This window comes from Pelecanus crispus, chromosome 1, assembly GCF_030463565.1.
Source record: "Pelecanus crispus isolate bPelCri1 chromosome 1, bPelCri1.pri, whole genome shotgun sequence".
NCBI classification, from domain to species: Eukaryota; Metazoa; Chordata; class Aves; order Pelecaniformes; family Pelecanidae; genus Pelecanus; species Pelecanus crispus.
This window is the reverse complement of record NC_134643.1, coordinates 86,381,880-86,452,270: the sequence shown is the minus strand read 5'-3', so window position 1 is coordinate 86,452,270 and position 70,391 is coordinate 86,381,880. Positions and strand designations below refer to the sequence as shown.

Sequence of the window (70,391 nt, the reverse complement as noted above, 5' to 3'; positions counted from 1 at the left end):
CCAGCCCTCATTCTCAGTGGACTGGGACAAAAATCTGAGCACAGGCTTTCTTTGCTGTAAGGAAACAACACTGCCTTATTCTCTGAAGCACCCTGTCATGTGGGTCAGAAAATGGACTGGTAGCTACTATGGGATACCATCTCCATCCATTCCGGATCCATACTAACTTGCAGATATTGGCATGCTTCTCTTTGGCCTTCTACCTCACAGTGTCTGACCCACCTCTTCTAGTATTGCTCTAGCCTGTTCCACACCCCAGTACACAGAAAAATGCTAGCCAACCTGTACGGCCTGCTATCTTAGTTCCTGCCTTCTGCACTGAAGCATCCTGATAGCTGTCCCACCATGGCCATCACTATACCTGAACAGGCTAGTGGGCCCAAGGGCTTGTGCCTAGATAGATACACTGTTGGATGTTTCTTAAGGAATAACCTGTGACCATTATGCATGACCTGAAGCTAGTGTGAAGCCTTTCTTCTTCACTCTGTCTCCCTGGATATGAATTCTCCATTGACATATCCTCTGGTCTCATGGAGCTGCCAAATGTTTCATGGACAAATGCATCCTTACAAATTACATGCTCAAGAAAAGCAACATTTAGTGGATGTACATCTGCAGAACGTCAGAAGTATGTGGTGGCAATAGATGTGGGATGCTTCTTCCATTTCCAGATACTGCTCGTGAAAAGGTTGGGGGAAATCTGTTAACATTTGGTCAGTTGGTTATGACTTTGTATAGTCTATCTAGCTTCCTCTGACTCTAGTTCAACCTTCAGTGCTACAGAACATTTTAATGGACAGTCAGCTGTTGTAGGTGCTATGCTTAGTCTTTCTCCTGTATTCTACCCTGTGTCAGGGTGCTGAAGAGTGTGATGGGTTGCCCAGGGCACTCTTTGGGCAATGTCACATTGCCAGGACACCCACATGGAATTAGGAAGAGCCAGTCTACTGGTAGTGTCATTCTCCTTCACTGGGACATTTTACATCTTCCCATTCCTAGTATGCTGAGCAGTGGTTTGCTGCCATACCTCCCCCTCCTCCTCCACTATGCTGTGGGAGACAGTACCTACAGTGTAACTCAAGTCAAAGTATATTACATCAACCACTCTCCCCTAATCCATATAGCCAGTCCTTTTATTTTAAAAGACAGTCAATTTTCCCTTGGCAAACCAGTATCAACCTTTCCTGATTACATTCTTGTCCTTCGCACGTTTGGCACTGGGTGCCAGGAGGATGTACTACTGAGGTAAGGATAGCTGGTCTGGAGTGACCCAAGTCATCCTCCTTGCTTTCTGTACAGTTGGGCACAATGTTGCCATTTTTCCAGCTGTCAGGGATGACAGATGAAATACTGCAGCCTCATAATCACATCAGGCAATTCTTTCTCAGCAGCTTCAGATGTATCCCAGCACCTTTGAAGTGTATCCTACCCAATCCCATGCATTTTGGTATATCCAGGCTCTCTAAGTAGTACCAAGTCTGTTGCTGCCCCACTCCTGGCTGTCCCTCAACTTTCCAAACCGTTATGATATGTTTGGAGATCTGGGAGCAGGCTTTGCTTCTACACATCATTGCAAGGAAGGCTTTGAGTACCTCAGCCTCAGAAGAGGCAACCATGACTAGTTTGTCCCCCATTTCCCAGCAGACCTGTATTTTCCCTGGACTGGCTACTAGGATAATTACAGAATCCGTCTTGTCACTCATCCTATCCCATGCAAGTTTTTGCTCCAGCTGAGCTCTGAGAGACCTTTGTGATTTTGTCCTTCAGTACCCAGTAGTGCTTCTGTCCTCCCCCTCCATAGCCTATCCTTTGTTTCCACCTCCTGCATACACACTTTTTGCATTTGAATTCATTGTGAAACTCCTTCCTTAGCTGGATAGATTTAATCCAAAATTCCCAGACTCCCTGCGCTCCAAAATGATTTGAAGATGCTGCCTTTCATTCCTCATCTCCCTGTACCCACCAAGATGTTAGGCCAGGGCAAATGGCTGCTGCTGCTATGTCATTCTGATGCTGCAAATGAGTGGAAGAGTGACTGATGACACAACTGGAACTATGGATTTCTGGGACACAAACAATTGCGTTCTTTGCTGTTACATGAACGTGGACAAAAGGGAGGCTGTCCATGCCGAAGGACAATGCATTCCCAAAGACCAGTGAGCACTTTCCACTGTCTCAGAGCAGTCAAAAGAATACATCAGGCTCAGAGAGGCAGCGCGGAGCTGGTGGAGCCAGGGGCAAGGTTGAACTGAAATTGAAGGTGATGTTTAGGGAACAGAACAAGAGGAAGCCAAGGAAGGATGGAATGGAGTGAAGCACCGAGAGATGATGCAGTAGAAGGCCTGGCACAGACAGTGAGTGGCTCTGGAAGGGAGTCCTAGAGCAGGCAGGGGGTGGTCACTGTAGTGAACTAGCCAGGAGGACTATCATATACCCAGAGAATGTCACTTGCTGGCAGTGTGTCTAGCAGTTAAAACAGGACACGCGAGGAAGCTGTGTGTGATAAGGAGAGGGAAGAAGTATGCAGTGAAGAGTGGCTAGGTCTCTGAAGGCAAAAGTGATTGAAAAGACCCCATAAGGGAGACCACACAGCGGTGCGGCTGTGAGGGGAGCTGAATGAAGCGAGGTGGAGTGGCTGCCAGGTAGTGTTAGCAAGTTACTAGGTGTCTCAGTAGAAGACTCCACTTTTTAGTCATGGGATCAGAACTACAAGGTGGATTGGGAGCAGGCAGCTGCGAGGCAGAGGAGGTAAATAGATTTGAGCCTATATCCTCCAAGAACGTGCAGCTCAGCATTTGCTGTCACCCAGCAGCCTGTGTCTTTTTGTCACCATGCTCCATCCAAAACAGTTCTTTTGTGCCCATCCAACAGTGCTCTGTGGGAATGAAGGGATGTCTGCCAAGCATACTGAGGTGATGTGAATGGGCAAAAAAAATGCGGACAGCTTTGCAGTAAGGGATACACTGAAGGCTAATCTTGTTTCAGCAGCTAGAAACAGGACTCGATGTGCTTTGGGCCTTTTTATCCTGTGGCTAAAGCAGAGCTTGATGGCAGTTGATTCGACAGGTGGGGAAACACCAGCGTGCTTGCAAATACATTGGATATGCAAGTACAGTGCTGAGCCTGCTGGTTAAAAGCAGACAGCAATACTACATGACACAGCACTTGTTTGGAGCATCTATGCACTTCTTCTGACAAGTCTGAGGCAAGAGGCAGGGGAAAACAGGGACAGGGAAGGGCTGATGTAGATAGGGAGAGGAGTGGTGGCTGGGTATTTTGGATGCAGCAAAATGTTGTGCCAGTGTGTGTTTTCTTCTCTGGGCTTTTGACCTGAGCAACCTCACTGGAAGAAGGGACAATCGGGGTGAAAGTTTAGCAAACAGAACAGGGTAGATCACCCACGTCTTACCATGGGGTGGTGCTTGGCATGCAGGGGTCGAACTGGAACTGCTGGCCGTGCTGCGTCGTTGCGCAAAAAGCTGGCCAGCTTCAGGCAGAAAAGCTGGCAGTGCCATCTCCTGGTCAGAGCAGGGGCTTTGAGCCGAGGAGCTCGCATTTCGTTCTGCTGAGTGATCCTGAGCAAACCACTTCCCCTCCTTGCAGCTGGGTATTTTCATGAACAAAATGATGACCCTGGGGAAGTCGGTGAGCAAAGTTCATGCCCATCTGAATTACATGTTGACACTGTCAAATAAAAGTGCAGAGCTACTCTCGCTGCTGCAGGGAGAAGGACGAATATTGTCTGGGTCTTTCTGTGTGTTTCTCACTGAGTTTCTGCACACAGGCATAACATATTTCGTGGCTGTGGTTCTTTTTAACTGGGAGCTTCCTAAAGTACCTGTCCTGGTCCTATCTCCAGCTACATCACAGTGGAGTTCTTCAGCCCTGTAGTTGCATCATGTGGCCACAGAAATTGTACTTGATTTGATAAATTCAGCACTGTCAAGTTTTAACAACCATCACCAATAAGGGAGCTGGGTGTGGTGGGAGATAATGCACCCATCAAAAAAATTTTGAAAATTTACACTAAGCACACCATAACTATATTTTCACAGGGTTATGAAAGCAACACCTTCAAGACCGTATCTTACCCTCCATGTAGGCTAGATTACAACTGCCCCACAGGATATGAGCAATCAGCCTCTGCAGAAAGTTACTCACATCCTGCAGACTAGAAATTAGGATGCCCAATTGTCTGCAGAATGAGATTTTTTCCATGAACCCAAAGAGAAACACGACCAAAACACACACTTTTCACACAGCATCAACTGCTGGAATTTATTGTCAGCTGCCATTCAGAGCTACCTGCATAAAGGGCTCAGGGCAAACCAATAAATGCTCAGGACCTATTAAGTGCCACAGCCAGGAAGAACTAATGGGCATGCAAAATACAGCTGGCTCAGCTAGACTAAAGTTAGCAGAGTAGCATATCAGAAGCGGCCTGTCCATAAACACAAAGCAAAAATATATTCCTGACTGCATTAAGTAATGCAAGACAAGGTCCTGACAAACAGCACCGGCCAAGACAAATGTCAGCAAAGCCCAGTCTGGACAGATACCACCACTGCACTGAAATCTGCAGGGGCTTATGCATCTCAGAAAAGCTGTCAGTGCAGAAGCATTGAAAGAAATGCTTTGCAGCTTCCTTCTTTCATGCCACAGACAAAACTTTTTGGGAGTGATGGAGTGGCATCACACCACCTTTACTGTTTGAATTTTTCTCATTCTGGCACAAGAATAATATTTATATGTACACAGCTCATAGGTAACTGTATACATTGTAATGTTTTTGTCACAAGTAAAACCAAAAGTTAAAATTGTGTTAGTGGATTTCTTTTTCTAAGTGCAATTGAAGCAAAAAAAAAACAACAGAAGGAAAAAAAAGGGGGAAAAAAAAGTAGTAGAAGTAAAGGGAGAGATACATTTTTCCTTGGGTATGGAAAGTCCAGCTCCTGACTGGCTGTGTGTGTGAGGGCAGAGCAGCCAAAGCACAGATGCTAGAGCCGGCTAGAAATTAAGGTTTCGCAAAGATTCAGTGCACAGTGGTGGCTCATGAAAAGATAATTTTGTTTTTTTTCCTTTGCTGGGACTTAACCTTTTGTTAACTAAACTGAGCTGAGAGAGCACATTTTCTCCTGCTGAAGGAAGGGTCAGGCTGAATTAGTAACCATTTGAAAGTAGAGACTAAGAAAATCTAAAGCTTGTGGGAAGCCTTAAAGGAGTGATGCACACCAGGTGCACAAACATTGGGCGTATTTGCCTGTGCAGCGCCCTGACATCAAGGAGACTGCAGAGGCATAGCACGGCTTATGGCTCATCATCCCCTTATGTTGCCTGGCACAGAAGGGCAAGGTGGTGCCAGAGGGGCACAAGGGAAGGGGGTTGTCCTGTCCCTGGTGCCAGTGCAAAGGGCTGCAGGAGGGGTTGGGTGACTGGGAAGGTCTGGGAGCCAAAGGTGAAGTGTCCCCTGCTCCCAGGCTCTCAGAACTGGGTGCATCCAGGAAGGTTTTGGAGCTTATCCATGATGACCACACATCTGATGTGTGATCTGTGGGTGTGAGCACTTTGGTTGCACACATACAGTGTGCTTGTTTCTCTGCAGTAGTGTAATGAAAAGGTGCAAAGTGGCCACACAGCCAGACAGCTCTAGCGAGGCCTTCTGAGAGCCTTGATCACAGCTTGCAGATCTGCATCCTCCTCTCATTTGCAGGGGAAAGTAAGGCAAAATATGTATCACTGTAATCATACAGCCATGCACACATGCCCAGCTTTGCAGCAAGAATCAAGGTTTTTGCCCAGCTCCAGCGATGAGCTAGCCCCCACACCACACTGCGGCAGGGGGGGTCTCTGTGGTAAGGAGGCCACAAAATTGCTGCTGAGCCTGTGATTTGCCTGTGATGTACTTGGTGACTTGCAGGAAGAGTGCAATGCAGTTCCAAACTCTCTTCCAACAGCAGCCAGAGACCTGAGATCATGTCTTTCCATGTGGAAGCCTCTATTACCAGAGATGAAAAGACCGCATGCTCCTTGCTAGGACTGTCTTAGGTTATTGGTCTCCATCAGGGGCCCAGCTACCACAAAGACAGGGGTGAAACAGCACAGTGAGGGTGGTTGGGGCTCTCCTTCCATTCAGTGGAGCAGGGTCTTTTCTCCAACCCCACAAGCACCACCAGAGTCACTATAAGCTGAACATGATGTATGCTCCTTGGCACCAACAGGGCCCTTCCTCTCATTTCCATGGTCTCCCAGGGCCTTGGAAGTAGCTAAAATTTCATTAACCTCCTCTCTTCCTTCCAGCTCATAGTGGCTCTTCTTGCTCCTCACAGGCTCTCTGCTATATCTGTGTCTGAACCTACTTGTGCATGCTTAGAACTAGGGACCAATGCACGTTTGGAGTGATCACTGCCCGCTTGCATCAGGCTGACACCTATCAGCCTTAGGAAAGGCAGAGATGGGCAGACTGAAAGTGTGATGGGCTTGCATTACCTGGCCAGCTCTGGGCTCTCTCTCATACCTCAAGGCCTTTCTTGTGCCCCTGAACCTTGCTTGGTCTTTCCTTCTACCACATGGCATTTTTCCACTGCTTTCTGATGGCCCCATTTCTCCTGTAGCTCTTTCTGCTTCATGCCATATGTTGCAGGGTCTGCCTGTATACAGAGCTGAGGGGGACCTGGTGTTACACTCCTTCACACTTTTGGGATTCTCTGTATTTTCTTTGATGTTTCAGCCCATTCCTCCTGCTCTTCCCCACTTTTCTGCTTCCCCTTTGCTCCTCCCCATCTCCCCTGAAAGAGCCATTCCTTAAGCCCAGCTTCATGCTGCTGTCCTTCCCCTGCCTCAGGTTTTCTTCAAGATGTATAGCCCTGTGGACAAAGCTTTGGCGGAGGATGTGAAGGTTTGAGGCACCTGGGCAGTGACTAAACTTGCATTAGTCCCATCCCAAACTCTGAATGATACTCTGCATGACACAGGGGACCCACTGAGCTTAAATCCAAGCCAAAGCCTTGTCTTACAGGGACCATGGCCCAGTGGATACTCCTACTGACATCCTTGCATCCTTCAAGTCCTGCCCTAGTGCAAGGTCACCTTATGATGGCTTCTGCTGTGCTGGAAAGGGAAATGCCCAGCAGGGATGCCAGCAGGGCTGCTGCTAGAGGTGGAGGTGCGTGCTGTGCTGGCCCCACAGCTCGTTGTGTGGCCATGCCTCCCAGGTGGCTCTGCAGCCCGCAGCTCCTCTGGCACTGCTCCAGTAAAGCCCCTGAGCCTAAGGCTGTGAGAAACCCAAGGGCTCTGCTTTCTGTGGTGAGCCCCGGTGACTTTTGCCACATGCCTCTTCTGCTGTGAGCAAAAGCTATTTCTTCACCTGGGTTCCAAAAGAATATCACAACCTTTTAAAAACTTTCTCCTGCATTTTTTTTTCATGCTGACATTTCCACAGGCCACCAGCTTCCCACTCTCTCTGTTGTCTTCTCAATGAGTTAACATTACCTCTCCAAAACTGATTACCTTTGGGCCATGAGTTGTTTCCTTGCTCCTGAGGTCTCTCATCCTGCTAGAGCAGTGTCCAGAGGGAAACACAAGCTGCCAAGTGCAGCCTCACTGGAAGGTGCTGACTCTGTGTTACCCTGTCTGTAGCGTGGAAACATGCCTGATTATGTGGCAACACACTAGCAGCATCTATGTTTCCCAGGTGCCTCACCCTTAGCAAATAGTCCATATAGGTGGTTGCCATCCACCACCACCCCCCCAATTCTCCTTGCAAAGCTTAGATTCATCTGTAATGTAATTATCAGTAACAATTTTTTAGAGCAACTAATAGCTCAGAGAGACCAATCTTGTCATGCCAAAGCACAGGGCTACTTTGAAATATGAATGCCATGCCACCACCCCACAAAACATGCAACCCCTTCCCTCACCCCTCCTCCCAAACCCCCAAACTCCAATCTGCAACCCAAAACAGACTACTGCTCAGCAGCACTTCTGTGGCTCCTGGTGTGCACCTGACATAGAGCTACAGGCTTCAGAGATCAACTGATTTTTCTGCAGAGTTGACAGTCTTGCTCCTGTTTGCCCTGCAGAGCTAACACAGCTCACAGGGGGGAAGCAGACCCATTAACAACATTGCTTATTAAGATCCAGCAATGATGTGATGACTGATGCCCTGGTAAAGCCTGCTGGAGAATCATCCAACATAACTGTTACTAACGGTGGTGAGGCAGAGGACCGGACCTGGCTTGGCCCTCCGGCTCATCTCTGTTACAGAGTGGGCTGATACACAGGTGAGATGATTGTGAAGGACTGGTGGAGCTGAAGTGATACACAACAACCTTATTTACTTCCATCACAGCCCTGTTTCTGGCATTGTGTCTGCCAGTTCAGCCCTTTCCACCTGTCCTCACCTGCTTTGTGGGAAGGGCAACCTGAGTGGAGCTGGCAGCAGGAATGCCTTCAGACAAAACAGATCTCCCCCTACAAGTACACAGAGATTAGATCCACAGATTGCTGAGAAGCAGAGAGGATGAGATGTTGCAATTCTGGTTTGATACTTGCTTGGCAGAGAGCAGCTGTGTTTTATAACACTCCTGTGTCTGCTGCTCTTCCCTGGGGCCTCCCTCTCCTCCTCATTTCCCTCATTTTGCAGGGCACACAAAACGGAATGTAATCTTCTTCGTGCCATCTCACTGTAACTGTGCATAATACTGCCCTTTAAGACAAAAATTTTCTGCATTGACAACCTGGTGCTTCTGCCCAACCAAGGTGAGGCCAGTGCTGCACAATAACAGGCCCTTTACTGAGCCCATGTGGTGCCTCAGTCTCCCCATCCATGAAAATGAGATTATATTGGTATTTGTCAAGTGCTTGCATGCCTGCAAAATAGTAGTGCTGTTGCTTGAATTTGGGAAACCTCAGCTGGCAAACATGCATCTCTTTTGCCTGTCTTTTTTTTTTTTGCCTCGCTGTGCTTTCTAGAAATTTCCCTTTGATTACTTACTTTTGGGATTCTTTCTCCCCAGGTGCATGACTAGCCCCCATCTTTCCGTCTTCTTCCCTGCCCAAGCAAGATAGGTTCCTTTTTCATTACTTCTTTGTTCTCTGTGGTATTTGCAACACCCTCCCAGCCTTGTATCACCTGTGAATTCCATTCCTCCTGGTTGTGTTTTCCTTGTCTTTGCAGCACCTAGAATGACGAAGCCTTTTGTGCTGCTGTTGCTGCAATTGAACCTGATACTTGAAAGGAGGAGAAAAGGTTGGAATAAACTGCTCTGATGATTCATCCCCGGGGCTGAGAGATTTCCTCCTTTGATACCGGTCCCTTGATCAGAGCTCTGCTATGTTATCTCTGTTTGTCTGGGGAGACTTAATTCCTGGCACATTTGGGCTGGTGGAATCCCAGATACCAGAGCCCGTGACTGGAGAAGCAGCACACTGCATTCCTCTCCCATTCTTAAATACGTCAAAAAGTCTGTAAGATTTGATGCTCCAGGGCCTATAAACCCCTTAAGACCGCTTTTGTCTGTATTTAATGCAACTGAGAAACCTCTGACTTTCTTCCACTTGCCAAAATCCATCACCTGCTCTCTCTGTCTCTTATACCCCTGCAGAGGTGTCCCAACACAGTTTTCTCTTCCTCCTGTCTTGTTCTGTGGGCAGATTTCCCTACCAGCTCATCCTCTACTTGTGTGCCACAAGCTCACAAGATACTGAGGACCCTTTCACCATTCCTTTATGAGACTGTGCACTGATCCACTGGTCATGAAGCAGGATGAGAGAAAACCATGAAAGGAGCATGGAAAGCCTAGCTTGAGCCTAGCCTACCTCAAGTATCTTGGTCACAAGCCTAATATCAAAGGGCTGGATGAGTGGGGTGGATTCCCAGGTATTGACAGCTGAGCTGGAAGAGGGGCCATGGAGACCCACAGTTTTGCAGACTGGGCTTAAGTGGGAATTCTTTCAAAGATTTGCCTAGGAACAAGTTGCGGGGGGGGAGGTCACACAGGGACCACATCTCTGTAGGATCAAGTGGGGTTTCCAGTGGTGGGAGAGTGTTTTCTTTATGTATGCATTTTGATTAAAATGCTCTGCATGACACAAAATGGTTAAACAAGATTTGAGATTTCAAGACCTCAGACAGCTTGGGACCATAGCAATAACCACCATTAAAAATCTTCATAGCTTTTGTTAAAGAGAAGGGGAAACAGTTCAAGCACTAAAAAAATGAAAGTATTAGAAAAAACCCTCATCCCCTTTCTTTTTAGGGAGAAAATATACCACAGATAACATTAACAACAGTTAAGATCCATTATTCTAGGGGAGTTAGTCAGGATGCACCTGGAGCATAACCTTGTTGTTACTTTATGTACAAACTTCTTTCTTCAAAGACAAAACACATGTCGAGTAGGGAAAAGAAGACCAACAGAGGAGGAAAGTGCACCTTCCATTTCTGATGCTGGAGTCTCGCACCACTTTCTGCTGGTGGCATGCACATTGTATGGACAGGCACTGTGGGAAGTGGGAAACCCACAGCAGCGTCAGGCTGGCTGAGAATTTGCTGTACTTGCACACTGCCCATAAGCTTGTAGCCATACAGCCAGAGAAATTGCTTTGGCTAGGTACCACAGATGCCTTTTAAGTATGAAGTCAAGAGACAGAAGGTAGACAGAAAAAGCTTTGTGAATGATTGGTAAGAGCAGAGGAATCATCCACTACATTTCAAGAGATGATGGAATGAGGCTAAAAGTGGTAGACATGGCGACACTCTCCGGGGCCTTTTTTTCAGCCTATTCTCATCACAATTTTTTTAGCAGATCAGGGAAATAAAATCCTAAAGGTGAGACCCAGGAGACTGTGGGAGTGCTGGCAATGCTGGCAGATTTCTTTTCTTCCACTTTCACATTTCTCTTGGCATCACGGTCAAGTCACACTTCTCTTAGAGGGGCTCACTGTGTGAAGGACTTCAGGAAGGGTATAGGAGTAGAAAAATCCATCTTGTGATAATGATCAACAGCTTGTCCTAAACTGCTTCATTGGAAACTAAGCCCATTCATTTCTTGGCCCTTACATTTTTTTCCACTGGGCAGATTTTTTAAAAAGAGAGAGAGAAAGAGAGAGAGAGGAATAAAATATATATGTGTGTGTGTGTCACAGGTTTTCACTTTTACCTTTTGTTGACTTTACTGAAAAATTTTGCACAGCAAAATAAGTTGGGTTTTTGTTACTCTGAATAATTTAAGAGAAGGGGCCCCTGTAGACTGTTCCCTTTCTTCATGAACCAAAACCACTTAACATGGGAAGTTGACTCCTAAATTACATTTACAGAAGGAAAAATGGAGGGCAGCTAGGAAATACTGATAAATGTTATTTAAGGTTTGCAGACTTCCTGGCCCATCCCCCAGTCTTTTTTAAGTGTTACCATAGCTCCCCTTACATCTTCCAGCCCTGAGAGGACTTAACTTACTTTTTTGTGGCTCTGGATGGCTGCTATGTACAGTGAAGTATCAGCTCTGACCCTATTTAGCTCTAGGCTCAGAATAGCCTAAGAAGAGAAAGGGAATCCTTTTCCTTTTTCTTTTTTATTACCCAACTGAAACTTGGTTATATCCTCTCACTGCAAATATATTTTATCCCTTTTAGAAATTTTTCAGCCCAGCATGACACACATTAAAAACAAAAAAAAAGCAGCAACATGTTTATGATTTTTCTTTTCCACTGCCTATACCCAGTACAGCAAAACAGTATGTGTTAGGGGGGAAGAAAAATCCTTTTCTGGTACAGACTCATTAACAGTATTTGCAAGGAAGACAAGGCCATTGTGAGAACAGACAAACACATGGATCTGACTAGATTACAGCACAGTCTCACACAAAGCAAAGAAAAAAATGTAGAAAATGATCAATCACCAAAAAAGAAAACTCTTTGGAGAAAAATATGGTGCTTTAAGAGAAGTAAATTCAAGTTCAAGTTACCATTAAAGAATTAACACGCTGAACTAAGTGGTTAAAAGGGGGGCAGAATGGAAATGTTGTAATGTGGGAATGTTTTATTTACTCTGTTTCCTGTAATTCAAACTGTATTACTTTTCCACTTTTTTGCTTTTAAAAGTGTCTTTAGATTAAGCCATTACTCTCAATGTCTATCACAAACACCCTGCAAATCTTCAAACAAATCAGGACATTTGTTTAAGGCTTCAAAGAAAGAAGAAATACTATAAAACAAGGCTGGCAAAGCCTTTTTCTCAAAACAACTTCCTTAACTATCTTTGAACACTTAACCAAAACCACATTCAACAAGTTCAAGGACTGAAAAGCATACTGTTTTTAAAAGCCAACTTGGACAGAAAAAAATGCTTGTTTGCCAATATTACTAGACACAGAAAGTGACTGTATGGCCCAGAAAGCCTCCGGAGGGTTGCCAGGTGCTCGTCTGCTGCTAGCACTACGTGAGCCTTGCAGTACAGGTCCCTCTGGGGAGAGGTACTCCCCACATGCCCCCCGAGTGGGGTCTGGTGAGGCCAAGTCTCCAAGAAACTTGGCATTTTCCTGGTATAGGGGTAGCAATAAGGACTTCTAAAGTGTTGCAGCCCAAACTGCCACAGGTCTGCCAGCTAAACCCAAATGCAGCTGTAGCAATACTCTTGTTGGTGGCATCAGCTGTATCTTCACTGAAGAGGCTTTTGGGCAGAGCTACACCAGCAAGAGGTGAGCCACAAGGGCTCAAGCTGTGGCTGAACATCTGAGCCTAGTCAGGATGCTGTCAGCTTTAACTTTCAGTTCTTTCTCTGTTACATCCACGCTGTACACGTCAAGCCTTGTTTGTGTGTTAGCTGTCATGGGACACTTTGCCAGAACACAGACGTCTCAGAGTCAGGTCTGTACACCATCTTTATCCAGATCTGAGTTTTCCCATTTGACCCTATCTGATTCCTCTTTTAGGAGAAAAGAGCAGCAACTGACAAATGAAGAGGTCTGAAAGGTAATTTATTACCTAAAAAGCCGGTGAAAAGCAGAAGAAAAAAAAACCCCAAACAAATCAAAAGCTGTTGCCTGGAAGGAGGATTTTGCTGAGGTCACCTACAAAAGGTGTAGAAGACATCGGGGCAGTGACAAAACATGGCTAGGCAGGGACTGTTATAAGAAAATCAGGTTGTCACAACCTGACATATGGGCTGTGCCAGTGAAAGGAGCTAGTTACAGAAACCATTTCTGTGAGCATGTTCACCATCTTCTGCTCTGCTTGTGCATTTTCTGAATGATGTCCATAATCCCAGACTAGTTTTCAAGGTTGTTTTTGCAGCCTCTCCTGCCTTCTATGTCACTGGAGTTACCCTGTCAGCAGCACCTGCATTCACTAGTTTGTGGCTATCTTGGGCAAGTCAGCGTGAGCTACAGCCACATCATGGAGGGCATGGGGACAAAGAATTAGGACTTTTCCTCTTTCCAACTTTTCCTCTTTCCTCCTGGTCTCTCTAACTACTAGTCTTTCTACCTCACTGCCTTTATGGAGGAAACCTGGTCATTTACAAGCTACTGTTTAATTTGTTGTGACTGTTGCACAGTTCAGTGCCATCTCAGAGAAAGCAAAGGACTTAGCTGTTGATGGAAGATCATGTCACTAGCATGCCTGTGAAGAATTTGCCCTCTTTTTTATTGGAGTGTGCTTTCAGCTTCATGGTACAGAAGAGCAGATAAAGGTTAAGATACTAAAAAGCCCTCTGAGCTAAGAGCATAGGCCTGGGAAGGCTCTCACGGAGATTATTGTGGGATAATAGTGAGTAGCTGGGCCCAGACTGGAATAATGCAGTACCAAACCAACCAGGGTCTGGCTCAGTTTGATGCCAAGCCACATCTGTCAGCTGCCTGCAGTGCTGATTTTAGGGAGCTGCTCCCTGTACCATAGGCTGTGTCACGTGTTGTGCAGGGGCGATAAGCTGCCCTGTGAGGGGTGGTGCTGCTTTGAAACCCGGGAGAGAGGGGTGAGGCGCTGAGGTTCCTTCAGCTCCTCTACCTCTCAGTCCCCCTCCCACCCCCGGGAGGTGACTCCCTCCGTGCTGCCCCGCTCCCTGCTCCAGTTGAGCGGGTGGCTCTGCTCCCAGCGGTAGCAGCACCCACCTCCCCGGCTTCTGCCCAGCGGGGCTTTGTAGTGCAGGTGACTATGCTAGTTTATTGTGGCCTCCGGGCACTTTGCAAGAAAGATCCCAGACACCTTCAGAAGTAGCTGAAATCAAGGACATCAAGTGCAAAGTGCTCAGCCAGTGAGACTTCCAAGAAGTACGGTGAAGCCACCGATACCTGCTTCCACTTAATGCCAGCACCCCAGATCTTTGTCATGTTTTCTGCCAGGTCTTCAGATTAAACAGTCTTAGAAGATATGTTGATATCCTCTAGGTCTACTACCTTGTCTTCATTTTCTAACTGCACCTAAGGCTATGAAAACTTGAGCACCAACATACGGTAACAGGCCAGACATGAATAGGAAGGAGCACATGTCATTCTCTTTGACTGGTGTCACTGGAGCTGCCCAGTGGGGTCCCAAGCTCTGTACAGCTCGTGTCATTGGTGCCTCTCCCTCTGCTTTATTAGCTAGGGACTGAGAGCAGGTATGAGGGACTCTAATCTGAGCTCTTGTGGCACTGCAGCTCTGAAACGTGGAATGATTCAGAAGTGAGGCACGAGCCAAAACCACAATGTAGAGGCTATTTCAGAGTAATTGCCATATTCAGGATGTTCTTGGGATTCTGTCAGGGCAGATGTGCTCAAAAGCCCTTTTTTGCTTTAATTTTTTCAAGTGAATTTTGTATCTAAAACTGCATTTCTTGTGCACAGAGATATCAGTCCCTGTAGTTTGTAGGCACAGAGAAGTGTTTCATGCAAACAGAAGACATAATACTGAATGTCAAGTTAAAGAGACTCTAGCCAGGCCCTTAGTTCCCTCCAGTCTGCACCTCATGGGAAAGTAGTTGATCCCAAGGCAGCAGAATCATGCTGTGATGTGGCAAGTGAGTTGAATAGCCTGCCCATGATGGCTCCAGACCAGCTGCACTGATTTTCAGGTTCACTCACAGGCCAGTCCTGAAGTTCCTTTTGGCTTCCCATGCAGGATTCTCAGAACGCTCCTAAGTTGCCTCTGCTCTACAACCAGCGAAGCCAGGACCAGTAACCTGCTATCAGATGCAGAGCAGCAGCAGAAGTGCTGGTAGAAGTGGTGCTCTATATCCTTTTGAACTGATCTAAATCCTACTTCCTATGGTCTTTCTCACCCCCACCTGTCTCTTTCTTCTCCCTGATGATATTTGAACACGCTCACAGCAAGCAGGTTCCCTTCTCTGGCCTGCTGGGCAGGTACTGGGTGCTAGCACAGGCCTGGGAAGAAGGCAGTGACAAGTGCTTGTGGAGCAATGAGGCACAGAGGGGTGCAGGGACAGTCCAGATTAAATAACTTTACACTTCTGTGGATCTCCACCCTCAGCTCTGTGCTTCTGACATGAGACGTGCACATGTCCTGGTGCCAAGGCAGGGCTGGTTCTAGCAAGAAATATTTGAATTAACTCTGGGGCTTCTGGCTGTGCATTGAGAGATACAGACATTAGCTAGAGACTTGCAATGTCTCTCAGGATGAAACTACTAAAATCTTCCTAAACACAGGCGGAGCAAAATCTCCTGAGGGGAAGGAACTGGAGCAAGTCCATAGAGCAGACAAACCTGCAGGCCCACAGCTAAATTCTGTGGCTCACTCATTTACCTCTAGTTATTTAATGAACAGCTCTGCAGGTGCCTGTCCCCCTCAGGTGACCCATATGTCAGCAAACATCAGCTAACCCTACCTTAAAGGAAACACTTAATCTTCTTTATTCCAGACAGCCTGGGACAGCCTGGCAAAGGCCACAGCCAAGATTATGGAAATGAAATGTGTCTTTGAAAGGCCAAGGAAGAGCAAATCTGTTAGCTGTGGACCTCATCTGCACTAAATCTTTTCCTACCTCCATGGCGAAAAAGTCTCTGCTGATTGTCCCTCTGTAGAACAGTCAGCTGAGATTTCTGAGTCTGCTCTGCAAAATGAGATCTGGTGTTGCATGTGACTTGTCCAGTGTTTCTGAGCTTGGTCTGGCACAGATGTGTGGAAGATGGGCCAGACACATTTTCAGCTGGCTCTCTCAAATGCCTGTGTGAAGGAAATTCCTTCTCAGTTTAAAAAAAAAAAAAAAGTAGTTTCTAGCCCCCAGATCCCCCTTGCTCCATCTCTGACATCTGCACCAAGAGTGTGAAGTGCTGCCAGGTCAGGAGGGTGTGTACCTGTGTGTGTGGGTCTTGTAGGGGTGTCAATGTGACACAAGCCACGAAGCAAAGGTCACAGAACCCTCCCCATAACCTGGAGCCAGGGTTTGGGTTTGCTCAGCATGGTGCTGTGCAGCTCAGCACCAGATCTAACTCCTGTCCACTCTCACATGTTGGGGTTTGTTCTCCCAATGCAGCAAACAGCTCTCTTTTACAGGACATCTACACTCATGGGATTATTTTGTGACAGGATGATTTGAGTTGAGCCCAAAGAAAGAAGCAGAAGGAGGTCTCCTGGGGCTCTGGATCAGACCCCTGCTCAGGTGTGACTGAGGAACCTGCAGAATGGGAAGAATTCAGAGGGGACATATTTTAGCCCTGATGCCATGTGTGGCTTTCTCTCTCCCCCTCCACCTTGCTCTGTCCCCACCCCACCAATCAGCCTCTTTAACATGACAAAGGGCCTCAAGGAGCCGACGATGGTGCATATTGCGGTCCCAGGCAGGGTATAGCCAGCTATAAAGGTAACTACCTGTCTACACTTCGGGGCTACCTCAGCTTGCTGGTGAGACCTGCCCCCCAAAGTGGAGGTGGCATCTATTGGAAGGTGGGGGAACCACCCCTTCATCTGCCCCCCATGTGTGCACACTTGGCCTTGCCCCCCTACCACCAGGCTTACCCCAGCGGGACTGGTATGGGGTACCTGGAGTTTTACTGGAACTCAGCGGGGGAGGCAGGACATGCCCCCGCTTCGGCTGGGCCAGCGGGAGCCACCAGCGCCAGTCAGTCGCCGGAGGTGGGAAGGAAGAGGCAGATGGCAGGTAAGGTGTTTCAGCTAAGTCCTAGAGCTGATCCCCAGGACACCTGTGGTCCCAGGTCAGCCACACCAACGACCTTGAGCAAATTTTTCTCTCTCCCTGCCCTGGTTTCCGAATGTGTGAGCTGGGCAAAGTGCGATATGGTAGGCAAGGAGGATGGGTGACCTTGGGCAGTCGCACCACCTTTCCATGCTACTTTTCTTTGGTGACTGTGAACTCATTTCCTAAACCTCAACAGAGCCTGCGAGAGTCCAGACACTGTCAGGTCTGTGCTCCAGGCTGAAGGGCAGTGTGACAACATGGTCTCATGGAAGTTCATGGTTCTTGGGGCAGGAATGTCTGGGCCTCTTTTTGGTCAAATGCTGTCATGTGTGCTATGGAGAGAAACAAATCCTGAAGGTAATTCTGCTTGTGGCGTTCTTTATCCCCTTACAAACTCCTCATGCCCTTCATGTGCTCATTAAACTTGAGCCAAGGCATGCTCTGAATCTCTGTGCCAGGAAATCCGCTCCCTTTAAATGCATCATTGTTACTCTCTGCTTCTTTTAGTTTGCCATTTTCATCTCTCTATTTCCCCTCTCCTTTCTGTGCTCTTGTTGCCTTTCCCTCTTTGCAAAAAAGTTCCAGGCCCCACCACAGTGGCATTTTTCTGTTCCTGCCATTCCTCTCCCACTCCAGTGAGTGGCAATAGAATAGCTGATGAAAGCAGGTTTTCCACCAGCCCCATTTTATGGTCAGCAGGGTAACACTCTTGTAAGGTTAATGGGTGGGAGGAGAGTGAGCTTTTGGAGTGCCGGTTTCAGGCTGTCAGATGCTATAGAGAGCTACAGGTTCGGGCAGAGTGACTGGTGGCTACTTGGCACGTGGCTACTTGCCATGTAGTTTGGAGACAGGCTTAGGTTCCCTGTGTGCTGCCTGCTCCACAAAGGCAGCAGGCAGATTGACTCATTCGTGCCCTCAGTGGGCCTGGTTTATAGACTTAAAACCCATCTTCAAACACTCTCCTCTGGTGCCTGTCTCTACAGGGAGAGCCCAGTCGTGGAAGCAAAGGCCTACAGATGTCAAGGGCTTGTGGGAGTGGGTCAGTCTAAGGTTTTCATGTTTATGCCTGTTCCACTGCTGTTTGTGTTTCTTGCTTCCTCTTCCCTTCACTCTCTTCTCATGGGAAAGGGAGCGGCTTTGTCTTGAGCTCGAGCTGCAGGTGGTAAACTACATGGGGGTTTGGGATGACAGGTTGAGCAGGAAGGTGTGGGAGCTTTAGCTCTATGGTGTCTTGCTGTAGTTCCTGTCAAATAGAATACTTCCCTGTTTTCCAAACCCGTGTCCTCAGCATGCTCATTTCTTACCTATAAGGTTTCTACTGCACAGCCTGCAGGATCCAAGTGTCCTGTGGTCCCACACAAAATTTTAGCTTCCCATGCATCCAGGTCACAGACATTCAGCTTCCTCTCAGGCTCTGCAGTCTACCCCCATGCACATAACACCTCAGCCCTTGCACCTCTTCTGTTGACAGCCCCTTTCTCCTTGTAGGCAGAATCTCTTTGTAATCCTCACGGCCTTGCTCCCCAGCACCAGAAACCTGCCCCACTACACACCTGCCTCTTTGCACAGCCCGTGCTCTGGGTGGTTATCATCTCCTAGGGATAGGAAATAGCCAAGAGCAGGCCTGTAAGAGCAGGCCACCCTGGGGTGGCAGGCACCACAAAGACAGGTGTGTGCCTCTGTCAAGAGGGTAACAAAGGAAAAGATACCGCAGACATGGCCACCTTTCTGAGGCCCAGCAACACCTCAAGGCTTTTGAGTGATTGCTTAGTAGCCTCTCACCTTAGGACAGAAGAAGGAAGGATTTGGTAGCGTGGACGGGGGACCCCATTCCTCAGGAGGGTATCAGCACTTTGCACAGGACATACATTTGGGAGGTTGAGGAGGGTGTCTCAGCTGGCTTCAGAATCACAGCTCTAAGGGTGACCAGGAAGGAGACTGGGAACTGTTGGTTGGGCTCAGTCTTCAGAAGGTGTGTACTGAAAATGGCACTGCCCCAGTCACTGCACCCTCCTCTCCTGAAATGTCAGTAGGAGGAGAGGGGATGGACCATGAAGAAGGGTTTGCAGAGGAGTAGCTGGAGGAAGGATGGATGGACAGATTTATCATAGCAGTTATGGGAAGGGGGGAGACTGGCATTGCAGTGCTTCGGTTGCCGCTGGCCTGAGAAGGTCTCAGCCTCTCACAGACCCCAGCAACCAGGCACCTGATAGAAAGGTGCTGGGGTAATCTCTCTTGTTAGCATTTTCCTATTCAGGCAGCCTGAATGACTTTGCAACTTGGCAGCTTTTGTCTGGACTAGTAGCCCAGATTGTTTAGGAAGTTTTTCCTTTAGATCTTTATCTCAGCTTTGTCCTCAACAGAGACCCCTTAAGACATGTACCAGGACAAATGAGACACCTTCCTCTGCACTCTTGAATTTTGTCCCCCAGGTCCCTGGTACAGGATTACTGGCTTTTCTCCCCCAGGTCCCACACATCCACCTTTCCTCTCTCCCTCCCCACTTCCATGTCAAATTTCTCTCCTTCATTCTTCTCTCACCAGAAGCCCCCCTCAGCCAAATAGGTCCCTTCATCTATACATGTTTTTCCAGCAGTGGGATGGTCTGTGGTGGGAGCCACAGGCAAACAGGAGTGAGCCAATATCCAAGGCCTGACTGATGCTCTCCACCTGCTGCCCCATCATTGCAAGCAGTTGGTGCTCTGCCCCACCTTACACCCTGGTCAGAGGTTGCTTTGCCACTGTCTATCAAGTCTCTTGAGATTGCTGGGCAGGCAGTTTCAGGGATCCCAGTCACCAACCCAAAGCTATGCTTGCAGTCATGACCAGGAGTCTTTACACCACACTGAGACTGAAATATTATCGGGGTCTTTTGGAGGAGGATAATAACGCTGTGAGCCAATGTGAACCATTCTCCCCTCCCTTCCCTGACTTTTCCACCTGGCAAAAGGGAGCCATGTGCATCCCAGAGGACTGAGCTGGGAAGCTGCTCACTGTCAGTGGGCTTGTCTGTGCTCACAGATCCATGAAGGAAGGAGGGTGACACAAGTCTTTGCTTCAGAAAAGCCCCAGTCTGGTAGGCAGGGAGCTCTACAGCAGGCAGGGACCATGCTCATACCCATACAGCTGTGCATTGTCTTGTATACATTTTCCCATTGACCTTTTATTTCTAGAAGTATCCCCAGCTTCATCCAGTTCTGGGAATTTCAGCCAATTCACACCAGATTCAGCCACGAGTCCACATTCAGCATCCTCATCCCCACAGCCTGCGACTAAGTCTCAGAACAGCAGAGAAGATGGTATGGAGGGGATGAGGAAGGCCAAGAGCCGCACGGCTTTCTCCAAGGAGCAGCTGCAAACCCTGCACCAGCGGTTCCAGAGCCAGAAGTACCTCAGCCCCCAGCAGATCCGGGAGCTGGCTGCTACCCTGGGGCTCACCTACAAGCAGGTGAACATGGAGACTTTGACCCATGGTGTATCTGTCACACAGCACTGAATGGTCACATAAGGCAGTGACAGGATGGAAAGTTGAGTCCTCAGCAGAGAGTAGAGGCAAAGGTGCCAGGTAACAGTTGCTCCCCTGCCTTTTCATGCCCAGAGATCAGAAGCACTTCTAGGGGACAGGAGAGTCAGTGGCACCTCACTGGGACCTCCCCAGTGAGAGGTCTGTTAAGGGTACTGTTGCCAACACTTGTAGTAGAATTGCAAAGGCAGTGATGAATATGTTGTTTGCCACAAAGAGCCTCTACCCTAGGCTTGACAGCACTTCACAGACTTTTTACACACACTGGTGAACTTCACAGAAACCCTGGCATGCATCAGTTCTCTGAATCTCAGGGCTGCAACCTGCTGAAAGCTATTGCTAACATTTCCCAGGGCTCATCTTGTCCAATATCTAATAATACCCCACACTCAGCACTGCCTGGCTGCTTGACACCTGCTCCCCCCTCCATGTAGTTACTGTTAGGTTCATACATTGCAGCACTTCAGGGTCTCTGCTGATCTGCAGGTAGGTTGTCTGTAGTGAACTGGTGCTGGCTCAAATGATGCATTCCTAAAGCAGAGAGGGCTGGGCAATGGGGCATAAGTGCTTGCATTTACAAGTCCAAAATCTGCCTGGAATTTGGATCTCAGAGTTCGGCATGATGGCCTGGATGCCCCTGGATGCCCTGGGACTAAAAAAGTTATATATGCATTGTAGGTGCACACATACGCACGCACACGCTGAACTGGTTCTGTCAGGAACAAGACCGGTAGGACAATCTGCTCTTTCCTTCAATCCACATCCCTGCAAAGGCGGCTCTCACAGCGCAGACACAGCCCTGGGGGGAAGCGGCTCTGCAATTCACCCCAGCAAGGAGCTTTGAATTTGGGAACTGCTGGGTACAAGGAACAAGTGTCTCCCTTCTCCGCTCACAGGCGTGCAGAAACAGTGTCTTAGAAGTTTGCCTGTAGCGCAGGGGGCTTGTAGAGGCCTGGGTGGTCTAATTTGTACCGGTCATTGATCTCCATGATTGACATAAGTCAATTTGTCACAGCTATAACTGTCCGGTGGACGTAATGCCGCTCCCTCCCCCCACCATGCAGATGCACCAGCCACCTGCTGAGGCTGCTAGACAGACATCTTCCCTTGGCAGCAGCCCCAGGGAGCTCTTAAAGGGCTTTATCTGCTGCTGCCCATATATCTATGCCATCTGGTCACTCTTTGCTGCTTGTGAATCTGATAACATTTGCTCTTCCCTCTCCTTTGCTGACGTTTTCTCTGCTCTCCCTTTCCCACCCAGGTGAAGACTTGGTTCCAGAACCGGAGGATGAAGCTGAAAAGGTGCCAGAAGCATAGCCTGTGGACTGAACGGGCTCAGTGCCTCATGCAAGTAAGAACATAGCACATGGCTCAGCGTGGCCCTTCTGTCTGTGCAGATAACTCCTGTGATATATTTCCTCCATGGAGGCAACTTAAGCATACAAGTATCAGTGTACCCTGCTTTCTGGTTTGTTCAGCGCAGAGGCACAGACTTGGCACATCTTTGCATGTTCAGTAGGTAGCCTAGCAATGGGCTGACTATGCCACTGAAATGCTTCCAGAGAAAAGCTGTTTTCCTCATATATATATATGACTGACTGTGTATCCACCCCTGAGCTGTGGGGATGGATATGGTTCTTCTTGCCCTCCCACGCCATTGCTGCTGATCAAGAGACACCATGAAATGTGAAGGGACAGAGCCCGAGTACGTGTCAGGCCTGTGGACACCAGTGGAGAAGCTGTGTGTTCTGACTCACTGTCTTTCCCTTTCAGAGTGGCTTCCAGCCAAGTACTTACCTGGACGTGCACCCCAAATTCCACCAGGGCTACCCAATCACCGCAGCCAGCAGCATCCAAACCGTGCCTCCTCCCTGTCAGCACTATGGAGCAGGGCAGAATGCTTATGCAATCGTGACCAGTGAGGATGGAGGAGTCTTTGGAAAAGGTGGGGGCACCTGCAGCGTCCAGCAGACAGTGGGCTTCATTGCCCAGCACAAAGTAGACTTTTACCACAGCTGTCCTGGCAGTGTGGAATATCCAGGCACAAAGACGGGTGACAGCTGTAACTTTCACCACTCAGCCACCATGGGGGCTCCTTTCCCAACCACTGCTGGCCACCATCTCTATCATTCCTAAGCACTGTGGATGTGGGGTACTTGGGCACGCAGGAATCAAATCTTATTCTCATCTCTCCCTTTGTTATTCATGGGCTCTCCAACTCAGGGACATCATGTAGCTAGAACCTGTTTTGGCATCTAAATATGTGCCTGCAAGCATGCACAGACACACAGACATGCAGATACCTGTTTGCCCATATAGGTACATGCAGCCCTTCATTCGTATGCCCTTACACATGCACACACTTATGGGCACAGACAACTAAGTTCCCATAGCAAGACCCAAGATCTGGCTACCTAGATTATCCCCTGGATCTTCTAAATTGTTGTAACTTGTCTCAGAGGAGCCACAGATTCCTTTGGGGATCTCATTTATACATATCATTGTACATTTGTGTATACATAACACACAAAGCCATGGGCTGTACGGAGACGTGCTGGTCACATACCTTTCACTGAAGTTGGAGAAGTTATTGTCACACACCAGGCATCCACCTGATGGTTAGATCACCAGTTCTGTAGGTCAGCCACAAAGTATAGAATTGATGAAGTGTCTAGTGAAGGGAGACGTGGCAAGTAGCTTGCAGAAAGGCTGGTAAGATGATCTTATAAGCATCAAAAAGGTAAATAAGCCCTTTGTTATAGTCTGTATCTTTCTGTGCCTCCCCTCAAGGAAACCAAACAGTGCATTCAATTTGGCAAATAATAAATTTTTTTTTTAAAGATTGATTATTTATTTTTCTGTATCTTTTTTCCACTGTAATAGAGAATTGCAATATGAAATCCAGATGGAGCATAAATAGCCATAGCAACCGTATGCCATTGTTATTACTGATTTGACTCTGAAACCATAAACAGAGATTTTTCTGTGTTATTAGTGGATCAGCTTCATGACTCTTGGCAATGCCAGATGTCTAGAGTCAAAGGACAAGGTAACTACCACCCACCTTAAGAATTTCCCCTACCCAGCAATATTTAATACTGGGACTGGCTAAAATATAGAGGTACCATAATTTCTAAACTTAATACGATATAAGTCTCTAAGTACCTAAAACCAGGTGTGTGTATCAAAATATATTTAATAACAGAGCCCCAGCTCCCTGAGTCACAGGTTTTCTATCACTCATTGATGATGACAATTACTTCATCTTAATGCAATGAAGCAGCTGTCATGGTTTTAAAAAAGAGCATAAAATGAAGGCAATTGATGTCTGAAACTGGCATAATAAGGGACATGGTCTTCTACTGGCAAAGTTGGTTGATGTCCCTGTGCCTCACAGCTGTTTGTTCCCACCCCCACTTCCTCATGTAGCCATTCTTTGTCCTTTTGGTTGTTCAGCTACACTGTTTATGGAGCTGTACTGTATGACCAGCATGATTTGGGGAAAAATAAGGCCTTTTGGAGGGCAAATTTCTAAGTTGTATCATTTTGGAGATCCATTTTAAAGCACAGTCCAAACGCACATGTCCTACACCCAGCAAGTGCCTAAGCTTGGCAAAGACATGTTCTTGCAACCACTGCACCGTCAGAGGGGTGAGGATCAATTGAGTTAGATTAACTGAAAGGTGCTGGTTAACATCTGAAGGTAGACTACAATAGCAGCAATGATCAGGGCTCTCACATGAGTGGGAGGAGTTTTTTCAGCTCCTTTGGAGCCAGCTGTGCTGCCACTAACCTGAATATCATCTGGAACCTTTCCATGCCACCCCATCAAAGGCTGCTGTAGGTGAAAATTTTGAGCTTGTGACTGCTCCTTACTAATAATTCTCTGGAAAAACAGTCACCTGTTATGCCCTGTTCCTTCAGGGATGCTTTAGGACAGGCAGGATCTTGGTGTGAAGTCACTGCCACAGGTGGTTTGGGATACAAAAACCTGCAGCAATTCAAACAGGCAAGTAAGCAGCTTCCAGGAAGGGAGTACATTGATGTCTGCTGTATCAGGAGCTGCATTCCCCATGCTCTGTGTAATAACAGCTGGAAGGCAGCTCCTGTGGCAGGCAGTCTCTCAGCCACCACCAGCCAGAGAGGGACACTGGGAACTTGCTTTCTCTTCTAGTCTTTCCCTAGTATCTAGCAATGACTTGGATGGCTCTTGGGGCTCACCCAAGGCAGCAGTCCCAATGTTGTAATTTGTAAAAGATTTAATGAGTCAGACACAGCCCAGCTGCTAGAGACACACCCTGTCTGTGAGCAGATGGACTTCCATTAAATGTGAGAAATTAATTCCAGCCTGGTTATAAAAGAGAGTCACAGATATGACCTGAGGGTGCTCTTCAAAACTTTGGACAGCGTGAAGATAATTTGGCCCTCACAGGAAAGGAAAAACTTTTTTTTTTTTTGTCTAAGACCAGTGCCACGACTTTGGGTCCTTTATGCCTCTGGACTACTCAGCATCAGCCAGGATGCTGCTGGCCACTGATGATGGGCCAAGCAAGAGACATGTAGCAATACTTTACTGAAAATTTCCAAAACCCTGTTAGCTCAGCATTTGAGTCATGCAGTGTAGTTAGATAACTAAATATAATGTTTACACATGCCTGTAGAGAACAGCCTATTAAAGCAAAGATCATGCCTTTTATCTGCACTGGAGAGACAACTGGGCTGTGAACCCTTGGCTCATGGGCCACTCAGAAGAAACATGTAGCTTGTAAAACATCGCTGCAGGCCATGTTGACACAGAGATCAAGGAATGAGGTTGCTTGCGCCACCCTGCTTGCTTGGTATTTTGCCTATGGGACAGAAAAGGCTGGAACCCGGTAAACTAGAGAATAAACCCTGGTCTACATAGTCTGTACTAGATCTGATTTATTCTGTTTGGGTGGGATTCTCTGCACCACTGGAGCTACATCTGCAGCATTGACAAAGTGGAGCATTGACACTGCAGAAATACTGTGGAAATGCAGTGTATTCCCACATGCTATGATACATATAAAGAGCTCCATATGAGCTTACAGCTTGATCCTAAAAAGATTTGCTGGCAAGGCAAATCATGTTTGCAGTGTGCAGAAATTACTGTTACACAGCACAGTCACAAGAAGCAGCAGTCCTAACAGAGATGTAATGTATCACAGCAGAAAGGGCTTTTGCTGACATGCACGTCCTTCCTCTGAGGAACTGATATAAACCCTTTTGCAAGTATGAGTCTGGAGGGAATAGTTGCAGCTCCACCATTTTGGTAGTAGTGCTGCAATTATCTGTGCAGCTGCTTCACATGGTGAGGTGACTCGGGCATGTCAAAGTAACAGGAGATCTCCAGCACTGTGGAAAGGCAGAGTCCTACTTCATTCCACAGCTTCTAGAAACACTTCCTGATCTACTAGCAGTCCTTTCCAGCCCACCCACCAAAATTCCAACAACAGCCACGCTGCATGTTCCCTCCAGCTCTGCAACTACATGTGACTGCCAAACCTGTGTGCAACACAGGCTGAGCAACCAGACAAAAAACACACCCATGAAGGAACACCCCATTTCTGCAGAACGGTCCCATGGCTAAGTGTAGTTACACAAGCCACAGCATGCAGAGTAAGTCTTCTCAGTCCCAGGGCTATTTTAGCAACAATATCTGTTTCTGCAGGAGGACATCTGCCAGCAGAGCTCTGGCTACCTCCTTACCCTTGTGGCAGAAACATGGAAGAGAAACATGCCCAAGCAACACAGGTAACCTGTAGCAAGCATTCTCTGCAATCATTCTGCAAAGATCTGCACACCTTGTGTAGTTCTTTAGCGCTTAGATTTGCATCTTAAAAAAAAAAAAAAAAACACAAACCCCAAACAACTGGAAGCAGCTAATTTTAAAGCCAAAAGGCAAGGCTTTAGTATCTATGCCTTTTATAGGAATATGGTTCAGCTTTGTGTTTTCAAGGGAATTGTTGAAATGAACATTATTACTAGAGCATTACCCAGAATTCATCCAGACTGATGCTGGGACATAAGACTCAACTCAGGATGAGAAAGTATCTGTTTTGTAATACAGCAAACCATGTGAACCTCTCATTTCCCCCTCTTCGTGGCCAGATTTATGTTTTTCTGCTGTTGAAGGTTGGTATGAACAACTCAGCCTTTCTTCCTGCTCTACAGGCTCAAACCTCCACTCCCTCTCCTTCCTGCACATATTCCACCTCACCCTAGGAAGCAGAGCATTACAGTATTGAAAAAGGAAAGCTGAGATGCTTTGGCACCCTCACAAACAGGTTCTGGTCAACAAAGGATCTGTGGCAGTTCAAGCCTGAGCAGTCAGCTGCCAGTTCAGCTAATTGTGCTCAGTGGGATTACCTATTGAACTACCCCTTTCAGACAGATGAAATGCTTTGGTGGTGTACTGTAGTTTAAGGAACCTGGGATTAAATGCAAACAGATAATTTTTGCTAGTTTAAACTATGGCCATTAACAGGAGCATCAGCTGTTGAACACAGACAGTTTTGTTCCATTACTGCTGCTGTCCATGGACACTTGCAGCCCTTGGCTGCATGCAAGTTGCACAGGTGTTCAAACAGATATATATATAAGGAAAGCAAGGCTCTGATGAATGAAAGCTCACTGAGCAGAAAGAGGTTCATTGAGTCTCTAAATTGGTGGCTGCTGATGTACTGCTTTGGTCCCAATGTGTCCATCTCACATGTTTCAGTACCTTTTTAAAATGTTGCTCCCAGCTGCTAAGAGGAGATAAATGCTTGGGGCAAGGTAGGGAAAGAAATAAGTTTTTGTTTCAGTGCAGGAAGCAGGATTCAGTTACCTACACACAAACTTCTGCTGCCATTTGAGGTTACCACAAGAATCCCAAGAGACCTGCAGCCTCAATGAGGCAGGACTTCCAGACCTCCAGCTGTGAACTTCTGGAGCAGCTGCAGGTGGCCACACAACCTCAAAATATACTTTCTTTTGCTCCTACCCTCATACGTAAATAGTTACTCTGAAGCACTGCTGTTTAAGGCCTAATACAAGCATGTTATGGGGCTGCACATTACTGCAAACCAGCAGCTAGCGGTCCAGTTGCCTACCCTGGAGCCCCCCCCTTGCACTAGGCAACACACCTGGCATGTTAAAAACAAGGCTGATGGTCTTCTGTGACCTACTCCTTTTAAACCATTGCTTGATCCTGCTTGATCCTACTTCTGTGAGAAACACAGTAGGGTTAGTTTTTTCCTTCTTTCCTCAGTACTGGTTGTTCTGCACAGGTTAGACCATCATTCTCATAGCAGGCTGTTCCAATGCAAGCTAGCGACACTGTTTCAACATTAAAATAAAGTAATTTATTTTCAATTCAAACAAGTTTGTAAAAAACATTAAACAGAAACAAAATAATAAGACAACGTGCATGTAACGCAAAACATGCTTGAGATCACTGCAAGAAAATACACTTTAAGAAAAATTATTCTGGAACAACAACAAATGTTCACCTCCTTTGCAGGGAAAGTTTAACTGCAACATACAACCCTTGTGCAGACATTTAAAAACAGAGTTGCAGTAAGAGTTGTGCACTAACCACAAAAAAACTCCAGCACAGAAATATTTATGCTTTTACCATCTCATTTACTCTTGCCAGCTCATACCATTTTGTATTCTTGGGCAGTGGCAGGCTGGACTCTGCAATTCCACATCTTGTAAAAAAAAAAAATCACCTTCACATAGCTTCTCCATACTGGAAAGGATGATTCAGTTACTTTTAAAAAAAGAAACTGTAAATTTTAATTTGCATTTTCCTCATTTGGTCTAACTAGGTTTCTCTAAACTTCTTGCCTCCCCCAGAGCTTGGGTACTTATGTCAGATGAGGTAGCCAGTGCCCTTTTCAGCAGAAAAATACAGGAGGGATCCAACCAAGCCCTGGGGAAGGGACAAAAACCTTACTAGCTTACACTCTTAAAACTGGGATTAGACAAAAGTGTGGGGAACCACGCTGCTCTAGCCCCCTGGATGACAACTCCACTGAGACCCAACAGGATTACCCACACCCAACACCCAGGTTCCAGGATAAGTGACATTAAACATCACCTTTAAAATAACCGAGTCCTTTACCTATCTGCCTGCCTCTCCCCCAGAGAAATCTGCGCTGTAGTGGTGCTGTGTTTGTGAAGTGCTAGGGGACCATCATGTACAGACAAGCAGACTGTTCTTACCACTCCAAAGATGATTACACACAGCCACTCCACACACATCCAACAATGGCACTTTGGGCTACCCTCTGCTGCAGTTTGCAGGTTGGTACAAGCCAATAGTCTCTCAGCAGAGAGATGTAGGAAGACAAGATCTGAAGTGGGTGGGGACAGTCCCAGAGACAGCATCCTGAATGAGCTGACAGGCACGAGTTAGCAGCTTTGGAAACCAAAGTTTTCCATGTGAGGTATGGGCAATACTCTACCCCACTTTCTCTCCTCTGCTCCTTCCCTCCTCTCAGCTGCCCTATGTACACAGGAGGGCAGCAGGCAAGGGGTAGGTAGGTGCTGACCCCTCCAGGAGGAGTTGCTGAGAATAAGTGGATCAAGTCATCTGAAATCAGGTGATCTCATGTAGCCTGTCGTTGAGGGAGGAGAGGATGCAGATGAACAACCTATTAGCAATTAGCTGACTGAGGTAGCAACAGAAATAGGCAAGACAGCAGGGAAGATTCTGGGCTACAACAGGGTATTTCTAGCAGAAATATGCTGAAGTACAGGGTTTTCTTCTCCAGCAAAGTTCTGCTGCAAGACACACAGGGCAAGGATCAGAGATCACCTGCTAAAGAGGCAGCAGAGGAAGGTGAGACTTGGACAGCAAACACAGACCTTTTCCACCTCTGCTACTCCTGGCTATGGCATTGCACATTCCCCTCCGTGAATGAAGTTTCATCTATCCACACACAAAACACCCTTGCCAAGGGTTAGCTATGAACAGACAGGTGCCTTTAAAGAGAAAACTAGGCCAAGGCAGCAGGGTGCTGAGCCCCACCAATGGTTAAAACAGGAGTAGGGGAGGAGGGGCGAGAGAAAGGAATAGAAACTGGATCCCTGAGTCAAGACCTTAAAAACCCCATGACAGAAAACAGGAGAAAGAGAAAAAAAATACTTAGACCTAAGACTCATAACCACTCTGGGTCCCCAGGGGATGCCAAGGGGCCTGATACTGATGCCGTACAGGAGAGCTCGAGAACGGTGTGACACTGTCAGAGGTGCTCTGAAAGCCGTAGGTGTCTTCTGACTCCAGGCTGACATAATCCATATCGGCAGGGTAGCCGTGATAGAAGTTCATTTGCTGGCTTAATAAACCCATGGCTTGCTGGGTATTGCAGCTTGTCCCACCTTTCCCAAAGAGCCCCTCATCCTCCACAGCCACAAACGAGTACAGGCTCTGCCCATTCCCATAAGTCTGGCTGCTGCTGTAAGCCTGGTGCACGTTGGTCACAGGCTGAAGGTTTCTGCTGGCACCAACGGGGAAGCCCTGGTGAAATGTGGGGGTTATATCCAGGTACGCAGCCTGATGAAACCCATTCTAGGAGAGACAGAGAAGGTTGTTCAGTAATGCAGAGCACCACACCAACTGTGCCCATTCTTTTGGATGGGTCCTCCTTTCTCCCCCACCCCCTCCCCCACCAAGCCAAACAGCAGTGTTTTTCATACTCATTGTCCTCACTATAGTCTGGTAATAGCAGAGATGACAAGATCTTAAGTTAGTCATCTCCAACTCAACGTGTTTGGGAGCACCAGGCTGGGGAGAAAAACAGCAGGAGCAGCCTTGCTGGCCCTCTTTGGCTATTTTGTTTTCTATCTAGTCTCAAGTGGGAGATTAGCTGACTGGAAACAAAGCTCTTTCAGTGCCAGGGCAGGCTTAAAAATAGATGCCACTGTGAGCCCTATTACGAGAAATACAACTGGCTTGGTAATATCGAGTCATGTGCATTGTTCGAGTTAGCAGGTTGGACATGATGCACTTCACCCCACAGACTGGAGGAACCATGACTGGTGGTGATGCGGGAAGGGGGAATTCTCACCTGTGGTAGATACACCCCTTTTTCCACCCACTGGCTCTCCTTCTGGCAACGTTTAAATTTCATCCGTTGATTCTGAAACCATGTTTTCACCTAGAAGTGATGGGGAAAGGATGTAGAGCATTAGAAATTCATTCTCAGGGCTTACTAGACATCCTAAAGATGTTTTGCCTTCTACAATCCAGTTGCTGCTTGGCTTCTAATACTGTACATAATTTCAGTAACTAACAATATGCAGCAGACCCAGGTAGCTGTAGAATCACCAAACCAAGACTTCAAAACTAACACTCTTACTCCTCAGATCACCATGGGATCTTCCATGACACCAAAAACCCTACCCGAAAGACAGGCCAAGACAACTGCAGAAATGCAGCTCATACAGCAGCAGCATCTCACTGTTGTGCCAAGATCAGTGCTGACTCAGGAGCATGTCATTCCTTCAGTCGGACACGAGTAGCTGGTGGGGCAAGGACCCGTTCTCTAGGGAGGGACCCAGGTGCCACTCTGACTAAGAAAGGCAACTCGCATTGCAGTGCGAGTATCTGACTTTTCACATTCAGAGACAACACATGTCCACATAGAACGGTAACCTGACTCTGCATAGCCCTGCTCCATATGCACTTTCAAACACCTGCACGGAGTGGGTGGATAGAGCTGGAACCAAACATAAGAGGAAGACTGAGTCATAAGTTTTCACACCCTCTGCTCTCTCACGTAAGCAATGGCATAAACACGACTACAAAAGAAACTCATCTCTGGGGTCTGAGAGAAAAGCAAAACCATCAAAAAAAATCTCAAACCCCTCCCAAGATCATTCAGAGCAAGATGTTCACCTGCTTGTAGGTGAGCCCCAGGGTAGCAGCCAGCTCCCGGATCTGCTGGGGGCTGAGGTACTTCTGGCTCTGGAACCGCTGGTGCAGGATTTGCAGCTGCTCCTGGGAGAAGGCTGTGCGGCTCTTGGCCTTCTTCACCACACCCTCACCTTCCTCCTTGACCTTCTGGAAAGAGGGATGGGGAGATGGGCGCTCTGCAGTGGGGCTAGTGGCAGAGTCGGGGGTGTACTGGATGAGTGTCCCAGAGCTGGAGGAAGCCGGAGAGACATCTGAGGAGAAAAGAGAGAACTAGGGTGAGCAGGGTCGGGTGGAGAAGACTCAAAGACTTCGACGTCCAGCTTCTCGGGAAAATTTAAGATCGCGGGTGCCCCGGGGGCAACGCACCGCGGAGAAGTGGGCCCAGGCACCCTCTGGGTAGCGGAACCGAGACCCCTCCCTGCTCGCCCCTCTGCCCCGTCCCGCCCGGACACCGGGGCCGCTGGCAGCCGCGCCCGGCTCCCGCCGCCGCTCCCCGCGGGGCAGCCGGCGGAGCGGCCCCTCGCATCCTCCCCGGGGTGGGGTGGGGTGGGGGGGCGGCAGCACCGGCATCACCCCCACCCCCGGGGCAGGAGGGGCGGAGGGGACACAGCCACCCCCCAGCCGAGGGCAGCCCGATCGCTCCGCCGGGGTCAGGCGGGCCGGGGCGCATACCTGGGTGGCTGGGCGTCTTCGCCGCGGCGGGGAAGGGGAGAGCGTCCGCCGCCGGAGCCTCCTCGGCCGGCACGCTGTCCATGCTCCCTGGAGAGAGCCAGTAGTAGTCCCCATACCTGACCGCCCCGGGGTAGGGCAGGTAGGGCGGCATGGCCAGGTGGGCGCTCATGGCCGGGCCCCCCAGCCCTGAGCAGGCGGCGAGCTGGCAGCGGAGCCCGCAGGCATGCACCCCATTAGGGGGAGGTGGGGATGATGCTTTATGTCCTCCCCAGCCTGGCCTTGGCTAGAAGGGATTGCCATGGCCATTGTCATGGTAAAAGTCAGTTGATTGGTGGGGAGGGGCTTTGGGGGTATTCAGGGAGTGGGGGAGGGCAGGGACACCAGGACCGCTTCCCAACTTGGCTCCTGGGTGCCGCGGTGGGGGTCAGGCCCGTTGCTGCCAGCGCACCCCTCGGCGCTGGGGGTGGGAGGAAGAGCCTGGTTTCCCCCTCGGGGCCAGAAGGCCTGAGCAGAGCCGCCTGGTGAGTTGGCCAGGGCTTGGCAGACACCCCCCTACCCCCAATTTAACACTCTTTCTCCCCACCTCCTCCTCCCTCGCCGGTCCCCACCCAAATGCAAAGAATGGAGGGGAACCCAGAACCTGCCCCGGGGCATGTGGAGGCTGCGTGTCTGCATTGCAGATCGCCATCACCATTGCAAAGAGATAAGCCCTCCACCTCCCCGTCAGTGACTACAGACTGGGGGCAGGGGGGACGGCGCTGCGGAGCGGTGTCTGTGTTGCAGGGGAGGGGGCTCAAAGACACGCTGCTTCTCCAGCGGCTAGCCCAAGGCCGAGGCAGGCAGGCCTACTTTGCAGGGGCACAGAGAAACGGCGCTTCACGTTTTTCAAGCTTCTTTCCTTAGCCATTTGACACTTTTTTTTTTTCCCCCTTTTGAAAGAAGTGGTAGCTTAAAAAAAAAAAGTTCATTTTTGCTACACAGCAGAAAGAGGTGGGAATCACCCACTCAGATCCCAAAGGAAACAAGAGCAGTGCAGCTATAAAAGATCTCAAGGATTTGAAGCCAGGGTCTACAGTCTGCTTGAGGAAGATAAACTCACTTCCTCCCCCCCCCCCCCACTATTACTGCTTCCTTTAAGGAAATTAAAAGCCTATTGGGAGGATCTCACAGCCCAGGAGTTACCAAACCTGGAAAAACACCTGGAAGAAGTACAAATGAGGGCACATAACACATCAAGCAAATTCCCCACTACAAGGAAACGGGACACAGGAACCTACCTGTATACAAAGGCAGGAGAGTAGCTACTAATCTGTTACACCGTTAAAAATCTTTTGCAGATCACAGAGAGTGACCTCCCCAGACTTCCATATATCTCCTCCTCCCCTCTGGAGTCATCATGAGGAACGAGCCCCAGCTGGTGCCCTGAGCCTACTGCCCCAAGGTAACGCTGCGGCGCTGCCTGCCTGGAGGGCTCCTTGTCGGGCCCCCCTTTAATCCCCTCCTAATTAACGGCGATTTCGTTTCTCAGCTAGAATATGGACATGACCCAGACGGAGAGACTATCAGGGACGCGGGGGAAAGTGACTATAACGGGGCGAGAGGGATGAAATACAGAGCTAGGGGCAGAGCCCGCTTCTCGCCCCGAAGCGAGGAGTGCCAGCCGGGGGGCTGCCCCTGCCCTGGTAGCCCCGGGCTGTGGGTTTCGGGCAGGTCGCTTGCTTGCTGCCCTCAAGCCCCGCTGATGCACGCACGGAGAGGGGATTGCCCCTCGGACGCCACCGTGCTGCCCGTTGTGGGGGCGAGGGTCGCCGGTCCCCGGAGTCCCCTGCGGACAGGGCTGCCCCGGGACACGTGTGCTCCCCGCGGGGACTCTCCGCGTTCACCAAAACCAGCCCGTTGCAAAGACGGAGGAACACGCAGGCTTGCAGGGTCGGTGCGGGGGGCCGAGTCCGCAAACCAAAGCCCTTGCCTTTGGCTGTCCCTCGGCAATGGCAGCTTACGGGGCGCCCCGTGCCTGCCTCTGCGAAAGAATTTTCCTACCGATGCCGTGCTATGGGCAAGGGCACCCGGCGCGGCGGGGCTCCGGGGGGCACCGCCGGCCGCCTCACGGGCTGCAGGAACCACCGAGGCGTCGGAGGGGAACACAGCTTGCAAGGGACACCGGCCGCAAAGGGATTAGCATTTTACAGCCGGAGAAACGCCGCCTCCGCCAGCAAATCCTCCCCCGGGAACTGTGTGTCTGTGTGTGTGTGTGTTTGGAAACGCAGCAGAACTGCTCGTGGTCTGCAATTTTCATATACAGATCAGTTTTCACGTATAGATCAGATTCCCTCCCAGAGACAGACCTGCTTTGTAGTGTGCATGGAACTGATTTCATTTCCCCTCTCCTTTTTCTTTTCTTTTTTTTTTTTTTCCCCTGTCTTTGTTCATCTTTTGATTTTCTCATCCCGCTTGTCTTCCATTCCTTTTGGTTTTATGCTTTAACCACCAAATCTCTTTTATTTTCCATATATCCCCTTATACAGTGAGGATAATTTTCTCCCTCTCCCCAACCATATCTCTAATCAGGTGACCGAACATATCTTTTTTAATGTCTTTGTGAGAGAAACAAGAGTTGTGTGAATGTATAAAACCATACCATCTAAAGCCAGAATTTATTTAGGAAAAGAAATCCAGTTATTTCCCCCCAAATAAATGATACACATAAAAACATCTTGGGAAGGTAAATCCGGAAGTCGTACAGGCACAGAGGGTGCTGTGGGAAGCACGATGTGGACGTTTGAGAGGCTTCCCAGGGTGCTAGGTCTGGGACATCTGCCCTGTGGCACTATCAGCCTGCGAACTGGGTATACTGCCCATGAATGTCTAGGGCTGACGTGCTTTTAAAAAATACCTGTTGGGAATGACTCATAGAACAGATGCAAGTATCCATTCATGTTTCTTTTGGAGCTGTTTTCAGCTGGAACAGCAACGCAGTTCAGATCTGATGTAGTCCTGTTCTTCCCAACAGGACCAAATAGCAGCAACAATTTGGTTTTTGGCTCAAGGTTGTGTCCCCCTCCCCCTTCGCACTGTGGCCACCTCCCCCCCACTCCCACCCCCCCCCCCGCCTTGCAGTTCTCAATTCATTACCTGCCTAATACTGTGGAGCATTACTCAGGTGAGTAAGCGTAAGTTGGCACATTAAGTATATGGAAGTGAATGTAGCCACTGACCGGGCTGAAGCATGCCCTAACAAGCCTTTTCCGTAGTCCTTCAGCAGCAAAGATAGAAGCTGAACTTCTGCTCAGGTCTAAAAGTAGTTTTGGCCTCTTGGTGTACGCACAGGTGAGACAGGACTGTGGCTGGAAGATGTTTTCATCCAGCAAGTTCCCCCTATAAGGGATCCCCCATTAGTGTCAGTAGGGTCACTACTTCCAGAGGGCTGGAAAACATTGTAAAGCTCAACCTTGTGCTGAAGTGATGCAAACACACCCTTTACATAGACTGGAGCTGGGGAAGCAGCGGCTGGCTGATACCATAAATCCAGCTCTGGAGCTCATACCACTGGGTCAGAAATGCTATAGGCTCCTGCCACAGAGCATTGCTAAACCCATTTTCTTCAGCAGGTTAATGCTATAGCGGTAGAGGTTTCAAATTTTATGTAGATTAGGCGCTCTTCTGTCGTCCTGTAGCTAGCTCAAATGTGGGTCACCTGTGTTTTGGTGAATACTGTGCAGTGTCACTGAGTGTCGCTGTGTCATTCCGCTCATGTTCATGGGGCTCAGCGAGGTGGCGGGGTGTAGGCTTGGCATTAGTGAACAGGTGACCATGGCCTGAGCCCCATTGCCCCTCAGAGAAAACTTCCCTGGGAGCCATCATCCTCTGTCAGGGACGTGCGTGGTTGGGGCAGGCAGGTAGAAATCACTGCCTTGTATTCTCTTGAGCTTGTCTGGCTTTTCTCCCAGGCAGGCACCTTTGGTTTGGTTTTTTTTTTTTTTTTTAATTGAATGCCTCTCAAGCTAGGTGTATGAAAACACTGCTGCCCTGCAGCCCTCAGTACTCGCCTGGCACTTGGCTCCGGACGGCCTGCCCCCTGTAGCGTGGTCACAGCTCACAGTCTGGACCCAAGATGTCATGTTTGTGGAAGCAAGGCGGTCAAGAAAGAATAACAAAAATTAGACCCTCATTGATATTAAAATACAGTTTTCCTTTCTCTTGACTCTTTAGGGGAGCAGGTCGAAAAAAGGACAAAGCTTCTCCCTCCCATTAACAACCCAGTCTCTCAGTCACCTGAGAATTGCTGGGTGATGTGGCCCTTTGTTAGCAGCAGAGAGGCAGACTGGGACAGAGGAGCCCGTGGCACAAAACCAAGCGACTCCCTGAAAAGGCAGGAAAGCTGAGTGTCAAAAAACAGGTGGGAAGCAGGCTAGTGAGCCAACCCAAATTTCTAGGGTTTGATGGGTCTGCTCTTTCTTTACACAGGCTTCATCCATGCCTGCCACGCACGTGATGATGGAGTTGTAAGCACTCATCTCAAGAAGCATTCCCAACCAAGTGCCCATCAGCTGGAATTTGGCAGTCTCCCCACGCAGCAAGCAGCACAGCTTGGAGCCAGGGTTGTGCAAAGTCCTGGGGAACACGGAGAGATTGTGTATATTGGGCAAAAACCTTCCAAGCATCCTCTCTGCTCGAATTCTCCCCTCTTCCCTTTAGCCATAGTGTGGTTGCTCCTAGAGGCTTGGTTAGATGTCCTCTTATTAAAAGCAAACAGCATAGACAGCTGTGTTCAAATGCTTTCTGCCGTTTCCACCACCAGAGGGGAGTAGCAAGTCTTGCAGGCCCCGTGTAGCCTCAAAACATAAGTCACCTCCCACACTCGCCTCCGAAAGAATGCTCTGTATCAGGCAGTTTGCCTTTTCTTACCCAAACACGCACCGCTTATGAACTTCGAAATGAAACAGAAGCTCTTTTTTTCCTGAGGCTTCAGAAGCTCTTTTTTTCCTGAGGCTTCTTTGCTCGTCTTCCCCATTCTGATGGGGACAGTTTCCTACAACTCACCCTGTCTCTGCAAAAGTCTCTGCAAAATCCATAGCTGCCGAAGCCTTTGGTTTGAGCAGGGCACTGAAGTGGTAGCTAGATTCCACGCGTGTTGAAGGCTCTCTCGAGTTCACTGTGTATTGTGGCACCTGCTTGCTTCCACATCTCTCACCTGAGGCTGATCCCATGCATTTCACCATTGTTAACGCATATCAGAACAGAACTAATGAGGATTATGTGCCAAGTGGATGACTGTAATTACACTTGTGCTGGTCGTAGGTGGGCACACAGTCTGCAAGTGCTGCTAATACATCCCACTAACCAAGCTCTTCCAAGTTAACACATAGTTTTCAGGAAGGTCACTGTGCCCATTCTGTGCCATCTGGATTTTTTTAAGCCACAGAGAGTCCCCATAAGAGGGGATCACCTGTGAGGCAAGTGTCTAATTACAGGAAAGGCTGGGATTTAGGGAAAAGGGTGCTCATCTTTCAAATCTGTCAGGGGTTGAGACAGGGATCCCCACATTGCCTCGCCCTTACCCCCACCTGCCCACCCTCTTCTTTTCTCCAAGACTGGCTCTTGCACATGCATTCATGAGTGATTAGCAAGCGTTAAAGCATGAGGCTCCCTGGCTGGCACCTGCTTTACATCTGAATGGTAGAGCTGGTGAAGCCCGCGGTTGTGGAATGGGATCTGCAAGTGGATGTTGTCTGGGACTGACGGAAGAAAAGGATTTACCTGCTTTTGTCTAACAATATTTAGATGGCTGACCCGGCTGAGATGGAAAGAAAAAGAGACAAAGAAGAGGGAGAGGCTGTAGTTTTTTTAACTGGATGTCATTTGTCTCAGAATTGAACCCAGTGAAGGGTGGAGGCTAGTGGCGTAAAGGTAAAAATTAACTGCACTTCATCTCCTTCATATTGTCCATGGAGAACCAGCTCATATTAGGCTGTGAAAGCACATCTTTTGGGGCAGCCAAGAAAGAATCAAAGAGACTGTATTGTCGACTGCGTCTCTTCCCCAGCTGCAAGATCAGAAAAAGCCACAGAATCATACAGTGAAAGAACTCCAGACCCCCAGACTCTGCTGTGACAAAATAAAAATTCTTCCCCAGCACAGCTTAGTTATAAAGGAGGAGGAGCAGCCATGACTGTCTGTGTTGGGAACAACATCTTGCTAAAAATCCCTGTTCTAACCCCAGTTGTGTCCTCCATGCAAACTCTGGGGCTAACACAGGCCTGAGAACACCTTCTCTTAACCCTGCTCATGACTAAGTTGTTTTACTATATTGTAAACAGCCTAATAATAGTGTCAAAAGTGCCTGCAGATGCAAAGTAATCTTGCAGACTGTTGCATGTCTTTGGTGCAAAGATGCAGGTGTTGGCTTGCGATCCAGCAGGGTCCTCTGACATGGTAACAGCTCAGCTGTCTCTCTTCACTTACTACACCCACCAGACTTCCCCACCTCTGCAGCAGAAATGGTCAAGCTGGATGTAGTTTCTCTCTCCTCAGCCACCGCGGTTCACAGACAGCACGTTGACACAAACCGCTGAAGATTTCAGTTTTTATCAGTACCCATCTGCTCTGCGAAGCCATGTGCTGGCCCCAGCTGCAGGTGTGATCTCTGATCTGCCCACCACCTGCATCCAGTATGGGGACAAGGCAGCAGTGTTGCCCTGCAGCCAGAGCAGGCTATTGAACAGTGTGTTCCCCAACACAGCTCAGTGATGAAGGCCAGCCCTTGTTGCATTCCTGTGATTTGATCCACAGAGAATAGGCGTACACCAGTCATGGGATTCAATGCCTGTCCCCTGCATGTGGTGTTCACATACTGACATTCCAGTGGCTTGAGAGAGCCGCTTGGAGCACCTGAACCTGTCCCTCGCAGAGCTGGATGATGCAGTCATGGAAATGCCAAGGGCTGATGGGCAGCCTGCTTAACAGCAATCTGCTACGGCACCAGGAAACAGGAGGAAAAGAAAATGCTCAGAATCAGGCTGTTCTATGCAACATCCTCTTCCAGCTTTTAAACCTCCCCTATGGTGAAATACATGAACATCTGGTTTCAACCTCCTGATGTTAAGGCCAAAAGAGAGGGAATTAGCCCAGTGGGCCAGGTGCCGATTCCTGTTCCCTCTCTGTAACCAGGAGAATTCCTCAGATGGATTCTGGTCACATGACAGTCAAAGACAGTTTCACAGCGGCTTGGGTGGCACAGAGGTTTGCAGTTTTTTCTGTGGCTGTAACAGCGTACCTGAGTGCATAATCTGACCCTTTATTTAAATGTGGCAATACATGCGTTCCTGGACAAAGAAATAAAGTTAAACACAGTGAGGAAAAGGTGGGCCACGTTAAGTAGAGGGGAGGAAAGAGAAAAAGAGAACAGAAAACCAGTCTATTCCGTCTAGGTTCCTAGATTGCCTTCATCGTTACGGTGTCTGAGCATTTTCCGGTGGAGTATTCAGTGCCCTGACTCAGATCTGCCACATGTGGTTCTTTGTCTCTTTCTCATCCTCTCCTCAGGGAGAGAACTGCATGTGTTGTGGAGGATTTCACTTTGGGTTAGCTGGCTGGGTTTAGGGCTTGTTCATAACACCCTCACAGCTGTTAGTATTTGAGGTGTGTGTTGGAGAAGCATACCTTCTACTTGGAAAGCGGAGCAGTGAGATTGGGGTATGTTGTAGCACAGCCTTACTATGACCCCAGAGACAGCTCTGACTCCTGTTTAGACTAGATTTTCACAGGGTTAGGGGAGCTCCCCTGTACCAGTAAAGTGGAACTGCTGACACCAGTAGATGCCAGCTGTTGACTTCAGAGCCTTAAAGAAATCTCTATACGCTGGTCTGATGCTGCTGGGTACTTTGGGGAGACCATGAATTGGGCAGTTTGGTAAGTAGGGGGCAGCCTCAGTTAGAAAACATAGGTCAGACACAAAGAAAAGCAGGTCAACAGGGGTGGGGGAAACTCTCCCCAGCCCTGTCCTTGTGCTGTAGTCAACGGGCTTTGGAGACTGCCAACATGGCTCGCTAACTGGTGTTGGGAGGGGAAGAGAGCTTCTCTTTGTATGAGTTGTCAGAAGAAGCTGTCAGTTGCCAGCTGGTCTGATCCAGTATTTTGGGAAGTGGTGTACTTAGAATACAGTAAATGTCCAGGCTAAATGAGGGATCTCCACCATCCCTGAGGATCACAGGCTGGCAATGCCTCTTGCCCAGACTGCTGTTTGTATTTAGGGAAAGAATATACAGGCTGTGACACTGCTGCTTTCTGTGCCCCAGCCATAGGGACCACAGAGAGCGGGGCAAGAGGCTGTTTGGGTTCGCCATGTATGAGACAGCTTCTCCCACAGACCTTCACTGGGTTGCTGGGACAGGTGCCCCCTGCCAGGAGGACAGTGTGGAAGCTGGCTGCTCCCTATCCCAAAAGGCAGCCACAGGGAGCAACTCCCTCTTGTGCTCCTGCCTTGTGCTTCTGCCCAGGGAGAGGGGCATCCTGGCCTTCCCTGGTCTGGGGCACTGTGGCACTTGAATCCCTTCAAGCCTCCGAGGGAATGCCATTTCAGGCAGAGAGTGAAGAGGCACTTTACATTGGTCCAAATAACTGCATTGACCCGAGTAAACAGCTCCTCAGGGGTTTATGCTTTATGCTGTCAGCTCCATCTCACACCTGAAAAGAAGAAGGTGTAACCCTGTCCACAGCCCCATGGCTTGGAGCCCACCCAGACTCGATGACTGTGGCCCTGATGTGAGGGAGAGCCGGTCCTGGGACACAGGGATAGGGAAGGGCTGGAGAAGGTCCCTGAGGCCCACGTTTTGCAGACAGGTCACTTCTGGAAAGCCAGAGCATCCTCCAGCCGGGATGGCAGGTTTCTGGGACAGATCGCAGGGAGGCTGAACTCAGGGCGCAGCAGGGCGGCCCCAGCTCTCCCCTGCTTCACCCTCAGGCAGCCACCGAGGGGCCAGCAGACAGCTGCGGGAGCAGTGGGGGAGGCTGCCATCCCTGTCCCCCTTCTCCCGCCCGCTGGGCTGCCCCTGAGGCCCCGGAGCCTCGGAGGCGGTGAGGGCCCTTTCAGCGGCACTGCCGCCGAGTACATGGCAAGTGAGGTGGGCAGGGGCTGGGAACAGAGCCAGTGAGGGGACTGGGAGCTGGCCGTCTCCTGTGGGGCAGAAGGAGTGGGCAAGGCGGGGGCAGTGAGCTGAGAGGGGGTAGGTTACCCCCCTGCCTACTGCCCCTCCCGGGCAGGGCAAGGTGGCACGGGGTGAGAGTGGAAGCAGAGAGCTCGGCATGACAGCGGGCTTGCCCTGGGTGCCCCAGCGCCTTTGGAGACACAGGGCTGAGATATGCTGGGAGCATTTGTCCTGCCTCCCTTCTTCCCATCTCACTGTCAATCTCCAGGAGATCTCAAGCTGGCAGCTTCATGAAGGAAAACTATTCCCTCAGCGACTGGGAAATTCCTTGGCTTGCTATGAACACTGCAGCAAGGCACCACGGACACAGATCTCCGTAATGGCTCCTCTGTATGTAGGGTGAGACAGGCTTGAACTGCAGAGGTCTCTTAAAAACTTGGGCCTCTCTTCCCCACTCTTTCCAGGCCTCAAGACAAGTCCTGAGCTGCAGCTGAGGGACAGGACAAATGGGGAAACATCATGCACATGAAGAAGTCCCTCTCCTCAGAAGGGGGAATGCTGTGCATTTTCTACCGCTATCACATGAGTAAAATCTTGGGGAATTTAGTGGCACGAGCTTTCTTCCTTTATCTTCCTCTTGTTTTGCCTATTCATTCATAACAGGACTGGTCCCTGAAGGCTTATTTGGTGCAAAATGCACATCTTTGCTTGTTTGCACAGGGAGGGACTAGCATCATTTCTAGGGCGGCATGCCAGACTGTAACTGTCTTTTTGCAAAGCAAAGACTGAACGTGCCACTAGAAATCTTGCAGAGGTGTTGACTCAGCTGTTCTGTTCTCAGTGGCAGTTGAGGCTCACTGCTCTTTACTTGTATTTCCTTCAGTGTGACACAGTTACCAGCTCCTGGCTTTGCTGCAGACCATTCAAGTTCTCTGTGGGTGCTGTTTTTGCTACCTGTGCTACAGATAAAGGCCACAACTGGGGGAAATTTCCTGTGCAAATAAGCCCTTCAGCTAAAATGGGTTCTGAAGGTCTTAATCTGTACGGTGTAAACAGTGAGCATGTGTGGCCTGAGCTCCTGGAGGGCTCATTAGCCTGGGAATCAAGCAGGCTATATGAAATGAGGCTGAACCTCCCCTGCTTTAGGATGATGTCGTTGCTAATAGAGTTCCTGGCAGGACTGGGGCATATGCCAGAAGCCAGGCTGGCAAAGATTAAAGGCTTCAGCTGAGCTAGGAGAAGGATTTCCTTCCCCTCCACCACCTGTCATGCTCTTCTGGTCTGTCTTCTCTGTGCAGGGGATGAGTAAGTCTCATAGCATGGAGTATCCAGCATTTTCTTCTCCTCACACAGACAGGATGGAAGTGTGGTGTTCCAGGGGAGCCTCCTGTGTGGCCCATCTCTGATGTCCCCTCAGGTTTTTCTGCTTGTTCTTGTTCTCTCTCTTGTTTGCATTTATTTCCTTCATGCATTTTTTTTCTGTTAATTTTTTCTTTAGATGGCCTGCCATTTTAAATTCTCATTTCCCTGTATTTTTTCCTTCATGATTCTGTATCTCCTTGCTCTGTTTCCTTGTGTCTGTGTGACGTGCACCAGTCCCTGGCCAGTAACCAAAGCAAACTTCATCTGAAGACAAACATAGCTGTTGATAGAGTTGATTTTGATGCACCGGTTGCTTGCACAAATATGACTGCAGCAGTAGCTGCCATCAGCTACAAGGATGCAGGCACCATACCAGTGTAGACCAGACCTCTACTTTGCCCCTTTCTGCTCTGGCTTTTTTTTTTTTTTTTTTTTTTTTTTAAATGGAGAGGGAGAATTCTCTTGTTCTGTTTTATAATCCTTGTTCATTATTTTCCATTTATATTGTGGGGATAGGCAGGTGCTCTCAGCGTGCATAGTATTGGTACCACTGAGGGCACTGTCAAGGACATCAGTACTGAGAACTTTCCACCAACCATGCTGCTGTGACAGCCTCTCTGGCATGGTAGCAATCTCTTCAAGCAAACGAGGGTATGGTATCACCCTGGCGGCTTCATCTGCTTTCCAACTCTGCCTCCTAAATCACAGTCAGATTGCATCAGGCTTCTTTGCATGCTCACAGGAGCTGAAGTAATAACAGTTTTTTAATCTCCAACTTCCAGGGGTTTCAACGTTTGCATGTGTGCAGATCTCTTTATTTGTGTCAAAATATGTTGTGTCCTAGAAGAAAGCCCTATCCACCTATCTAGTGTGCTGCTGCACAGCCTCAGAGGTACTCCTGTCCTGCCTGATGGTAAGGATGACAGGGTCCCAAACTGGAGGAGGTAAGAGTATCCATTAGCACCAATAAAGCAAAGGTTCTGTGGCCGTAGCACAGTGAGGTTTAGGAGTTCATGGCCATTTACTGTGGATGGCAGGAGTGCTTTCCCACACTATCATGTTGAATATCCCTACTGTTTTCAGTGTGCCATGGACACTAACCAGCTCAGCAGTCCCTTTGGCTTTGGCACTGCTCACCCCTTATTTAAAACTCAGAGATTCACCTCAGGGAACTGTGCCCTCCTGCCCCAGTAGCAGCAATAGACAGTAGGGGTGGGGGGCAGCAGGAGAAGAAAAGGTAGCAGCTGTACTGGCTACAGCAGGAGAGTCCAATACAGTGTTTAAGAAAAGCCTCAGCCTTCTGAAGATGAAGCTGCCAGCACATAAATCCCACCCGTGTGTGTGTGCTTAGTCCTAGCTTTTGTTCTCCTCAATTAAGGGCAAACTGTTTCTGCAGCCCTTTGAGTTGGTTTCTATCTTGGAGACACAGCAGTGCGTGCAGGAATGAGAGCTGAGCTGGCCAGGATTGTTTTGTTTTCGTAGGGAAAGGTTGCTCAGATAGAAACAAAAGGTTTCTGTGAAAAGTTTTGCATTTCAAATTTGTGTTTTGGTTTTTGTTTTTTTTTTTTCTTTGGGGAGTGTTCTCCAGGCGGAAAAGGCGGCAATTAACTGGGTAGCCACTCCTGGGTGAGACTCAGGTTCATACCCCTTTTTAAACCTGCCTCTGCGGCATCCCAGCTGCATGCCACAGGCTATCAGCTGTTTCAGAGGACAACACAGAATGTGGGTGAGAGGCCAGTGAGACTGGGAGGGGAGGGAAGGAGTTTGTTTGCGTTGTGAGTCAGAATAAAGACATTTCATCAGGGTGATGCTTTTCAGGAAACGGAATTGCTGATTTCTGGCCAGCTGTCTTCAAGCTTGGCTGAAGTCAGTCAGGAAAGGTATTTCTGTGAAAATGGAATTTCCCAAGTTTGTGATGCCTTGTTTCATATCATATTGCAGCTTTCCATTTTGGTTTGCTTGCGTGCCCGGTTATTTTTGGCCCAAACCCATCTGTTCCTTTGCAGAGTGGCTCTCCAAGCTCTTTTACTACCTCTTGCAGAACTGACTGGATTAGAATTAAACATTAAAAAAATCTACAGAGGACACTGTTCATTCTGTCCTTCCCAATAACAGAACTGCAAAGGTGGTAACTGGCAGCAGAACAGCAATAACAAAGAGCCAGGGATAGTCCTGCTGCAGCACTATGAACAATTTGTGCTGTGGTAAGTGGAGCTATCCTGCTTCAAACCATATGATGCAAGCCCAATAAAGCAACTTTGACTGTTGTTTTGGGATTTGGACTTGAGCCCATTTCACAGCTCACCCTGCTCCTTCTCCTTTAGGCATCACTACAAAATCCCAGTATAGAGACAGTCTGTTGCTTGAAGTCAAGATAAAGTTGTCCTGGCTCATGTTGTATCTTTCTGATGCTGAAGACCCAGGACAACCTGGGGCCAGAGAAAAAAAAAAAGAAGTTTTCCTCATTCTCTGTCTCACAGTAGATTTTACCTGAACTGGGATTTTTTTTCCCTTGCTATGGGCTTTTGCCAAAACCCTTGGTCCTACCACCCTCTGCACAGCCACCATGCCCTTAGAGAGCCTGCTTATCCCCATCTCTCCTTTCACTCGCCTACTACCCACTGCCGAAGCTTGAATTTTCCTTCTGGAGATACACAGATTCAAGAGAGGAGATGGACACAGGGCTGACTTGAGGGCAGAGATCAGAGACAAATTCCACTGCCTAGCCACACTGCCCCTGCGGTGGTCATGTGTTTGTGTCTGAAAAGAAGCCTGCAGACATTGGAGTTGAACTGCAAGGCAGGCAGCATTTCCCAGAGCTATTGATGCTGGTGCAGCAAAGGGCTGTCCATGGACTGGAATGAGATGGGGCATTTTCAGGCTTGGGATAGGAGCAGCGATGGCCCCAGCATGCGGAGGCAGATTCCGCATCAGTTGTGCCTAGTGCAGGCTATCCCACAGGCAAGCGCAGGGGCCAATCCTACCTGAGTATCCTCAGTTCTGCTGGCCTGTCCCTTGTGCTGCTGTGCCATGGATGTGTACGCAGCTGCCTGCTGCCTCTGGGGTGGCATGGAGGATGCTGGGTAGTGCTGAGGGGTGGACTGGCTTCTGTTACCACAAATGTCTCTAAGAAATTCCTCTGGTAATGGAAGGGCCTTGCAAATGGACAGCTAGAGCTGCACGGAGATGTGTTGTATCCCAGCCTGGCTTTCCTTGCCTCTGTCTGACTCGTGTTCCCCCTTTATGGGAAGAGTTTCCTTGACCAGCTATTTGAGGTGGAGTAACCGAAGGGCAGTGTCACCGTTCAGGGCAGTCTCTTGGCAGTGAGAAGTGTCCGGACGGCACATGGATGATGCAGAAAAGAGAGATCTCCTTTAAAGAGTGAGGGAAATCCTTTATGCTATTGCACTGCTCAGGCAGACTTTTCCCATTCCCTTTTCCTTCCTTCAAACACCAGCTTTCAAAACAGAAGCTATTTCACTGTCTGCCCCCATTATCATCCAATTCAAACTCTTTGCAAATCATTAGGGCAGCATGTGCCTTATAAAGCAAGGAAACAAGCTTAATAAGAGGGATCAGTGATTTTCCTGGGGTATTTATTTGCCTCTTGTTTTTTGAGCTCTGAACTGTCCCTTTTGTTCTTTGTGCCAGGGGCCTGGACAAATACATAATGTCAGATGAGTGGCTGTGACGCGGGTCTGAGGCTAGAAGGGCCGAGATGTAAGGAAAGACTTCAGAACCTGACAGGAAAGGTCAACAACATCCAGAAGGCTACAGAGAGATGTGCTAGGGAGTGCCTTAGTTTTGTGATACACTGGTTTTGGTGACAATTGTTTCCTATAAAGCTCATGGCTTGTACAGATTCTTGTATCCTGTTCAACTCTGGAAGGTGATAAAGGCTCCTTAACAAGATCCCAAATAGATATGGGGGATAGAAAGGCCCAGCTGTTGGGGGACCAACATCCAATATGTGCATAGGAAATATTCCCTGATACTCTGCAAGCTTTTAAAAGAGGATAATTAATCACAAAAATGCAGTTATGTTATGGTTTCTATTTCATTGAGTAATAAAGAGCAGCATACTGAATGAGATAGATTAAACTGGAACATTATGACTCATATGTCTCATGACTGAGCCGTCAGAACAAGATGTTTTGTATTCCTGGTTGAGTTACCTACCTGCTGATGATCTCACATCATGTTTGTCATCGTGGTATCCAATCTTTCACTGAAGTAACAAATGTGTCCAGAGTGCTCAAAAGGCAAAATGACTGTGGACACATCAAAGTCATCAGTTTTCTTCTTCTCTTCATTGGGTGTCTACCAATCTAGTTACCTAACCTGCTTCCTCTATAACCCCATCAGACCCCTGTAATTAATAATACTTATTAATTACCCGGCAGACCCCTGACCATTAATGCCAGACCCAGGTAGTGCTGCTGGTCATCGGTAGGCGCCACAGATTTGTTCTAGCTCAGGTGTGGGCCCACAGCCACATTCCGACAGGGCTCTGCTGACTCCCCCCAGCTGTGATTTTGCACCAGCATATGCCCTGAATGAGTGAAGCTGGTGCTCCAGGTGGTGCTGAGCATGGCTCATGCTGTGCATTGCAAAGATGCACTCCTGTTGCACAGAGCAGATGTTTGGGCAGCTTCCCAGGAAGGGACTGTCTGTTTCTGAGGGCAGCCACCATACCAGGACATGGCCTTAAGTAAAGACTTCCCACTCTGTGGTGGGAGGGCTAATGTTATCTCAGCAGTGCAGCGTGTCATTTTCATCCAGTCCTAGGACCCTGCAGCAGCAGCAGGAGGAGGCAGTTCAAGCCCTGGGTGTTTGGAAACTGGAAGCCCTCAACATCCAGCCTTTTGTTGCCAGCTCACTCAGAGAAGGTTAACCTGTGGCTTGACAACATGATGTGAAGCTGTCACAGCACAGCAAAAGCATCTCTTTCCCCAAGCTGTGAGAAATCTAGATCAGCATGCCATGTTGCTGTTGCAGTACACAGGAGATGATGAAACCTGGAGCAGGAAAAGCAGTCTCTGGAAGACTGAAGAGAACCTTACCTAGGAAATGCTATGTTCTTGAATCTCAGGCTGTGTTAGTTTTACACCCCTGTGTCATTCACTAATGTTGGTTGCATGATGGAGAGTATGTGACTGAGAATCACAGGTTGAAGAAATTATAGCTGTTGCAATGAATGTGTGTCCATCTGCTACGGGCTTTCAGGGGTCACAGATACGAACAATATAGTTTGTGGAGCTAGAGGTGAAGTAATATGTTGAATGGAAATGGCTTCTGGAGAAGAGATATAGGCATTGCTTATAAGCCCGTCACATACTGCTTACCTCTTTGGAGGAAGTTGTTGGCAGGCTCATTCTAGTGAACAGAGCTCCTGCAGTTTAGGAAAGTACTATCCCATCTCTTGACTTCATCTCAGGTGACATTTATTGCTGTCAGAGCAGGGTCGCTGGAATGGGTCATGGAAACAAACGCATACTGCATATTATCCTGTAGGAAACTTTCCCAACAAATCTCCACTCAGCCCATTACAGGCTGAGTGTCACTGTCTTATCTTAAGTGTTCTATGTCTCAATGTGAAATCTCCAAAGAGGCCTATTCATTAGTAATATAGATTTTTCAGTCAGAGGTAGGTGAGTTTATCACAACCTTGAGCTTCATGAATTCCCACAATGAACTTCCATTTGTATTTTTTTATGTCAGAAGTAGCATATTTAATACTTCACACGTATGCATTCCTAGCAGACCTTTTCTGATAGTATCTCTGATCCTTTTCAGCTTTCAGAAAGTTGCACTGTTGCCAGATACTTCGAATGCATGCACAAACCACCATGTCAAAATGAACACACTGGTCATGCATGTCTTTACATCCTCATCCAAGCCACACACAAAGTTTGCCCATCAGGTTAGGGTGGTGTACATTGGTTAGCCAACAGCCCACAGTACTCACTTTGCCCCACATGGAGAGACGTGGTTTCTGAGGCAGCCAGCACTCAAGCCAAGAGAGTTTGACAAGCTGGTGTCAACATCTGGCACTAGCTCCAGCATCAGCCCTGAAATCACTGAAGCTCCTTGTCCCTCAGAAGAGACAGGACTCAGCACTCTTCTTCAGGTACACCACAAAAAGAGAAATGGAAACCAAAATCCTCATACTGTCAACTCACGGAGTTTGGGGATATCCCAGGTAATGGAATCATAGAATCATAGAATGCTGTGGGTTGGAAGGGACCTTTAGAGGTCATCTAGCCCAAACCCCCTGCAGTGAGCAGGGACAGCTTTAACTAGATCAGGTTGCTCAGAGCCCCATCCAACCTGACCTTGAATGTTTCCAGGGATGGGGCCTCCACTGCCTCCGTGGGCAACCTGTTCCAGTGCCTCACCACCCTCATTGTAAAAAATCTCTTCCTTATATCCAATCTAAATCTATCCTCCTTTAGTTTAAAACCATTATTCCTTGTCCTGTCACAACAGGCCTTGCTAAAAAGATTATCCCTATCTTTCCTGTAGGCCCCCTTTAAGTACTGAAAGGCCACAACAAGGTCTCCCCATAGCCTTCTCTTCTCCAGGCTGAACAATCCCAACTCTCTCAGCCTGTCCTCGTAGGAGAGGTGCTTCAGCCCTCGGATCATTTTTGTGGCCCTCCTCTGGACCCGCTCCAGTGGGTCCATGTCCTTCTTGTGCTGAGGGCCCCAGAGCTGGATGCAGTACTCCAGGTGAGGTCTTACCAGAGCAGAGTAGAGGGGCAGAATCACCTCCCTCGACCTGCTGGCTGCGCTTCTTTTGATGCAGCCCAGGATACGGTTGGCTTTCTGTGCTGCAAGCGCACACTGCCGGCTCATGTCCAGCTTTTCATCTACCAGTACCCCCAAGTCCTTCTCTGCAGGGCTGCTCTCAATCCCTTCATCCCACAGCCTGTATTGATATTGGGGGTTGCCCCATCCCACCTGGGTCCTGGGCAGGACCTTGCACTTGGCCTTGTTGAACCTCATGAGGTTCACACAGGCCCACCTCTCCAGCTTGTCCAGGTCCCTTTGGATGACATCTCATCCTTCTGGTGTGTCAACCGCACCACTCAGCTTGGTGTCATCTGCAAAATTGCTGACGGTGTACTTGATCCCACTGTCTGTGTCATTGATGAAGATGTTAAACAGCACCAGTCCCAGTACAGACCCCTGAGGGACTCCACTTGTCACCAGTCTCCATTTGGACATCGAGCCATTGACCATGACCCTCTGGATGTGACCATCCAGCCAATTCCTTATCCACCGAACAGTCCACCCATCAAATCCATATCTCCCCAGTTGAGAGAGAAGGATGTTGTGGGGGACTGTGTTGAAGGCTTTACAGAAGTCCAAATAGATGACATCCATTGCTTTTCCCTTGTCCACTGATGCAATCACTCCTTCATAGAAAGCCACTAGGTTGGTCAGGCAGGACTTGCCCTTGGTGAATCGGTGCTGGCTGTCTCCAATCACACCCCTGTCTTCCATGTACTTGAGCATATCTTCTAGGAGGATCTGCTCCATGATCTTCCCATGCACAGAGGTGAGGCTGACAGGTCACTAGGTCCCAGGGTCCTCCTTTCTTCCCTTTTTAAAAATGGGCACAACGTTCCCCTTCTTCCAGTCAGCAGGGACTTCACCTGACTGCCATGACTTTTCAAATATCATGGACAGTGGCTTGGGAACTACATTAGCCAGTTCCCTCAGGACTCTGGGATGCATCTCATCAGGTCCCATAGACTTGTGTACATTGAGGTTCTTCAGGTGGCCTTGAACGTGATCTTCCCTTACAGTGGGAAGGGCTTTATCCCCCTGCTCTCCATCTTTTGGTCTATTGACTCGGGAGGGGTGAGGAGAGGGGTTGCTGGTGAAGACCAAGGCAAAGAAGTTGTTGAGTACCCCAGCCTTCTCCTCATCTGTTGATACAAGTTCGCCATTCTTGTTCATCAGAGGGGGTATGCTTTCTTTAACCTTCCTTTTCTGGTTGACATACCTGTAGAAGCCCTTCTTGTTATTCTTTACATCCCTTGCCAAATTCAGTTCCAGCTGCGCCTTGGCCTTCCTGACCCCATCCCTACACCACCAGGCAGCTTCCCTGTACTCTTCCCAGGACACCTGTCCCTGCTTCCACTGCCTGTGCAGTTCCCTCTTGCTCTGTAGTTTGACCAGCAGGTCTTGACTCAGCTGTGCTGGTCTCTTCCCTTCCTTGCCTGATATCTTACACTCGGGGACTGAGAGCTCTTACACTCTATGGAAGATGTCCTTAAAGATCTGCCAGCTCTGTTCCATTCCCCTGTCCCTGAGGACCGTCTCCCAGGGGGTCCTTCTGACTAACTCCTTGAAGAGCTGGAAGTTTGCTTTCCTAAAATTTAGCATCCTGACTATACTCCTCACTTTTCTCATGCCCTTCAGGAGCGTGAACTCCACCAATGCATGATCACCGCAGCCCAAGCTGCCTCCAGTCTTGACATCACCAATGAGCTCACTTGCATTGGTGACCATCAGGTCCAGTATCGCAACCCCTTGGGTAGGGGTTTCTATTACTTGGCTTAGGAAGTTGTCCTCAATGCATTCTAGGAGTCTCCTGGATTGCTTACAGCTCGCCATGTTGCTTTTCCAGCAAATGTCGGGGTGGTTTATGTCCCCCAGCAGGACAAGATTCTGCAAGCGTGAAGCCTTCTGGAGCTGGAGGAAGAAGGCTTCGTCAGTAGGCTCCCCTTGATCAGGTGGCCTGTAGTAGACACCAACCACAAGGTTCCCTTTGTTGCCTCTGTCTCTGATTCTTACCCATAAGCTTTCGACCTGCTCGTGGCTATTCTTCAGGGACAGCTCCTCACACTGTATTGATTTCTTTACGTAGAGGGCAATGACCCTGCCCCTCCTTCCTCGCCTGTCCCTTCTGAACAGCCTGTAGCCATCAATAGCCACATCCCAGTCATGGGATTCGTCCCACCAAGTTTCAGTTATGGCAATCAGGTTGTAGCTTTCTAGTAGCACAGCAGCTTCCAGCTCCTCCTGTTTGTTCCCCATGCTGCGTGCATTCATGTAGAGGCATTTCATCTGGGCTGTTGGTCGTATTGCCTTCTTAGTGGAACATCCCTTGTTTCCCTTGGGGTGTTTCACGGAGGTTTCCTTGTGAGTTCCTACTACCTCAGGAGCCCCCAGCTCATCTCTGCAAGACTTCAGCTGTGCTGCAGCATCCCCATCATCCCTCTGGGCAACAGGTTGAGGGCTCATAGTAGCACCCCATCCCTCTAACCATTGCGTACCATCCAACAGCTTGTCCTAGGCAAGCCTGGTATGTTCCCCCTCCCCCTTCACATCTACTTTAAAGCCCTGTCAGTGAGTCTCGCAAGCTCCTGAGCAAAGACCCTCTTTCCCCTTTGAGAAAGGTGGCTCCCATTTGATGCCAGCAAGCCTGGTGCCATGTAGGTCATCCCATTGTCAAAAAACCCAAAGTTGTGATGGTGGCACCAGCCATGGAGCCATGTATTAAGAGATTGGATCCGCCTGTACCTACCAATGTCACCTCCCACAACTGGAAGAAGGGAGGAAAAGATCACCTGCACCCCAGATTCCCTCACTAACCGTCCCAAGGCCCTGAAGTCTCTTTTAATCACCCTTGGGCTGTGCACTGCAACTTCATCACCACCCACATGGAAGAGCAGTAACAGGTAGTAGTCCGAGGGCTGTACCAGGCTGGGAAGTCTCCTGGCGATATCTCTGACCCGGGCTCCTGGGAGGCAGCAGACTTCCCTATGAGGAGGGTCCACCCGGCATATTGGACCCTCTGTTCCCCTCAGAAGGGAGTCTTCTACAACTATGACCCTTCTTTTCTTCCTTGTGGAGGTGGTAGGAATATGGGGGTTAGGTCTTTGTGGTCTTGGCAACTCCTCTGGTATAGATGGATCAACACCCACATCATCCACTGACTGGTCCTCCACCTCTAGAGCCTCATACCTGTTGTGCAGAGGCACCTGGGGAGTCATGGTGGGCAAGGAAAGGGTTCGCTTGCTGCCCCGATTGTGGACTTGTTTCCACCCGCTGTTTCCCTCTAAGACCCTGCCTACATCCTGGTGGGGGAAGGATACTGGATCCCTTTGGTCACAGGCTTTCTCTGGAGGCTGTCCCTGGTCAGGTTTCTGGGATCTCAGAGCGTGGTTCCACCAGTCTATCTCCTGCTCAGACTCCCTGATGCTCCGTAGCCTGTCTACTTCCTCCCTTAGCTCTGCCACCAGGCCAAGTCGATAGTCCACCTGATCACAGCGCATACAGCTGTTCCCTCCACTGCCATCTGTTCCCAGGGCAATCTGGTGGCACTCCCTGCAGCCAGAGACCTGGATGGCTGTGTGTTTCCCTGGGAGCCCAGTCTGGGTGGATGCATCCTTTCTGGCTAGTGCAGGGGATACAGCCTTCCGCCGGGTGGATACCATGGCCATGCCCAGGCTCCCTCTCACCAGCTGAACTTACCAAACCTACCTCTTGAGCTAGGAGGGGGGGCACTCGGCCTTCCCTGCACACCCTGCCTGTGTGTACTGCCGTGCAAACTGACGCACCACGTCCTGTTTGCTCGTCCTGTTTGCCGCGCTCCCTAGGGGCTGCTTTTATAGGTGGGGTGTTTGGCCGCTGTCACTCCTGTCCCCGCCCACGCTGCATCAGAGCTGCTGCTCAGCAGCAGCTCGCCCTTTCCCGCTCTTTCCCGCTCTAGGCGGGGGGCTGGGCTGCCCTCTCTCTCCCTGCGCTTTTGCCGCCTTAGCAAGGGTGCCCCGGCACAAGCATCCACTCTGGAGCCCTTCACCTCGGTGACTGCGAAAAAAACCCCAAGGCCAGTTCCTGGAGGGCCAAATAGCCCTCTCACTGTATTAGGCCAAAACTGACTCTGTGCATCCAAGCAGTGTTGAGCCTGAGGTAACCTACCCTCCTGGACCACAGAATGCTGCTGGCACGCAGAGTGTGGCGTAGCTCACCCTGAGGCAGAACTGGTCCCTGCATGGGTCTATGAGGAGTCATTTGGGTGTCATTGTCCACGGCTCCCCTGGGCTCCTAGTCTCAGCAATACGTCTGCAGAGTCTCTGCAGCATGCTCTCTAGACACATTTGCTGCTTGTTAGCTTAAGCTTGGTGTCTTGTGAAAGTGTTTGTAATGTTTCCAGACCTGAGCAGGCAGTGCTGTGCCTCAGCTAATGAACCCAGCCAGACTTTGCATAGAGCCAGCTAAGCTCTCTGCATCCACAGTGCAGTTAATCTGCAAGCAGAATATGAGCTCCCGAGTGACTGGTAATTGTAGCTGCTCTTCAGTGTCACCCTAGGATTGTGACTCTTGCCAGTTTTGCCTTGCCTGTGTTTTCAGAAGAGGGCTGGCAAATTTGCTGAGCTGCACTGTGTTCTTCTAGCATAGCAGTTAGGTGAACAGTAGTAACTCTGTGGGTCTTGGGAGCTAGTATCTTTCCTAAATGTCTCCATAAGAAATTAGTGTAACAAGACTCAAAAAGACCTTAAGGAAGGAGACTGTGATTTTATTTTACAAATCTCAAAATGAATGGGTTTTGTCCCCTTGCACTGTCTTACCCATATACTCAGCAGCACCAAGATGTGTGCATCTCAGTGGCCTGGCCAGCATCACTTACGTGCAAGAGAGATGGTACAGGGTACTTACTGGATCTCAGTAAGAAAGGCCTAACAACAAATGGCTAAATAAAACAGCTGTTTTAATAAAAGAGAATAAAGAGAAATACAGACAGCGAGTAAATCTAACATGCCTTCAGATGCTGGGCACCCTGTGTTCGTGCAGGGTTGGACAGACTCCGGATGGATTTCCCCATGACACGCTGCGCAGCTCCTGTCTGTGAAGGGAAGCTCCCCCTTCTTGGTCATCTGAACTATTGCATCTTTTCTTACAGGAACACAATGCTGTTCCCAAAGGATGTTCGAACTTCCTGCTGCATGTGTAGATAATGGCAGGGCCAGGCTGGTAGTGCAATTGCCGGTGCCAAGCAGGAGCTGCCTGCAGGCTCCGCTGTTACAATCCACCAGCTAGGTTTATCCTGCGGCCAAGGGTTTTGTGCGGCATGGCACGGCCTGAAGGACACGCTGGACGTGCAGCATAGTGCAGCACAGACCTATGTATAGAAATTACACATTACCTTAGTAACATGCAGGCTTCTCAGTCCCTAAGCACAAGGCCAGAGAGAGCAGACATGGCGTGTTTGAGATCACCAGCTCCTCGAATGCCACGTCTTCTGCAAGGCTCCCAATACGCAGTCCCCTCTCTTCCTCCGCAGGGGGAACTCTCAACCTTCTGGCAGGCAAGGTGAGTGAGCTTTGCCAATACCTTCTGAGTGAAGTCTCTCATCAGAGGTATTTGTGAGCACTTGTCCTTGACAAAGCTCTGACAGCATGGAAAGATCTTGTGACGTGTGAGGCCGAACTACCATGCGTTCCACAGAGCCGATCTCCGGGTGCTTCGGAGGAAAGGCCTGCACGCCATGCAGAACAGCTGCACCACTGGGAGGAGCTTCCTGCACAGAAGAATGAATCTCTTTTTTCTGCCAATGAAACGTTATCATCCCTTTCAAACTTACAACCAGGCTTCAAAGAGATTGTCCAATTATTACGTTTTCAACTGGAAACATGTACCAGCCCTCACTCCCCAGCAAAGGGGTGAGGGATGAGTGCTGCCAAGGGCAGGCTTGTAAAGACATGTCATTATGTGGCAGCAACCACCGTCAAACCATTTTTTTCCCTTTCCTCTTACATCACCCGGAGCCAGCGGAGCCTGGGGGCGTGCTCCTTCATCGGCCGTGAGCGGAACCCCCGTCTACAGGAACAGAAACAGGAAGGAGGACAGCACCAAAGGAGAAGAGCGGTGCCGGAGGGTTCACGGGGAGAGGAGAAGCCATGTACAAGAAAAAACTGAGAGGGTAAAAAAAACAATTGCTGACCAAAAAACCTCACCCATCTTCAGCTCTGTGTTGTCGTTGCTCCAACCCAAGGGGACCCCTCGCTTTGTCACCCCAGGGGTGTGCTTTCTGTGTGTGCAAAGTCTCTGCCTTGCTTGGGGAAGGGCGAGGGTGCTACTTGTGCCAGCGTACCCAAGTCAGGGCCCTGGCCCTCTGTGTAAGTGCGAGGGGCCACACCGGAGTCTGAGCCTGTTGGGGAAGTTCCCGCCGGCATAAAACTGTCACAGGAGCTGTAAAATGGCAGGGAACAAAAGGCTCTGATAAAAACGAGTGAAAGATGGGGGTGGGTTGGGGAAGGGCTAAGGCAGGAGCTGGCTCACCCCAACGCTGGGCAGCAAGAGAATCCAAAAGTGCCTCTTCCCTTCTTGACTGTTTCAACGTCTTGAAATGGCTGTTGTGCCACAAAATAAACAGGAAGTGTCGGACCAGACATTTTCTGTCCAATAGAGGGGAAAAAAAAGTTCTAGTGCAAAGTTTAGTAAAGAAGTGCATTGACTGTGCAAGGCGTTAGCAATGGAGGAAAAACAGGGATTAAAGAAGTTTTGACACATCTATGCTCTTACATTTTTAGATATTACTATTATTATTATCTTGCAGTGAGCAGAATTTTAAATAGTTTCTAATAAAAAGTGTTAGGGGAAGGAAGGAAATTTATTAAATATCTATAACGGTGCAGTTTATTATGCAGAGTTTTAATAAAAGAGATATTAGGTTTAGGAGCTGTTTTCATAAAATTAGTACGTTTTAAAATAAACCCACTGCATTCCTGTTCAAGTTATGGATAATGGAGCAATAGAAAAGATATATATAACACCTTTTAAAAGATATATGTAATCAGTCAATACATTTTCAAGGTTTAATTCACATTTACATAGCAGCTGCATATTAATGGCAAAGAAGATAAAACCTAGGAGACAGTTATCTTGGCTGTCATCCCTCTGCCATTTTCTCCTCTAACTCCTCTAAACATTTTTGGGTGCAATTCACCTTTCGAGTACTCAAGTCAGTCTTTACAGTTGGTGTATTTCTCTCCAGCTCTGAAAGTTCTGAAAGGGTTACAAGTTTACCTTCATGAGACTGATGAACCAAATTTAGAAAGAAAACTAAAAAAGTTTTAGGACTTTTTTTTTCTTTGATTTGCTAAGTCTCAATTTTGTCTCATATTTGTATCAAGGAACCAGCTATTAAGTGCTTGATTTTTTGAGTTAGGCTCCATGTGTATATGTGTACTGTACATAACAATGCTGAACAGCAAGGACTGTTTATGATAGCTATAAAATTAAAAAAAAAATTGATTGCATGCCTTTGGGCAATTTATCTATAAACTCACAACTTATTTTAAGTATTTTCTTATCTGTTTTGGGGACAAAAGGGAATAGGTGCTGGGATTTTGCATAGACTCTATAATGTGGAAATATTTCATGATGTTTTTTAAATTTCTTGTCTGTCCTTCTGTTAGAGCTCTTTAAATTTACATTAATCCATTATTTTAAAAATAGCAAGTCATATCTAGCAGATATTTATAAGAATGCAGACTTTTGTTTATATTGGATTAAGTTGATTACACAATAAATTTCACTTAGCTTAACACATCTTTAAGGTGGTTTTATCTTGAAGATTAGTGTATTGCAAGATTGTTCTAAAGAAATGGCTTTATGTCCCTGAAAATGTGCACAGGACACCCACTGCAATAGCTTATCCAAAGTGCAGTATTTTATGGTCGAGACACAGGCAAGAGGGTGCTTAAGACCAATTTAAGTAAGACCTGGAAATTTTAACTTGTCTGTATGTTATAATCAGAGGGCAACAACTACAGATACCTTTGAACAAATCAGGTCTCTGTAATCTATTGCAATACTGCTTTCCAAAACCTTAAAGAGACCTTCTGTAAGAATTAGATGAACTAATTGGGCTTGAGTATTGAAGGTTCAATGTATTTTCTTTGGTGAACTTCAAACACTGTCACTGTATGTGTGTATATACACACACACACATATTATATATATAATGTATAAATTATGTATTTTAGATATATGTGTTCTCTAATCATCAAAAAGTTTTAAAGAAATTTAAGCTAATAGGCTTAATGTCTGCTAGATTTATTCTGAATTACTCTAATATGGAAAAATATGTATCTGAAGTGCATTCTTACATAAATCTCTATATAAAGCAGTTGTACAAAGCCTACAAAGTGCTAATGATGACTTCTTATTTATATATCATGAATAATTACTGGTATAAAGGATAAATTCATGACCAACACTGGCAGTCTTTGTATAGTTACTTAATTGACAATATTTAGAGATCTGTTCTGAACTGAATAGATGTGGATCTAAGAGATGGACGATCTGTCAGAAAATGTCATTCTTGGGAGCTGCATCTTTTTGTATAGAGCACTTCCTTTTCCTCCTCTCATGTAGGATTGTGCCGACTGGGCTAATCCTTATGAAAATGCAAACAGCAAGAGAATCCAATGAGGAGAAATACTCAGCTCCATAATTTATCAGTGGTTTTATTTTCTTTCTTTTATTTTTTATTTTTCACAAAATTTGCAACAGCTCCCTACATTGAAAAGGGCTACATAGAAGCCCTGGAAAAATGTCTGATGCATAAAAAGATAGAGAAGGCTTTTAGAAATACTCATAATGACGGGGAAGAGGACAGCCGTAGGGAGAGGTGAGGAGGTGAAAGTTTTGCATGCAGTTGCAGACAAAGGGAGGATTAAGTGGTTCAGGGTTTGGTTCCTTTACCCTGCCAAGGTGCCTACATCTCCATTTTCCTTGCATTGCTCTCCCATGTTTTGCCCTTCTCAGTTCTCCTCTCGTTTCCGCCACCCTTTCCCTTTTTTGTGTACTGGAGAGCTACTGAAAACAAAGTTGTAAACAGTGATTCCTTGAAGTTTCTTTTCTGTTTCAGCATGTATATATCTAAGAAGACATTAAAGAATCATTTTGACCCCCGTCAGTATCCAAAGGACACATACCTACTATGCAAACTGCAGTGGGGTGAGACTGGCAGGCCTTGGATACACTGGGTCAAAAATGAGGGTTGCCATGCTGAAGTCTACTTCCTGGAAAGGATCTTTAAGATGAGAAGATCCAATAATTACGTCAACTGTTCCATCATCTGGTACTTGTCCTGGAGTCCTTGTGCGAAATGCTGCCATAAAATACTGAATTTCTTAAAGCAGCACTCAAATGTGAACATAGATATACGTGTAGCACGGATTTATCACATAGAATGGGAGTATTTCTGCCAAGGTCTGAGGAACCTTATGAGCTCAGCAAGAGTAACCATTGCTGTCATGGAAATTAAAGGCAAGGATTCCTGTGCTTTATGGGACTGGGAAGGGTGAACATGTGAAATTTGTGCATGGGTGAATCTGGTATGGGCTTGCTTCTGTGCCCAGTGTCCTGCCCAGCTTCTTTGGGGGCACATCCATCACCGTTCAGCGACTGAGTGTCGCATCCAAAAAAAGATGTTCAAATATTGCAGGAGAAGGGGGATGGAACTCTTAGCAACCAGACCTGTATGAAAATTCTCCCTTGTTTAGAGACACCATTTTTCTGTCACTCCTGAGGGAATGGGAGATAGGATGCTTCTCCCTTGTCCTAGAGGACTAAATGCAGCTGCTGGGATAAGGCTGGTTGAAGGGGCCCTCCACTGTTAAGAGAGGAGAAAAAAAAATGCCCAGAGAGAATGACAGCGGTTCCAAATACAGAGTGGGCAGCATCCATCAGCTGGCCTGTCCACAGCCAAGTGGTCTCTTTGTCATGGGCACAAGGAAGAGGTTAAAAATTCTTGTTCCCTGAGCTTGTCTGGCATCTGAATGAACTCATCTTGATTCCATTTCTCCAGACTATAATGACTGTTGGAAAACCTTTATCCAAGGAGGCGCTGATGATGATTCCTGGACTGAGGGCTTTCAGCCAGAGATAAATAATAATCGTTCAAAGCTCAACAAATTATTTAAGGTTAGTAGACTCTGAGGGATAGGGGGAACCACATGAAATGATTTGCAGTCTGGGGTCACTGAGCTGTAAAGAGCAGAAAGATGATGTTCATATCTAGTTGGAGTTTAAAGGGTGCTGAAGCATGCTTTTGGAAAAAGTAATACAGTAAAATCATAGGAACTATCCTGTCCCATTGGGAGAGAAGCACTGTGGATTTTTTTCCATCATATTACAAAGCAGAGACTAAGAGTGGAGCTTTTCTCCTTCAGGCTCCAGAGTGGGAAATCCCCAGATTATCAGCTGAAACTCCAGTATCATCCCAGAAACCCTCCACCAGATTCCTTTCTAATCAGAATCTGGGCATGGGTTTCTGTTCACCAAATGATGCTACTCAGCTGCTTTCTGTCAATATCTGCAGTGGCTTGACACGCCCTCCCAGTCACTGGGCCCCTACATACTTCATTAAAGTCCCTTCCAGATTTGATTCAGCAACTTCCCTGACTGGTCTGAAGTGTACAGTTTCTGTGAGATGAGAAAAGCTGTTCAAAAGGGAATGTCTGTCCCCTGGGAAAATCCAACCTTTGTTTTTGTTTTGTGTCAGACCTTCTGAAAGGCAGGAGAGAAAATAGACTGTTCACCAATGGTGCTGAAATTTTGTGTCTCAGGAGACAAGAGACCCTGCTTGAATGATTAGGTCCACACCCTTGGCCTGGAAGGACTGCGTACAAAAAAACCCTCTAGCAAAACTAGGATAAGTTCTGCAGCATTTTGATTTCAATGTATTAGAGTTTTCTGACAAATGTTATTTTTAGTGAAACAGAGTGGAAGAAATCTATGGCTAGATAGATTATTGAACATCTGGGAAATCCATTTTATATGGCATCTGTGGAAAAGAAATATTCTAGGCTATAAAAAGTGATAGACTACTTTCTGCTATGTCCATTTCAAATCACAGCAAATCCAAAGTGCAATTGTTAAAGGATCTAAATGTCATATTTTTATTTTCATTTCAGGATCTTCGATTCATAGAATCATAGAATTACAGAATATCTCAAGTTGGAAGGGACTCGTAAAGATCATTGAGTCCAACTCCCTGCTCCTCACAGTACTACCTAAAATTAAACCATATGACTAAAAGTCTCGTCCAGATGCTTCTTGAACTCTGACAGGCTTGGTGCCATGACCACTTCCCTGGGGACCCTGTTCCAGTGACCGACCACCCTCTCAGTGAAGAAGCTTTTCCTTATGTCCAAGATGATCTTCCTCTGAGGCAGCGTCATTCCATTTCCTCGTGTCCTGTTGCTGGTCACCAGAGAGAGATCAGCACCAGGATTACCCTGTCCCAGGTGGAGAATCCGGCAGTTGCTCTTGTTAAATTTCATATGGTTGGTGATTGCCCAGCTCTCTAGTCTATCGAGATCTTCCTGTAAGGCCTCTCTACCCTCAGGGGAGTCCACAGCTCCTCCTAGTTTAGTATTGTCAGCAAATTTACTTAATGTGCATTCGATTCCTGTGTCCAGATCATGTATAAAAACATTAAAGAGCACTGGGCCTACAATTGAGTGCTGGGGAACCCCACTGGTAACTGGTCACCAGCCTGATGTAACCCCATTTACTATAACTCTTTGAGCCCGACCCATCAGCTAATTGCTCACCCAACATATTATGGACTTGTCTAGCTGTTTGCTGGACAGTTTATCCAGAAGGATATCGTGAGAGACAGTATCAAAAGCTTTGCTAAAATCAAACCCCACCACATCTACTGGCTTTCCTTGGTTAACTAGATGGGTGACCTTGTCATAAAAAGAAAGTTGCTTAGGCAGGACTTTCCCCTCATGAACCTGTGCTGGCTATGACTAATGACTGCATTGTCTCTCAAGTGTTATTCAGTAACTCTCAGAATAACCTTCTCCATAATTTTACCAGGCACTGAAGTGAGACTGACAGGCCTGTAATTACCAGGGTCTTCCTTCTTACCCTTCTTGAAAACTGGGACAACATTTGCCAGCTTCCAGTCAACTGGGACCTCTCCAGGCTCCCAAGACCATTGAAAAATAATGGAGAGAGGTCCCACAATGACATCAGCCAGCTCTTTCACCACTCTGGGATGAATCCCATTGGGCCGCATAGATTTATGTGCACCCAGCTGGAGCAACAAGTCTCGAACAAGTTCAGGGTTGGCTGGGAGTTTACCATCCCCCAGTCATGGTCTTCCAACACAGGGCTCCAGGGGTCCCAGGGCCCATCATCGGTGTTGAAGACAGAGGCGAAGAAGGTATTAAATGTCTCTGCTTTGTCTACATCCCTATTTGTGAGGTGACCGACCTCATCAAGTAATGGACCGATGTTATCTCTGATCCTCTACTGATTTCACCCACAGAAGATGGCCAGCTGCCTTACTGCTTGTATGTAGAAGATAATAATCACAAAATGTCACTAACATTCCCCAGTTTCTAAAAGCCACCAGTATCCTGGACAGACAGCTTGTCACTGGGATTCTTGAGTATACTGGACAGTGCTAAATATCCCTGATGAGAAACTTCTGGATGTGGAAATGGAAGGAGATAGCAGCCAGAATGGGGAACAGTGTCCCAGGCCCAATACTCTGGTAACATTGTTCTTCCTCTGATGTGGCCCAGTGGTACACAGGCTGATGGGAAAAGGGTACTTAAAGAGGACTGCTAAATTAGCACCCCAACAGTTGATTAATTTACTGTAACTTACTTCAACTGAGGCATTTTGATGAAAACAGACTATTTCATTAACTCTTGAAAAAGGAATCTCTGGCAAGAGAAGGTCAGGGTGCCAAAAGAAACATCTCTGGAGACCTGCTGTCCTCTCGGCTAGCCTTGTCTCCTACCTCAAGCTGCAAGAGGAACAGAAGTGAACCTAAAAACATAGAAAATGCCCTGTTGGGGCAGAGAGCATAGTCCAGACACTACATCTAGTAGTGGCAGGAGGAGATGCTTTTTAGGGAAAGCAGACAAGTCTGGCCACTATCTGTGGTCCATTATGATCCAGGCACACTACCTCAGTACCCACAATGACTGTGGTTGGGAACCCTGCATCTTTAGTGTCTGTTTATGGACTTGTTACCATGAATTGCTCAGATCTCTTTTGACCCTGTCCTGCCAGCTGTGTCCACAGTTTACTGGGGCAGCAGATTCCAGAAGTTCACAGCTTGCCATGTAAATAAGTACTTGCCTCTGTTCTAAACTGATCAACTAATCACAATAAGTGCTAGTTCTTGCTATACTAATGTCTCATCATTAATCACTGAAACATTTGTCTGCATTTGAAAGACTGTGCTAGCCTAGAGAATTTTCCACTGATTCACTGGGAGCTATAACATGTAACTGACAGCAGCACTTGATCTTAAAAGAGCAACTTAAAAGATCCACAGATGCTCCATTCAATAGAAGCAAATCCTCCATCCACCAGGTGGTGTGACTGTGGAATGATAATTACAGTATCCATGGTCATTGCATTTCAGCAGCTCCAACTCAGCTGGCTGAAAGAAGTAAGAAAATATTTTTATCTGCAAGCCTGTCCTGGAACTGGACCACTAGATGTATCCACTGGAAACTCCTTGAAAATTGTCCTGGTTTCAGCTGGGATAGAGTTAATTTTCTTCCTAGTAGTGGGCATAGTGCTGTGTTTTCAATTTAGTATGAGAACACTGATGTTTTAGTTGTTGCTAAGGGGGGCACAGCCAGAATAGTTGATCCAAACTGACCAAAGGGCTATTCCATACCATATGACGTCATGCTCAGTATATAAGCTGGGGGGGGTTGGCCGGGGGGCAGCGATCGCTGCTCAGGAACTGTCTGGGTATCGGTCGGCAGGTGGTGAGCAACTGCATTGTGCATCACTTGCTTTGTATATTATTGTTACTATTATTATTATATTGTTATTATTATCATTACTATTTTACTTTATTTCAATTATTAAACTGTTCTTCTCTCAACCCAGGAGTGTTTCTCACTCTAACTCCACTGATTCTCTCCCCCATCCCACTGGGGCAGGGGGAGTGAGCGAGCGGCTGCGTGGTGCTTAGTTGCTGGCTGGGGCTAAACCACGACAAAAAGCAAGGCACATTAGGCTGCATAAAGAACTGTAAAAATGCAGCTGTATCCCTTGCAGTAGTCAAGCTGGATTGTTTACTCCTCTGTTCAGTTGTTTGCTCCTCTGTACTGTGCAGAGGTATAAGCCCTGCTGTCAGTACTGAGTGCTTGGGAATAGAACCTCTCTCCATCCCCTATCCCTGACACTAGGTTATTTTGGCAAGACTAGGATACATATTCACTGATTTATACCCATTTTAGTCATTAAACACTAAAGCTATGATTTGGCCTCATACTTCTGTAATTTGTGTTGCTAATCTTTTAACACAGTCAATAGAATTACTCAGAGTTTTGGACCAGTCTATTCTAAAGAGAATCTGGCTTATGGAAACTAAGAGATGACAGCCAGTAACTCACAAAATGGCAGCACTCCTCAATTAAGCAGGGTCCACTTTGGTAGATCTGTCCTCTTGTTTAGATATGGTTCTTTACATCATACAAGTTCAGGAGGTGATGCTTTCAAGCTGGTCTTAAAGAGGCAGAGAAAATTGATCACACAAGTTGTTATGGGGGGGAAGAGAAACACAGACAATGTGAAACCACTAAGCTCAGTTTATGAAGTGGACCGAGTGTCCCCCCTCAATCTCTACTGCTGAAGGTCTTTGTAGTTGTTGGCACAGGCTGCCAAACAAATGACATCACAGTATATCTTCCCAGCAGCTTTGGGGATGGTTCTGTCACTTGCCAAGGTTCATTATGCTTAGTTCTTGTTTCCATTGTCCTGTTGGCCTTGGCTTACTACACTCAGCCCCTGTTTGCATTGTAACCAGCTCTTGGCCAAAGCAAGGCTGTGACATTCCTGTGTCACAAGCAAGCAAGAACCCCAAACTGTTTTCACAATAAAAACTGAAGGCAATTATTATGGTCTGTGTCTCTCAGGGCCCTGAGGGCATTAAAAAAAACCTTAGTTGCCTTGACCACCCTCACTTGGGGCTTCCACTGACACACTGCCCATAGATGGCTCAGGAGCTCCATTTAAGCTCAGGTCTGCACTATTAGGCCCTGCCTGAGCTATGATGTAGGTGTGCTTGTCTCCATCTCTCACTTCCATGCCAGCCATGGATCCTGTTAATCTGTTTCCTGACCTGTGAAATGATTTTCTGGGTTGACCTCAGACCTGTCTCATCTCTATGCACCAGCCCAGTAATCACTGCATCTCTATGTGACCTTGGTCGCCATCACAGAACCTGATCCTGACCAGAGGATTGACTTCCCAGCTTGACGTAGGACCTTGGACCTGCCTCATCAGCATGAATCTACCTGAAAATCTGGCCTCTTGGTTGATCCTGGCTGCTATCCCTGGGGCTGCCCTGCTCTCCTTTTCTGGGTACACTGTGATGGGCCCTGGCTAGCAAGGCTCCTTCCTTGCTGTCTGCTTTATCTTGCTTAACTCGACTCCTGATCCCTTAGGGAGTAGCTGTCCCTTGCTGCACCCTGGTAGTGTATGGCAAGAGCTGCTGTGACTTGGTCACTGGTCAGTTGTCTAGATTCTGCTTATCCATAATACTATGATGAATTTTTTATTTCAAGCCATTCTTTTTGAGGCACATTTGCCTAGCAAATCAGTCTGTGGTCAAACAGTAAGCAAGAAGAGCCCCCACATTCAGCTCAGTTCTCCCAGGGGGGTGTGTGTGGGAGAAGAAGGAAATGAAATACAGAATGCTGTATCTAATGCTATAGTAAAAATAAACATACCAAATGAGACCTATTAGGCCAAATATCAATGATGCAGCTGAGCAATATTTCTCAATAGTAACTTAGAAATCAGAAGCCGTCTCTCTTGAACTGGCAGAGACAAAAGCCAAGTCATGAAACGGGAGAACACTCTTGTAGCTGCCATAGCTGGCTGGAGCACTGCCTCAGCAGTCACCGAGGTGAAGGGCTCCGGAGCGGACACTCGTGCTGGGGCACCCTTGCTAAGGTGGCAAAAGCGCAGGGAGCGCAGCCCAGCCCCCCGCCTAGAGCGGGAAAGAGCGGGAAAGTGCGGGAAAGGGCGAGCTGCTGACGAGCGGCAGCTCTGACGCGGTGTGGGCGGGGACAGGAGTGACGGCAGCCAACCCCCCCCCCCCCCACCTATAAAAGCAGCCCCCAGGGAGCGCGGCGAACATGGACAGGCAAACAGGGCATGGCGTGGCAGTTCGCGCAGGCAGGTTGTGCGGGGAAGGCCAAGTCCCCCCTCCTAGCGCTAAAGGGAAACTCAGGCAGTGGTCATCACCCTCCCAGGAGAGGACCTGGCAGCTATGGTTACCACCCGCCCGAAAGCTGTCACCAGAAGGAATGCAGTGACCCAGACAGAGCTCCCGCACAAACATGCAGCCGCCCAGGTCACCAGCTGCAGGGAGTGCCCGAGCCCATCACTCGTACCAGAGGGAAGCGGAGACGGCAGCTGTCTTCGGTGTGACCAGGTGAACAATCTGCTCGGCCTGGTAGCAGAGCTGAAGGAGGAGGTGGAAAGGCCAAGGAGTGTCAGGGAGTGCGAGAGGGAGACAGACTGGTGGGGCCGCACCCTGCCCTCCCTGGGGCCAGGGCAGCAGGCGGAAGCCCCACAAGGAGCAGAGGATCCCCTGCCCTCTGACCGGCAAGCAGAAGGAGGGGACCTAAGAGATGGGGGGGAATGGAAACAGGTCCCTGCTTGGGGCGGCAGGCGAATCCCCTCCCGGCCTCCCTCACCTTCCCAGCTGCCCTTACACAACAGATATGGGGCTCTGGAAGTTGAGGGCCAGGGAAGTGGGGAGGTAGGTGAAGGTGAAGGTCCAGCCAGGGGGTTGCCGAGGGCCAGTCAGTCAACCCCACGCATTATGACTGCCCCTGTTAAGAAAAAAAGGAGGGTAATTGTCATAGGCGATTCCCTCCTGTGGGGAACTGAGGGCCCAATATGCTATCCAGACCCATTCCACAGGGAAGTCTGTTGCTTCCCTGGGGCCCAGGTTAGGGAATGTTACTAAGAAACTCCCCGATCTGGTACGGCCTTCCGATTTTTACCCACTGCTGGTTGTACAGGTTGGCAGTGATGAGGTTGCTGAAAGAAGTCCTGAAGCGATCAAAAGGGACTTCAGGGCACTGGGGCAATTGGTTGCAGGACTGGGAGCACAGGTAGTGTTTTCCTCTATCCCGTCAGTGGCAGGGAAGAATGCTAAATGGAACAGGAAAACTCACCTGATTAACAAGTGGCTCAGAGGCTGGTGCCGTCAGTGGAATTCTGTTTTTTTCAATCATGGGGAGGTTTACAGAGCACTGGGCCTGCTGGCAGCAGGTGGAGACCAGCTATCTCCAAAGGGGAAAAGGATTCTCGCTCATGAGTTGGCAGGACTCATTGAGAGGGCTTTAAACTAGGTTCAAAGGGGGAAGGGGATATAACCAGGCTTGCTAGAGAGGAGCCCAGGGGTGGCATGGCAACGTTGGGGGTGAAATCAATAGCCCACCTCAAATGCACCTACACCAACGCACATAGCATGGGCAACAAACAGGAGGAGCTGGAAGCCATTGTGCAGCAGGATAGCTATGACATAGTTGCCATCACAGAAGCATGGTGGGATGACTCTCATGACTGGAGTGCTCCACTGGATGGCTCTAAGCTCTTCAGAAGGGATAGGCATGGAAGGAGAGGCGGTGGGGTGGCTCTGTATGTTAGGGAGTGTTTTGACTGTATAGAGCTCAACAGTGGTGATGATAAGGTCGAGTGCTTATGGGTAAGTATGAGGGGGAAGGCCAACAAGGCAGATGTCCTGCTGGGAGTCTGCTATAGACCACCCAACCAGGATGTAGAGATAGATGAAGCGTTCTGTAAGTCTCACAATCGCTAGCCCTTGTTCTCATGGGGGACTTCAACTTGCTGGACATCTGCTGGAAATACAACACAGCAGAGAGGAAACAATCTAGGAGGTTCCTAGAGTGTGTGGAAGATAACTTCCTGATGCAGATGGTAAGTGAACCTACCAGGGGAGGTGCCTCACTTGACTTGCTGTTTACAGAGAAGGACTCGTGGGAGATGTTGTGGACAGAGGCCGGCGGGCTTAGCGACCATGATATGGTAAAGTTTTCGATTCTTGGTGACGTAAGGAGGAGGGGCAGTAAAACCACTACCATGGGGTTCCGGAGGGCAGACTTTGGCCTGTTCAGGACACTGGTTGGGAAAGTCCCTTGGGAGGCAGTCCTGAAGGGCAAAGGGGTCCAGGAAGGCTGGTTCTTCAAGAAGGAAGTCTGAAGGGTGCAGGAGCAGGCTGTCCCCATGTGCAATAAGACAAACTGGTGGGGAAGATGACCGGCCTGGCTGAACAGGGAGTTTTTGCTGGGACTCAGGGAAAAAAGGAGAGTCTACCACCTTTGAAAGAAGGGGCAGGCAACTCAGGAAGAGTACAGAGATCTTGTTAGGTCATGCAGAGAGGAAATTAGAAGGGCAAAAGCCCAGCTAGAATAGCCAGACCCGTTATCCCCAGGGTTTTCAGCCCCCTGAGCTCGAAGACAGGGATGGGGAGCAGAATGAAGCCCCCATAATCCAGGAAGAAGCAGTTAATGACCTGCTACGCCACCTGGATGCTCACAAGTCTATAGGGCCAGACAGGATCCACCTGAGAGTATTGAGGGAGCTGGCAGAGGAGCTCACCAAGCCACTTTCCATCATCTATCAGCAGTCCTGGTTAACAGGGGAGGTCCCTGATGACTGGAGGCTTGCCAATGTGACACGTGGCTACAAGAAGGGCCAGAAGGAGGATCCGGGGAACTACAGGCCTGTCAGCCTGACCTCAGTGCCGGGAAAGATTATGGAGCCGTTCATCTTGAGTACACTCAACAGGCATGTGCAGGTCAAGCAGGGGATCGGGCCCAGCCATCATGGGTTTGTGAAAGGCAGGTCCTGCTTGACCAACCTGATCTCCTTCTATGACCTGGTGACCCGCCTGGTGGATGAAGGAAACGCTGTGGATGCCATCTACCTGGACTTCAGCAAAGCCTTTGACACCGTCTCCCATAGCATTCTCTTTAGGAAGCTGGTGGCTCATGGCTTGCATGGTCATAGTCTTCGCTGGGTAAAAAACTGTCTGGGTGGCTGAGCCCAGAGAGTAGTGGTGAACGGAGTTAAGTCCAGTTGGCGTCCGGTCATGAGTGGTGTTCCTCAGGGCTCTGTTTTGGGGCCAGCCTTGTTTAATATCTTTATTGATGATCTGGATTGATGAGGGGATTGAGTGCACCCTCAGTAAGTTTGCAGACAACACCAAACTGGGTGGGAGTGTTGATCTGCTGGAGGGTAGGATGGCCCTGCAGAGGGATCTGGACAGGCTGGACCGATGGGCTGAGGCCAACTGTATGAGGTTCAACAAGGCCAAGTGCCGGGTCCTGCACCTAGGTCACAACAACCCCACGCAATGCTACAGGCTTGGGGAAGAGTGGCTGGCAAGCTGCCTGGCCGAAAATGACCTGGGGGTGTTGGTTGACAGCTGGCTGAACATGAGCCAGCAGTGTGCCCAGGTGGCCAAGAAGGCCAACAGCATCCTGGCTTGGATCAGGAATAGTGTGGCCAGCAGGAGCAGGGAGGTGATTGTCCCCCTGTACTCGGTGCTGGTGAGGCCACACCTGGAATACTGTGTCCAGTTTTGGGCCCCTCACTCCAAGAAAGACATTGAGGTGCTGGAGCGTGTTCAGAGAAGGGCAACAAAGCTGGTGAAGGGTCTGGAGCACAGGCCTTATGAGGAGCAACTGAGGGAACTGGGGTTGTTTAGTCTGGAGAAGAGGAGGCTGAGAAGAGACCTTATCGCTCCCTACAACCACCTGAAAGGAGATTGTAGTGAGGTGGGTGTTGGTCTATTCTCCCAAGTAGTTAGCGATAGGATGAGAGGAAATGGGCTCAAGCTGCGCCAGGGGAGGTTTAGATTGGATATTAGGAAAAATTTCTTCATGGAAAGGGTGGTCAAGCATTGGAACAGGCTGCCCAGAGAGGTGGTGGAGTCATGTCATGGATGCACATTTGTGAATCCTGCTGATTATGTCAATTCACTATGAATGAGTGACTTTACACAGTTTGATTTAGTAACAGTTAGAATTTACTTGTAGCAAATTGCAGAATTTCATTATAATATTTTTAATAGCACTCAGTCATCAATGATTAATAAAGTGATTAGACAAAATCGATCAAAACAGTGACTTAGAGATTCAAAGATGGCAAAGTTCACTCTATTACTACATAGAAGCGCATAAAAGAGAATTAAATCACACTGAGTTAGAATGATTTATAAAGGGATTGCGTATATATGGAATAAGGGGGACCCTCCTATTGAGTCACAAGGTTTAGACTAGACCCCCTTGCTTTCTGAACTCCTTCTCAGAGAGCAGCCTAGGTGTGGCTAGGTCTAGTCTTAGTCTCAGACTTGGTCAATGGTTTATATGGATAAGGATAATGTATATATATATGCATATATGTATATCTAGTACATAGGAAAAGTATATAAAGGAAATTGGATTATATGAGAGAGAGAGAGAGAGAGAAAGAGCAATTGTATGTAGGGGATACGGAAACCCTCCCGTTGAGTCACGAGGTTCAGAATGGACCCCCTTGCTTTCTAAACTCCTTCTCAGAGAGGAGTCTAGGT

General features: G+C 48.2%; 3 protein-coding genes across 3 annotated transcripts; 2 read left to right on the top strand and 1 right to left on the bottom strand.

Moving 5' to 3' along the window:
- Nucleotides 1-16,905: 16,905 nt before the first annotated feature.
- LOC104035394 (homeobox protein NANOG) lies at nt 16,906-22,787 on the top strand. Its single transcript, XM_009488678.2, has 4 exons — nt 16,906-17,089; nt 20,302-20,576; nt 21,913-22,002; nt 22,425-22,787. The coding sequence occupies exons 1-4, from the start codon at nt 16,906-16,908 to the stop codon at nt 22,785-22,787; spliced, it is 912 nt and encodes a 303-aa protein (XP_009486953.1).
- Nucleotides 22,788-29,814: 7,027 nt separating this feature from the next.
- LOC104035395 (homeobox protein NANOG) lies at nt 29,815-32,419 on the bottom strand. The gene is made up of 4 exons (XM_075727795.1): nt 32,251-32,419; nt 31,561-31,829; nt 30,731-30,820; nt 29,815-30,231 (listed from the first exon to the last, which is right to left on the bottom strand). Exons 1-4 carry the CDS (start codon nt 32,417-32,419, stop codon nt 29,815-29,817), a joined length of 945 nt encoding a protein of 314 aa, XP_075583910.1.
- A 23,213-nt stretch (nt 32,420-55,632) lies between these two features.
- On the top strand, nt 55,633-63,398 carry LOC104032552 (C->U-editing enzyme APOBEC-1). Its single transcript, XM_075718768.1, has 4 exons — nt 55,633-55,694; nt 58,650-59,050; nt 59,592-59,707; nt 60,700-63,398. Exons 1-4 carry the CDS (start codon nt 55,672-55,674, stop codon nt 60,721-60,723), a joined length of 564 nt encoding a protein of 187 aa, XP_075574883.1. The 5' UTR covers nt 55,633-55,671; the 3' UTR covers nt 60,724-63,398.
- Nucleotides 63,399-70,391: the final 6,993 nt, after the last annotated feature.

Coding starts and splice junctions, on each gene's coding strand:
- LOC104035394 (XM_009488678.2), top strand. CDS start 16,906: ATGTGTGCACACTTGGCCTTGCCCCCCTACCACCAGGCTTACCCCAGC. Junction 17,090..20,301: donor AAGGAAGAGGCAGATGGCAG/GTAAGGTGTTTC, acceptor TTTTATTTCTAG/AAGTATCCCCAGCTTCATCC. Junction 20,577..21,912: donor TGGGGCTCACCTACAAGCAG/GTGAACATGGAG, acceptor TTTCCCACCCAG/GTGAAGACTTGGTTCCAGAA.
- LOC104035395 (XM_075727795.1), bottom strand. CDS start 32,419: ATGAGCGCCCACCTGGCCATGCCGCCCTACCTGCCCTACCCCGGGGCG. Junction 31,830..32,250: donor GAAGACGCCCAGCCACCCAG/GTATGCGCCCCG, acceptor TTTTCTCCTCAG/ATGTCTCTCCGGCTTCCTCC. Junction 30,821..31,560: donor TGGGGCTCACCTACAAGCAG/GTGAACATCTTG, acceptor CATCACTTCTAG/GTGAAAACATGGTTTCAGAA.
- LOC104032552 (XM_075718768.1), top strand. CDS start 55,672: ATGTACAAGAAAAAACTGAGAGG. Junction 55,695..58,649: donor TACAAGAAAAAACTGAGAGG/GTAAAAAAAACA, acceptor TTTCTGTTTCAG/CATGTATATATCTAAGAAGA. Junction 59,051..59,591: donor TGCTGTCATGGAAATTAAAG/GCAAGGATTCCT, acceptor CCATTTCTCCAG/ACTATAATGACTGTTGGAAA.